The sequence below is a fragment of the Malania oleifera genome, chromosome 11 (genome assembly GCF_029873635.1).
Source record: "Malania oleifera isolate guangnan ecotype guangnan chromosome 11, ASM2987363v1, whole genome shotgun sequence".
Lineage (NCBI taxonomy): Eukaryota > Viridiplantae > Streptophyta > Magnoliopsida > Santalales > Ximeniaceae > Malania > Malania oleifera.
Window position 1 is genome coordinate 49156997 of NC_080427.1, and position 72089 is coordinate 49229085.

The following is a 72089-nucleotide window of genomic DNA, read 5'->3' on the forward strand; positions in this document are numbered from 1 at the left end:
CCCTTACTACTACTACCTCCCACGTTGGCAGTAATATTGTAACGACCCGAGAAATAATGATATTTAAATATTAAGAGAGAGAGAAATAAAAACAAAAACAGAAGGAGGCAGTAGGCTTCATTGACGAATGCTTTGCATTGATCGACGACATCGCATTTTGGAGATAATAATAATTTCAAGGAATTGCCAGAACTCGTCGACGAATACAGGGCTTCGTCGACGAGTGCATAAGGAAACTTGTCGACGAATACAGGGTTTTGTTGACGAGTGCATAAGGAAACTCATCGATGAATACAAGGCTTCGTCGACGAGTACATAAGGAAATTTGTCAACGAATACAAGACATCGTTGACGAGAAAATACCGAGAAGGGTTATAGAGCAGCCTGAATTTCGTCGACGAATACAGGGACTCGTCGATGAATTTATTGAAAGATTCGTCGATGAGGTGACGTGTCTCATCGACGAATATGGCAGTATAAATAGTGGGAAATCGGAATATTTTGTCATTTTCAATGCCTCTCTCTCTCTCCTCTCTCTCTCTCTCTACGACTCTCTCTCACTTCTCTCTTCGTTTTCAAGCCAGTTTCTCACCGGATCGAAGATCTGAAGCTACCACGACGCTCCTGGCAAGATTCTCTGCAAGTCTGTCGGAGCTGATCATTGGAAAAGTTGGGTTAGATTTCGTCCCAATCTCAGGGTAAGGCATTTTATTCAGTATTTGCCTTTTTCTCAGTTATAAGAAATGTTGTAGGTAAGAAAATACCGATGTTTTGTTCTGGGGGATTCTGTTTCAGGATGTTGGGTTAGGAATCCAGCAAGTATAGAGCTAGAGTTTCGTAGGGGCTTTTCAAAGTTAAGGTAAGGGAAATATGCTATGCTAGGATTTTAAGAATATTTATAGAAGTTTCATAGATACATATATACAAGTTATTATGCAATTTATAGAACGAACGTTTTAACGTTGTGTGGCCTAAGTAGATATTTATCTGATGTAAAATTTGTATAGTATTTCAGCATGATATGTTATATAGCATATACATATGGTTATTCATAGACAGATGTATATGGATTTTATTCAGTTCAGCATATCATAGTTTCACAGAATGTTATGTTTTCCTGAATACCATAACACATAGTTTATAAAGACAGATTATACAGTTATAGCATCGAGATACTATAATTATTCAGATTTTTCAGTATTTACAGTACATAATTATAGCGTTATGGTTATTTCAGAAACATAATGAAAACAGTAGAGGTATATATATATATATGGATGTACTTATATAGTATCAGATCCCTATGGAAATACTATAGATAGATACAGTTTACAGAGCACGGTACTATTGCTATATACAGATATAGTGCAACCACATATCTCAGATAGTATGTGGGTACCGTCTAACCATGCTTGGAGAGGATGCAGCTCCCCAGTACACTGCTTAGAGGGGGCCGGTTAGACGAGGTAGCAGCCAGTCCCGCGCTTAGGAGAGGATGCAGTTTGGCTGGGCTGAGGTAGAGTAGAGTATGATGACTTACTTGGAGGGCCGACTAGGTTAAGTCCCGCCTACGGGCCGCACAACCCTGTCATGAGGGGTCAAATCATGACATACAGAGTCCCAGGGAAAGAACACAGTTATATACACGTATACAGATTTATAGTTTTCATTGTGTATAGTATGTTATAGCAGTATGAATAATAGAAAGCTCAGGTGATACAGATGCTTTAAGCTTTTATACATGTGTTTTATAGATTTTCCAAATCATGCAATTTTAAATATTATTATTATTATTATAATTTTATGACTCGGTCGCCACACACTAGTAATAGCATATTTCCACTTACTGAGCGTCGACTCACCCTATTACTTTAACATTTTTCAAGTGAGCAAGTTAGGCAAGCAGATTAGGCTCGCGGATAGAGGATAGTTTGAGTACCTTGGTTAGAGGGAGAGTTTTGACAGAGTTGTGTATGTTTCTTTTTGGGTAGATGATGCTGGAAGGGATATTTTTGGTACGATTATGGTCTGTATATACTGGATTCTGGTATTGTATAGTATATAAATGTAAATGGTTATATGATATGTGTTCCTGCTGCTTAGGTATGGATGTAGATACATATATATATATATATATATATATATATATATATATATATATATATATATAAGGCAAGAATTTTGAGGACGTTACAAATATCCCTAGATTCCATCTTGAAAACAATTACGAGAATTCATTAGAAAGGTAATAGCCTAAGAATCGACTGGTACTATAATGCTATAGACTCAATCCCTTAAATTTATATTCCCGATATTGACATACTCCATTAATTTGACATTATCCTTCCAACTCGAATTCCGCCCTTCTACTAGGAAACGAAATCGTCGATGGATTGCCGTGATTTTTTGAACCTTTCGACTAATCTAGAAAAACACAGAAGTCTATCAATGAATTTCCATTTCCAGATATACAAAGCAAAATCCAAGGTCTTATCCTTGTCCTATACTCTGGTATATTCTAGACTATAGAACTAGCAACCCCTAAGTCCTGAACATATCCCTAACCAGACAGCATGCATCAAAACACACTTCCGATTAGTAAAGGGCTCTGATACCAACTATAACGACCCATCCCTTTATATAGACCAGCACTATTAACCCGAATACAAAATACCTGTACCTGTTCAAAATACGTAGACAACCCGCCCTAAATAGGGACATATGGGTATAAACCATACATAATTATAACGTAAATGTTGCGGAAAAAACATAAACATTCATTGGGATTTCTGCTAGACTTATATCAGAGCTTACTATTGTATCCTTAAATACATTCATACAGGCATGGAATATGATCTGTTATTACAATCCTCCAAAAAGGAATTCCATCTAAGTTTGATACATGATTTGAGCGCTTACGTGAGCTAAACCAAAAACAATCCCCCAGTCCCTCTAGCTACTAGGACTGACGTACTGATGGACCTGAAAACAAAGGTTGTATAATAGGGTGAGACACTTCTCCATAAGGAAAAAGGTGTTACAATAGTGTGTGACTGCATATATGCATACTTTCATAAAAACTCATACATATGGAACATTTCTTTATAATATTGTAACATATAAAATTTATCTGCACATTCAAGAATTTAAATCGTGCATATGAATATTAGAACACTTCCAGCTTGGTTTGACAATTTGCCTGTTTACCCCCATGACACGGGTTGTGCACTGATACCTCTGACAGTGTCCTGTTTGTACAACCAAAGTTAAGCATCTTTTATAGTTTGACCGCCCCCTGGTTTTTTTTTACTAGCAGCTTACTCACTCCTCGCAGGTCAACCATCTAGAGTACCCATATTGATCCCTCATGTATGGTTGCACTGTACTGCTAGCATCGGAATCGTGCTTATAATAGTTTAGAGTATTTTTCAACCTCATCACTGAAGTTTTTTTCAACTTCTTATGGTCGCAAGCTGTGATTCCAATATCATATATACAATTTATAACAAAATATAGTAACCTGTGCAATTCCAGTATTTTCACAAGCTCAGATAGTCACATCGGGTACAAATCGACGCCTATCCACTCGGTTTACCCCTTTTTGTTTCACTGATACAACTCGGTGTATAACCGGCCTTTATTTTCCACATTTTCAATATAACAAGTTGGAACTCCAGTTCCCATATCTCATATGCATAGTATAGAAAATTCATACATTTCCATTTCAACATATATCACACGAGTTTAGTCCAAAAATCCGCTAAATGATAAAGAGTCTAGTAAACAACATTTAAATAAAAAAGTAAAGGATTCAAGCATCTCCTACTACAGTATACATGAAAATACGTGATTTTCGTAAAATTTGGAGATCATACGCCAAAATCCTCGTTTTTACCAAAAATCGTAAAATCGTAAAACCGACATTTCTACTTCGTAGAATTTAGAAAATAAGCAGTTAAATCATATATATAAGTATAAACTAGCTTTTTAGCGGTTTAGTTTTCCAAAAATGCTGTTGTAATCAAATTCCCCTTACCTTAAACTTGAAACGAAACTACGTACGAAACTGATCCAAACCGACAACCCGGGATCCTCAAAACCTAAAAACCACAGAACATAATCTTACTATAATTTCGACTACTATCCAAATATTCAATCAAAATTGAAATCAGATCCTTACCTCGATTTTTAGGAAAACCCAAAAATCTTCAAAACAATGATCCTATCCGCTAAAGTTGTAGAACTTCCTCCTCTGATCCACGCAGGAACCTCCATTTTTAGAAACAAACGTTAAACGGTGAAGAATCTTAGAGAGAGAGAGAGAGGAATTTCGTTGGTTTAGAGAGAGAGAGCGAGAGCTTTGGGAGAAACTTAGCTTTTAAGCAACCAAAATGGATATTTATAGAGCCTTTGACCGAGTCAAACTCGTCGACGAGTCGGCATCTTCATCGACGAATCCGCCACACAGCTCGACAACGAAGCCATTCCTTCGTCGCCAAGCCCAATTCCAAATATTTCTTTGACTTGCTCGGTATTTGCTCGTCAACGAGGCTATGAATTTCGTCGACGAGGCTTTGAAAGACTTCGTCGACGAACGTGACTCCTTCATCGATGAACCCAGCTTATTACGGTTTTGGGTCTCTACATAGGAGGTGTCCTTACCTGACTAGAACGCCGGACATCCAAATCAAAGGACTCAGGTTTAGTGGATGTGATGGCATGATCATCAGACGGTCCAAGTTTGGGAGAGGCAGACGCAGAGTGATCACCTGATGAGCTGTCATGACCTGCATTAGAGGAAAAATCGAGAGAGGGATCCATGGCAGGGTCAATGAAAATGGGAGAATATGAGGGAGAATCGGAAGAAAATGGAGAGATACGAGTAAACATTTTGTGTTCCTAAAACTGAACATGCTGAGAGACTCGAAGACGCTTGGCTATGGGGCTTAGCACCAATAACCCTTGTGTTTAATGCCATAACCAGGAAAGAAACAAAGACGAGAGCGAGGTTCAAGTTTTGTATGTTCATGAGGTGGGAGTAAAACAAAGCAAGCACAACCAAATACTTAGAGAGAATAATCATGGTACCTTTCCATAGAGGGCCTCGTATGGGATTTATGGAAAGAGTAGGGTGAAACCCGAGAATAGTGTAAACCGTGGTAAGAGCATCTTCACCCCAATATGGATTCTGGGAGGGAGTGCCCAGAGAAGAGTTGAGCGGAACAATGTCAAGATGTGATGATGCTTACATTATGCAGACCATTATGTGGGAGGGGGATGGATAGGATCGATGGGATAAGGTGTCGGCATTTTGCAAGTTCTTCAATTGAAAGGAGGTGGGGTTGGTTAGACAGTATATTCCAGGCATTTATCAGCTGAAATACTTGATGGTATTAAATGAGTTTTAATCATTTGCTGTAAGTCACAACAAACATTAAGTAGAACCCAGTGCGCTATGCAAAAGATAAATACATGTATACGAGAGTAATCATTGATAAAAATGACAAAGTAACGACCTGCCTTAGTAAATGGACAGAAGAAGGTTTCAAATTTTAGAAGAACCAAATCAAAAGGTGTGCAGAAAAGAAGACAAAGAATGCTTCATTAAAAGGTAAAACTTTTTGTTTCCCAAGTTGACAAGGCATACAATCAAAAGGTTCAAACTTAACATTTCCTGAGCAATCACTAGAAGCTAAAGACTGAACACGAGACAAAGAGGTATAACCGAGACGAGAATGCCAAACATTGGAAGACACTGCAGCAGAAAGAGACGGAGGAGAACACGAATGAGGCAAATGCAGAGATGTGAGTTTGAAAAGGTAACCAACTTTACGCCCGGTCCTAACAAGTTGGCCCGTCTTCGGATCCTGCACATCATAACCTTTGTGAGAAAAGGTTAAGATCAAACCACTTTCAACAAGTTGACCGACAAAAAAGAGATTGAGAGACAAGTTAGGCATAACATATGTGTCAAGTGCAGAAAAAGTAGGAGTAGAAATGTGACGCCCCGAACCCCCCAGGTGTGGCCCAGGTGCCACGTGTTCCAATTTTCCATCTCTGATACCATAATTAACATACACGCAGCGGAATATAAATAAATAACCTCAAATAAATACCAAAGTTCTATATAACATCCCAAAAATGAACACTACAACATCCAAATATCCGTATCTACAACTAACATTCAAAACATAATCCTGTACAAATATATCAGTATATTTACTAGTATCTCACAATATCCCAAAAAGAAAACTACTAAAATTGTCCCCAGCCCAGGCCTTCAAGCTCGATCTCCAGAAGAACCTGAAAAGTGGATAATCCGCTAGGATGAGACACTTCTCAGTAGGGGTGGAATAAATTATAACAATGTGTGGCAGGTGAGTTTTAATATATATATATATATATATATATATATCAAAATAAACTGTTTCTCATATAATATCAATAACAACTGAGAAAACACGTCATTAATAACATCACTGACATCTGATATCATACACACATCCAATATGCACAAGTACATAATTTTTATGCAAGCGAAAGTTCCCGAGGATAGGGAAGATTACTCGCCCATACAAATAACTTCCCTCTACTCTGGTACCTAAAAGATACCTACCAGAGCACTCACCTTACTTAGTAAGCCCTCAGATGAAGAATTACCTCGCCACAGTATACACATCTTTTTTATTTAAAAGGCAAAGGTTTCCGAGGATCGGGATGATTACCCGTCCATACAAGTAGCATCCTTTTGTACTAATACCAAGAAACTACCTATCAGAGCACTCGCCTTTCTCAGCAAGCCCCCGACGGTATGTTTACCTCGCTGCATGTATACACATGCATTCACAATATGCTATGCCATTATTATTATTATACTATAATTAAATTCACATGTGCACAACACATCCACACAGGAATCATGCATGTCGTACTTCATCTTCCAATGTCCTAATTACGTCGCCCACAAAGAGCAACTGCGTACATATTAGTACGTGATCCACACAGGCACCTACGCACTTCTTATTTACACATGGCCCACACAGGCAATATCATCCACATATAATACATAACATGGCCCACACAGGTGCCATCATCCACACAACATATAACGTGGCCCACACAGACACCATTATTCACCAGTATCTAGTCCCCATGACCTACCCGTAGTACATTAGTCAAACAAGCTCCTCGACCTGCCAATATCCTACCCCATATAAATGACAATATTATGAGCTCCTCGACCTGCCAACGTCATATCATGATTTATATTTAGGCAATATAACAACCTCCTCTTGTCAATGTTATATTGAGATGCATACAAATAACCACACCATTTAATTCACATAGACACATCAATGCATTTCCACACAAGAATCCAACACACACAAGAATCCAACATATCAATACATTCCCACATAGTAATCCAACATATCAATATATTTCCACACAGGAGTCAAACATAACAATTCATTCATCATGCCATAATCATTCCAAACATCCCCACATGCAAGCCCAAATATCACAGAAATTCATATTCAATTTATTAGGAAAAATTGTTCTCATGCCACACAGATTTAGTGTCATATGCAATTATCCCAAATATAACCTTAAACAAAACCATCATTTTCCAGTACTCAGGTTGTTCTAAAAATCATATATGTAAATATTAGGTTTCATATGCTCGTAAATAACTGGTTCACTTTAATAAAATACTGATATAATTTTATTCCCCCTTACTTGACCCTCAAAAATAAACCCGCAGGGACCCTACATTGCTCCTGCGGCGTCCGTGCAAAAGCCCCTGTATCCATAAATTCCAAACCAATCATTTAAATCCTATAACACTTCCTAATAATATTCCTTAACCTATTTCCCTTAAATAATCATTAAAACCCAACAATACAACCTTACCCTGATTTTGGAACTATGCCAAGGAACCTCAAACCAAAATTCCGCTTCGCTAGATTTGTAGAGAATTGTTTCAGGAATCATGTGGTGGTTCCTGATCGTTAATTTGACTTAAGATTTAAGAAAAATTGAGGTAAGAGTGAGAATTTGCCTTACCTCAAGAGCTATGCCTATGTCGCTCCCATGACAAATCACTCCGGTAGAAATGTCGGTGGCGGAGAATGGAGTCCAGTGGTATTTTCAGATTTTCGGTTGGTCGAATATTTGTTGATAAATTGAGGAGAGAGAGAGAGAGAGAGAGTGGGATGGAGGAGTGAGAGACGAGAGCTCACGGTTTTGGCTCTATGTAATTCTCCAGATTGAAAAGAATTGTTTTGAAGCTTTTGTAAGAAGCTTTTCCTTTTTTTTTTTCTCTTTTTTTTTCCCTTCACTTACTTTAACATAATATCATGTTATATTATATACTTATATATATATATATAAACCAATTTAATAATGTTTTATTATTATTATTATTTTTTTTTTGGGTCGTTATGTGAAACATGACCAAGATGACTAACAGACATATATGAACCATTAGCAGTATAAATTAAGGGAACAGGATTTAAAGATTGCTTATGTGTCACTAGAGAGGAATAAAAGGTCATATGATTGCAATAGACAGAATCAATAAACCAAGGTGTAAAGGTACCTATGGAGACGGATAAGACAGTAGAAGTGCGAGATAGAACCTGGGTGATAATTGCCTTAAGATCAGTTGTAGAAAGAGACGACAAAGGAGGTGTAGAAGATGGAGCAGAAACTGAGGAGTTGATGGAGACAACAACAATATGCTTGGAAGAGTAAGATGCCTTAGCCTTAAGAGCATCCTTAGCATCCTTGGCCTTCTTCTTAGGACAATCGGAAATACGGTGACCTTCTTCCTTACAATAGTGACACTGGCCATTGAAACGATGTGGTTTAGAAGAAGCAACAGCTGCAGCAGAAGTAGCCGGAGTAGAGGAGCTAGATGGAGCAGTAGCCAAGACCATATCGGTAGAATGAACCCGACGAGTGTAGTGACTCGAATAATTATAATATTTAAATAATAGGAGAAAGGGAGGAAATAGAAATTGGAAAAGGAAAAAGAAAGAGGCAGCAGGTCTCGTCGACGAAGTTGCAATTGGGCTCGTCGACGAAGGCCACAGTATAAATAGTGAAATCTTTCATTTTTGCTCGAAAATTCCTGCATGTTCTCTCTTTCTCACTAGAAATTCGGCCCTACCACCTTCTCTCTTCAATTTCGGGCTGGAATTAACCCGGTTCGATGATCTGAAGCCACCACAACGCTCCCGGGAGAGTTCTCTTCAAACTTGCTGGAGCTGATTGTCGGTGGGGCTGAGTTGGGAAATCATCCCAAATTCAGGGTAAGGCTTTCTGCTCAGTTTTTGGCTTCTTAACAGTTATAGAAAATGCAGTATGCGTAAAAATACTGAGTTTTTGTTCTAGGGAATATTGTTTACAGGGTGTTATTCGGGAACCTTGCAGGTGTTAGGCTATTTATTTTTAGGGGCTCTAGAGGAATCAGGTAAGGGGAGATATTTTATAATAGCTTTTCAATGATTTTAAATGACTAATTTTTGGATAAAAATCCCTACATATACAGTTATAGTTTTCTGTAACATGTTGGTACTGAAAATACTATTTTAATTATATATGTATTAAATTGGGAAAAATTGTGTGGTTGAAACCATTTTGGACAATTAATTAATTACAAGCTTTGTGGAATGATGAAATGATTAAGATTGCAAATATTGTTTGGTTTTGACTCTTGCCTGGTTAAACATATTGGATATTGATTGTCAACTTTGTTTGGATGAAAATATTACATGGTTGTGTATACCGTGGTAATTGTGTGCATGTGGATGATTGGATTGGTTTGTTATTGATCTGTGGTGTGGTTCTTGTAAATGACGATATAACGTTGGCAGTGGTATGAGGAGGTCGTTATATCGTACCTGGTATAACCATTATATAACATTGGCAATGGTATAAGGAGGTTGTTATATGGAAATTTATATTGGGAGGTAAACATTGGCAGTGGTATGAGGAGGTTGTTTACCTATTTACTATGAATAGAATCTTGTTTTGTAACCTGCAATGTGTTTGGTTAGTCCTGTGTGGACTAGTCCTGTGTGAACATATATGCTGAATGGTTGATAGTCCTGTGTGGACGTTATTTTCTGAATGATTATGGACCCTGTGTGGGTATGGTTGATGACTATGTTGATTATCCTGTGTGGAATTCTGTGGAATATTTGGCAATGAATATGTGTAACTTTAATTAAGTATTTAGGGTAAAGTAGATTAAGCCACCTGAGAGCTTGCTGAGGAAGGCGAGTACTCTGGTAATTATTATGGATACCAGGGTAGAGGGAAGCCACTTGTATGGGCGGGTGACCTTCCCTATTCTCGGTGACTTTACCTAGATACATAACCCGAATGCTTACAAAGGTGAGTGCCCTGGTGTTAACACTAGAGCAGATGGAATCTACGTGTATGAGCGGGTAGAATTCTCTATTCTCAGGAATTACATTAAAAATATATGTGATTGTGGGAACGTGATTGGACGACAATAATGTAAATCATATTGTGATTATGAGTGTGATATTTTAACTGTTTGTGGACTATGAATGCATTTTGGATGGATATTTTTTTAATTGTATATTAAACACTTCAGCCACATACTATTATAAACTGTTACTTCCTTACTGAGAGGTGTCTCACCCCGTCATTGGTTAAATCTTTTCAGGTTGTCCAGGTGATCGAGCTTAGATAGCTTAGGGCAGGGTAGTTTTGTGAGTTTGAAATAACAGATCGGTTATGTATTTAGTTTATGTTTAATATATATATATATATATATATATATATATATATATATTAATTCTGGTTTTGTAATATGAAGAATTTAGGTTGTAAATTTTATGGGCCGATATATGTAAATATAACACTCTGATATTTTCTGTTGAGGTTATTTTTTTTATTTCTGCTGTGTGAATGGTATCAGAGACGCGTGTCGTCGGTCTCTTAACGCACCAGGCCCCATGTGGTGGGTCTGGGGCGTTACAACGAGTCTGTTGTTGTGTCTCCTCATAAATGAGTTCCACAAGAGCAACCTCAAGTGTAGGAAGAGGAGATCGATGTAACAAAGAAGCTTGAGTATTCTTAAATTCATCCTAGATATGCATCATGAAGTATATGAACTGACAACGATCCCGATATGTAGCGAAAAGCTTAATCAACTACTCATTAGAAAAAGCAGGGTCAGCTTGAGAAAGCTGATCCCAAATGCCTCTAACCTAAGCATGAAACTCGGCAATAGACTTTCCAAGTTCTTGACGCATTTGGGAAAGCCTAGTTTCCAATTGAAACTTGAGAGCAGCATCACTACCACAGCTGTATCGTTTTGGCAAAAAATCCCAAGCAAGTTTGGCATTACAAAACTTAGGAAGTAGACTCTGAATAGTAGGAACTGGTGTATTAATAAATCAGGAAAGGAGCTTACAGTGTGTACTTTCCCATTCATCAAGAGCCTCATCAAACTCCTTTGTTGATTGCGTGTCAGTTTTTGTGGGTTTTTGTTTTGTTCTAGTGACAAAACGCTATAATCTCCAACCAATAAAAAAAAACTGACATTTGTTGGGCCCAAGCATTGTAGTTGGAGCCATTCAAAACAATCTCTATAAGGTTAGCAATATTAGTTAAAGATGCAATAAAAAAAAATGGATAATACTGATTGATGTAGAGCAAAAAGCAATTTAACAGAATCCGAGAGACGAATAAGAGAGATACGAGCATTCTGGGGGATGAGTCTGAGAGATACCACGCCAAAAAATAGATGCTTCTCTAGAGAAAGAACGCTGCCAGAGAGAGCCGAATACAAAATTGAGAGGTGAGGCAGCTCACTGTGGAGAGCTATCTATATCCTGCATGTGGTGGTCATGTAGAAAAAAAGAGATGCAAGGACAATGTTTAAAATTTGAAGCACAGTAAAAAATAATCAAGTCTCGAACGCCTTTCTAAATCCAAGAAGGTGTGCTTGTAAAGTTTTTGATTAGAAACTTTAATTTCTAAATTGTTTACTCTCTGTCTGCTTCTGGAGAAAAAACTGTAATGTATGTGAAAATAACGAATGATTCGAACCATTTATTGGCACTCAGATTTTCGATAAAACAAAAGAGAACGTGGGCAGTGAGTTAGAGACCAGGACGGGTACTAAGATTGCAGAACGAGTAGAGCGCCAAAGAAAACCCATCGCTACTACTGCTGCTGCCGCTACCGGAGAGAAGAAGTCGAGAGACGACGCTGAGAGAGGAGAGAAATAGAGTGGCAGAGCGAGCCGCGATCGGGTTCAGAGAGACTGTGATGGTGTGCCTGAGGAGACCAGTTGTGAGAGAAGATAACCATAGTTACTGAAAGAGAGAGGAGAGCGTACATTGGTGACTGAGAGAGCATCGGACGACTAGGAGACAGAGAGTGTCGGAACGAGAGAGCGCCGGACGACTGGGAGACAGAGAGTGCCGGAACGATGAGTGTGAAATGATGCCGGAGATAGAGAGCGCCGGACGGAGGCTATTGCATGCGTTCAGAAACGAACAGAGAGCGCCGGACAGAGGCTGTTGCGTGCGTTCGGAAATGGTGGGAGGCGACGAGGAAGGTTAGGGAAAGGAAAAAGAAAAAAAAAGGTTTAGAAGGCTTTGATACGATGTTAAAACTAATAAACTCTGTATTATTCTTTTTGTGTGTATAAAACTGTACAAGGGCCATCCTTTTATAGGTGAAGGAGGCAGACTATAAGGGTAACTTAGTAAGTACATAGATGTGCCTAAATTAGGGAGATATACAATTAGGGAGATATGCTAACAAAAACTTTTGATAATGACCACTCAAACTTTGATCATATTTTATAAAAGGTAAAACTTCACTTTGAATTAGTCAAACTATTACCTGCCCATTGTCCACTTTACACAATTATTTTAACTTCAAATCAAGGTATCTTAGCATCACCCAAATTAAAGGTTCACAATTCCTTTGAAGTTTTGTTCTTATTCTAAGTTCTTCTTCATTTTTTTTTTTTTTGGGTGCAACATAATAATTATCATAACTTTTATTGGGACCCCATACTCTTTCCCTTAAAATTCTAGAGATGACTGCTCTTCGGCTAACTCTCAAAACTCCTATTGTAACCTTCTTCCTGCTTTGTCATATGTTTGACTTCAAAACATTAATCTTATGTATGGGAGAGACATTGGATTCAAATTTGTGTGAATTTAAAAAATATATAATACAACTTTGACTAGATTGCCCATAGCTTCCTAATGTTTATAGCATTTTCCCACAAACTTTTAAAATAATGCAATGTCATTCATGGGCTCATCTCTCCCTGGACACTATCGTTGGTCTTATGTCTCCCTAGACTCATTACTATTGACCCATGTCACCAACACATGACTATGTGAGACAATGTATCCAACCATGTGAGACTATGTATCCAAATCACTTTCTTTTTTGCTTCTAGTAGACTAAATTACATAACTAATCTTTTAAATTTTCACTAGATTTCATGTTTGCTTCATGAGCTTTAATCCATGCTTTAACTTCCTAATTTTTTCTCCAAAAATTACAACTTTATACTTGCGATCAACCTACATAATACGTGAATCTATTTTAATATGTGAGTCTATTTTGAAAATTTGTTTGTGTTTGTCCTATTTGTTAGAATGAACTATGATAATACACTCTATAGATTTTAGGCTCCCTACTTGTATTCCCCTGCCCTTTCTCCATCATCTCCCTGATCAAAGCTTCAATCACATTTTGCCCCATATTAAGAATTAACCTCCATTCCTATAAAAAAAATATTAGATATACCAGGCGTATATATCAGATCTAACATTATTTTTCAATATGGATGGAAACTGTCTAAATTACTTAAATACATATAATGGCGAAATCATAATAGATTCGGTGTTTACACTCGGTGCATCTAATAATTTCTCCTATCCCTTTACCCCATACTCAAAATTTCTTACTTTGCCAGAAAAAATCACTCCATTAATGACACCATTGTGTTTATGCTTTCTATCATAGAATTCCATACAGTGTCTTGAAAGTGCATTAATCAAAGTGATGAGAAAGAAAAAAAAGAACTTGAAATTTTCATCTCAATTTAAATGATGAAATTAGGGCACAGTCAATTGAGCTAGTGGAGCTGGTGGAATAAATTTTTCCCATTCAATAACCATAATGATATATCATAAATATATACAAAAAATATATTATATAATTGTACATAATGTGTATAAATATAAATATATTTTTAGGTAAAAGATGGGATGTAAATAGAATACTCTTAATTTTTCATATTTTTGTAACTTGTGATTTCCTTAAAAATATAATTTCTTAAAAAAATAATTTTTATATTTCTTCATAAGAAATAGACAAATTTTAATTGTTCAATACCGAAAGACTAGTTAACCAAAATAAAGTGGCCAATTAAAATTGGTTCCATTTCAATTAGATTTATAGTAAATAGAAAATTCGGTTCAATAGTTTAAGGGAATTGTCGAACGAACCAAATTATGTCCAATCTTATCAATTATCGAGATTAAAACAAAAATTTCACAAATCGAATTCAAGTATCAATCACATGTATAAACTTATAATTTTTTTTCGAGTGTTTAGTTCATAAATTATAATTTCAAGGATTAACGTATAATATAGTAAAACTTTAAAGATTAGGCAAAGTTAATATTTTAATTCTTAAAAGTTGAGTGAATAATGAATTTTACAATTTGAAATTTAGGAAATTAGCCATTAGTCTTTCTTGGCGTAGAAGGGAACTCTCAAATTTTTCCAGAAAGCTCCCAAACGCTGTCTTAGTCTAGGGTTTTAGTTTTACACCCTACTGTTTCTCATTTAATCCCAACGGGGCGGAAAGAAACTTTTCCTCTTCCCAAAACCCTACCAAAACCCCTGCAGATTTTCTTCTGTGTTTCCAATGGGCAGCAGCAGCCAAGCAGCTGTATCCTTCCTAACCAACCTCGCCCGCGCCGCCTTCGGCCTCGGCGTCGGTGCCACCGTTCTCAACGCCTCCCTCTACACCGTCGACGGCGGCCAACGCGCCGTACTCTTCGACCGTTTCCGCGGCGTCATCGACCAGACCATCGGTGAGGGCACGCATTTCCTTGTCCCATGGCTCCAAAAGCCCTTCATCTTCGACATTCGCACCCGCCCGCACACCTTCTCCTCCATCTCCGGCACCAAAGATCTCCAGATGGTCAACCTCACCCTCCGCGTCCTCTCTCGACCTGAGGTCTCCCGCCTCCCCTCCATTTTCCAAACCCTAGGGCTAGAATACGACGAAAAGGTCCTTCCTTCGATCGGCAACGAAGTTCTCAAAGCCGTGGTGGCACAATTCAACGCTGATCAGCTCCTCACTGAGCGTCCTCACGTGTCCGCACTCGTACGCGAGAGCTTGATCCGTCGCGCGAGGGATTTCAATATTGTTCTCGATGATGTCGCAATCACGCATTTGTCGTACGGCGCGGAGTTCTCAAAGGCTGTGGAGCAGAAGCAGGTGGCACAGCAGGAGGCAGAGCGGTCCAAATTTGTTGTGGCGAAGGCAGAGCAAGAGCGTAGGGCAGCAATTATTAGGGCGGAAGGTGAGAGTGAATCGGCGAAGCTGATCTCAGATGCCACTTCGGCTGCTGGAATGGGGTTGATTGAGCTCAGGAGGATCGAGGCGTCCAGGGAGATTGCTTCAACTCTGGCGAAGACGCCAAATGTTGTTTACCTGCCTGGTGGGAACAACATGCTTCTGGGTTTGAATCCTTCGGTTGTGGGCGGGCGTTGAAATGATGATTGTTCCCAAGTTCTTGTTCTTAACTCATATTAGTAAATGGTAATGTTGGTTGGTTTTCTCGCTATTTAATTGAATTTTGATTATGTAGGTTTAAAGGGCATTCATGAAAGTAAATGTTCCTTCTAGTGTCCTTATATGTTACTGGAACTTGTAAGTGCAATGGAACGTGGGTTCATGGTCATTTTGGCAGATGATGCTCTGCATAATGCTTATATAACTATGTGGGATCAACATTTGCAAAAGTAGAGTATTGCCCTAGATAGAACTGAATGGCAATTAGAAAAAAGGATCCATATAAAACGACGGTGAAGAATGGACACAAGTTGAGTTGATGATGGTTAGGGTTTGAAACTTTGTTGAGTTGGATTCAGGATAAATGTTGCTAGTAAAGTGAACAGTAAACAAATAAAACTGGAGAGGAGTCTTCTGGTGGTTCATTAGAAGGAGATTACAGTGATCATTATAAAGGTTGTCTGATTATAGAATTTTGCCTCTGGAAGAAATTAAGAAACATTAATTATCATAAAGTTTAAATTTTTTATATGCAAAAGGGGGGAAAAACTACTGTTACATTTGGTTTACAATATCTTTTTCCTTGGATATATATATATATATATTTGTTATGGGTTCCTAAAATTTTTCATATTGTTATTTGTATTATAATAATACCATTTTTTTTGTGTAAACCATCAAATTAATTGTTTTATCGTAATAACATATTTTTTGGGTTGTAAGCCATCAAATTCTTCTACTAACCATTCTATTCAAAAGAATAGACATTGAACAAACCAAGCATAACCTAAGAGTACCAAGGAATGAGAATTAGCAAAATCTATTTAAGTGCAAAAATTAATTCCCTCAAGACACCTCTCTTTAACATGAAAAAGTTTTAGTTTCCTCTGTATCACAAGCTCTTCTATATCTGCCCCTGCACACCAAACAAAAAACAGCTATGCTGCAGCAGCTTTTGACTTGCAATAGGGATAGCTAGATGTGTAATGCACCCAACCAAAGGCTTCAACTTTTGTTAAGACAGTTTTTATTAAAATGATTATGTAACCTGTTGTCCTGGAAAACTTGACATTTGTTTGAGATTATTCTTTACATTTTATTGGTAAGTTCTTAGGATACTCTGTATAATGAAGAAGTGAGTAATATATGGTGAGGTAGAGGATGAAAGCTTAATATAAATCATCAAAGCAATGAGTCTGATAATTCATGTGCCCTTTGCAGCTCGCTTCTTTATGCCTATCTGATTTATGTATTTTTTATTTTTTGATAGAAAAAGAAACTTTATTCAAAAGTAGACAAAAAAGATATAACAAAGGAGAACCAGCAGTCTTCAAACAGAACGAAAAAGAAAAAAATGACATCAACACAATAAAGCATTTTTAGTCTCTGAAAGAATCTTGAAAACAGCAAACCTGAAAACAGCACTATAAGCCCAAAGAGAAGCCAAATATTGGATTTTGTCCCAAATAAACCCCATTGAGGACCTCTTTCCTAGTAATAATCCTCATATTTCTTTCCAACATAATACCCACAACACAGCCTCAAGAACACATCTCCACAACCTTTTAGCATCCATACTTCTTCCAAAACAAGTCAATAAATACAAAAGAGCTTCTGCTGAATTTTAGGCTATCCCATATACCTCTCTGATTTATCATTTATCCACAACCTATCTTAACGTAACCTACTTTGGGAAAACAGTTAAACAAGCTGTCCATGATGAACTTGACAACTTGTTGAATCAAAGTGTGCAGATCCGAAGAAATGTCATCAGCAACATGTTGTTTGGTTCCATACGAAAAAAAAAAAGACATTTATATGCCCAAATGCTGTTCAGCTTAGACATCCCTCCTTAGATTGGCGAGTAATATTAAAAAAAAGCAATCCTTTGTGACATGGAATTTTAATTTCACCTCTTTCTCAAATCTAATCAAGTCCATGCTTCTTGAACCTTATGAAGCATATGAGTCACTTTATATGCGTCAAAATTTTCAAACTAAAACTCCCTTGATCCACCACTCCAATGCCAAATATTGTAATCCTTATTATGAACCTCATTATACATTAAAGTACTTGTGATTAGGTTCATAATCATGATTCCTCAGTGATCAAAATATGACATTTGGTTATGGAAATCCATATGAATCTACTTTCTCCACATATTTACCTCAAAACCTTATGTTTGCTAGGAAAATCCATATGCCAGAAAGTGTGCAATATCACTCACTCAGTTGCTCAAATGCAAATCCCCACTATTGTTGGTTCATGGTTGATCGTGACTTGAAATATGATGTATAAAATAATACGTCATATTATAACAAAATAAATTAGCAACTCCTTTTTTGAACAAATTGACCATTTCCAAAATAAAAGGATGATGAAATACCAAATAGATAAGATAATTGCCAAACTAGTGTATTGAGCTTTATTACAATTACATTCAAGATCTTCCACCGCATACTTTAGTCTGTCTTAATCTTTCTGAATTCTGATATCCTTTTTGTTAGGGTAATCTTGCTGATTTTACAAGATCAAGTAGCTGTAAACTAGCTTAATCTTTTTGATATTAAAAGATCAAGTTGCTTAAACCTGCTTATTCTTAACTAATTTTAAAAGGCTCGCCTCAAAAATGGCATGCCCAAAATGCTTTGATGTTCAATCTAAAATACCAAAACCCAAAAAGGCTAATGTATTACATGCTAAGGCTTACACATTTGTACAAGAAGGTGTGCTTTTTGCACATTTCTAGCTGAGGCTTATGCATTTTTGGGCGTGTGATTCACAAGTTAGATTTTGTTAGAAAAATTTTCAAAATAATTGAGTTGTATCATAGATTATGAAAATAATTTTAACTTTGTAATGTTATAGATATCTCTTGTCATGATTTCTATAATGGGTTTGAGTTAGCAATTTTTGAATGGCCGAAAAGTAGTTTTCAAATTATATTTAATTTTTATAAACGTTATATTTATGATTTTAGTAATTTTTTATCTAAAAATAAAACTCTCAAGAGGTTTATGCCTCGCCTCTTAAGGGTTAAAATGACTTGCCTTATGCTTTTGCCTTTTAAACCTTGATTCTTAATGTCAAGGACAATGTTGATTAGACCATGTAGGATGGGAAATGGGTACTTGGATGTATCATTTTGACCCAATTTGGAGGCCAATTTTAAAGGATAGGGTCAATGCATTGCTGGGTCCTCAATCTAAATATGCTTAGTTAATTATAGTTTATCATGTGTTTTTAGTTTGCTTGTAGTAGGATTATGTGTTTGGGGGCTTGTTGATAATTACATGTGTATTTTATGGATTGGTTTGTAATTTCATGTTTCTTTAGGTTGTGTGTAATTTCTTGTATTTTAGGATTTCTTATAAATAGTGTGTGAAATTCATGTAAGAGGTGGTTATTGTTGAATGAGTTGAGAATTGCACGTGAGTTCTTTTCCCCTATTGTATCTTTCTCCTCCTCTCTTCTTCTTCCTTCTTCCTTCCTTCCTTCTTCCCCTCTCCTATCCTCAATTTCTCTTCGAATTTCTCTCTTGGCAGCAATTCCTTGATTCTGTCCCGCATCATTTGGTATCAGAGCCCAACCATGATTGCACCATTCTTGCATTCCTTCAACCCTCTCTCATTCTTCCTCATTTTCCTTCCTCTTGTTCTATTTCTGATCTTTCCACTTACTGTTTTGCTGTCTCTAATTTTTGTTCTTTTACTTCTATTTCCCTCATTTCTATCCTAATCTACTGCAGCTGCTCTTCTATTGTGCATCATTTGTTGAATTCTTTCCCTTTTTCTTTCCTTCTCCCTCCTCAATTTCACAGCACCAGAAAATAACCAGGGAAAAAAAATCTGAAATCACAAACACTGCCTTCAAATTTTGAACATCACTTTCCAAGTGTCATTTCAGACCACCGTCACTACCTTTCAAAACAGAAACCTCCGGAAAGCCCCTCCCCCATCCAACAAGCTGTGTGCTGCTTACATGCTGGAGAAAAGTTCCCCCGTCACCTTTTTGGATTTCCCAAGTTCTTGGGATTATTTATGCATGCCATCCCCAGATCAATTAGCATCCTCTGTTCTACCTCTGCTCCAAACTTCTTAGGTTGTTGCTGGCGCGTGGTGTAGAAATTCCCCAGAAATGCTTACAATTTCCAGACTCATGATAAATTGGTTCCAGCTGTGAAAATTTGGATTTTTCCATGATATTTTGATCTGCAAAGTGATATTTTGATTGTGAACATGATATTTTCAAGCAAGCCCAATAATTTGACATGAAAAGCTAGAAATTGTTACTGCCAGTGTCATGAATCAGACTTCTTTGCTGGGTTTTGTGAGTTTTCTAAGTGAAATTATTTAATTTCTGCATGACACTCAAGATTAAAGATGAATTGAAGATATTTCTTGAGAAATGGTTTTTCATAAATAGTTTGAGCATTGGTCACACTTGTATTAAGGTCTTTGGTGATAAACACTTGCAGCACATACACACAGGGCATGGTGACCAATGTTGAGTTATCTGCAAAAGAGGAATTATTGTATAGCAGGTTTCAAAACATGGAGAATGCCTTGGATGCTGTTACTAATGATTTGAATAGGCTAACAACTGAAGTTGTGCCCTTGGGAAAGAGGCCCATTCATCTTCCTACAAAATGGTATAGCTACTCTTCCTCATACTTTGAGTTGCGTGAAATCCAAAATGCTCATCTAAGTAAGAGAGTTAAACTAGAATTGTCAGATTTTATTGGTGATGGATTTCTTGATGAATTTGATGATTGGATGTATTCTTTAGAGTCCTATTTTCAATGGTATGACATGAATGAGGCTAAAAAGTTGTATTTGGCTGAATCAAAATTGAAGGGAACTACTCGAATTTGGTGGATTAAACAGTAGGAGATTTTTAGAATTAAGGAGATTTGATGAGATCACAAGATGGGATGAAACGAAGCTAGCGATGCGAGAGCAATTTATACCTTCCAATTACTAGCAGCGTGTTCATCTACAACCTTTTGACTAGAGTAAGGACAAAAGATAGTAACAGTGTACACTAGCAGGTTTTATGCCAGCATAAAATGGAAAGAGGATGTGATTATAACTTTGTACATTAAAGGGAAAGGATTGAAGCCAACTATTGCCTTCAAGCTTGCTGCATCTCATTACAGTTGGGGATGCAGTACAGGTGGTCACTCAGATTGAGGAAGATACTGTGTAACCCTCCTAGAGGTACATCAGCCCATTGGTTTGAGAAGAGTAGAGAAGTCAGTTGAGAAATTGGGTGAAGGAGCTCTGACTAATAACCTTGGAGGACACCTAAGAATTCTAGAACAACTTTTAAGGACCAACCATCAATCAAATGCTTTAAATGTCAAGATTTAACTGAGTCATGGCTGATGATGATGATGGTGGGGACATTCAAGTAGTTGAAGCTGAAATAACGTCGCAAGTGACTTAGGGGATGATGGCAATATGAAAATTCATTTAGTTTTCCGACTATGATCTCCTCACAAGGTTAAAGAAAAAGAAGATTAGAGATGAAGTTGCATCTTTTAAGCTTAGGTGATTTTCCCTAAGCGGGTTTGTAGTTGTTGATTTTGGGAATTGTACAAATGCACTTTCTGAAGAAGCTGCGATGAAATTAAATTTGGAAGTTGAACCCTATCCCAATCCATACAAAATTGCTTCAGTGAATAATACTGGCTTGAATAATAGTTGTATATTTGTGTGTGTGTATGTTGAATTTGAAGTGCCACACTATTATGTTCACACTAACCCGTCAATTATTTCTCAAGCACGTGTTTAGGCTCGGCCTCAATGGGGAAATCAAATGGAGCGCCTAAAAACACATCTCCACTGACCAAGAACTACAAGATCACCTAGAACTTCCTCTCAAGATTTGTCATATCTTTTTGAGCCATCCATAGTTATTTGATATGAGGGTTATAAACATGATGCTTATGAAAATTCTTATTCCTTCTCCATTGATAAGAAGTTGATGCCATATCGAGGTCTGCCATTCACCAAATTGAAGCATACCCCGCTTCCACTCTTATAAAAGAGATGATTCTATTCATGGTGATGGACTCCTTGGTCATTTCCCAACTTGACAGAGTCAAGTCCTTTTTGGAAGGAAGAAATTGATATAGGATGGGAAGCAGGTGCTTGAAAGGATCATTTTGACCCATTTTGGAGGCCAATTTCAAAGAATAGGTATTGTTGGGTCCTAACCCATTATGCTTAGTTAATTAGTAGTTTATTATGTGTATTTTGTTTGCTTGTAGTAGGATTGTGTTTTGGGGGGCTTGTTCATACAACAACAACAACAATAACAATAACAAGCCTTAAGTCCCACTAGGTGGATCGGCTATATGAATCATTTTCCGCCAATTCACTCGATCAAGAGCGTTTCCCTCTATTAGATTAAGGGCTAATAAATCCTTCCTCACTACCTCATTCCAAGTTATTTTAGGCCTACCCATACCCGTTTTCATGCTAGACACAGTAATTAACTTACTCCTGCTTACAGGTGCTTTACTTGGTTTGCATTTCAAATGCCCAAACCATCTATAAGTCGTCCCTCCCTTATCTTGTTTTCAACTAATATTATGCCTAAATTATTACGTATATGTTCATTTCTTATTTTATCTTTTAATGTCTCTCATCCACCTTAACATTCGCATCTCAGCAATTTTTATTTTTTGTACATGTTATTTCTTAGTTGTCCAACATTTCAAACCATAAATCATAGCTAACCTTATAGCCATCTTACAAAACTTTCCTTTTGATTTTAAGGGTATCTTCCTTTGGGCTTGTTCATAATGTTTGCATATTTTAGGTGCGTGTTTGTAATTTCATGTTTCTTTATTGGTATATGTGTAATTCCCTGTGATTTAGGCTTACCTATAAATAATGTGTGAAAGCCATGTAAGAGGTGGTTATTGTTGAATTTGAATTTGGAACGTGTGTTCTTTCCTCCTATTGTATCACCTTTTTCCTCCTCTCTTCTTCTTCTTCCTCTCATCTCTCCTCTATTTCACTTCTAATTTTTCCCTTGGCAACAATTCCTTGACATTGTCCTTCACCACCGCCCTTTTTGTAAGGGAAAATATAGTTCAAAATTAATCTCTCAAGATTTTGCGAGAATGGTATCACTCGAATCAATTTTATGGATTTAAACTCATCTTCTGGTGGCATGATGCCTTACCTGTTCGCAAGACACTGGATCAGAGCTGGATTGTGGTTGGCATAAATATATGCTGGAAATTTTGTGGCACAGTAGCATGCCCTAATTTAGGTCTGCTCTCAATCCTGCATGAAGAATGCCCAAAATTGCAACTCTCTATCGGTTTATCCGTTTGTTATCTTTTTAATCCTAAAATTGTGTGTTGAAGAGAGCGAGGCCATTTATGCTCCTGCATGCTACATGCACGCTTGAGGGCTTTGGATACAGTTGCCAGTCATATCCTTTCTTGCTCTAAGCTTTACTAGACCTTGATTCGTAATCACTTTGATCTAAGCTAGCCATGTGTGTGTTCTGTCTTCCATCGTCGTGAACTATAGGAAGTTTGTGTTTGCATGACTCATATTTTATGTATTTATTTAATTATTTATTTTCATATTACCCTGCAACAGGCATTTGTCATATGACGAGAAAACTTTGTTTGGATGGTTGATTTCCACACCCATTGGTTTTGTTCCCATCATTCTTATCTAATACTGAATTGTACTATAAAGTTTATGCCGAAGTGGTTAATACTCAAATGGTGAAGATTATGCTGTTTATCTTTTAGTCATAGATATTTATTTTAATTTCTTTTCTGTTGCAGGGTCTCTCATCAGGGGTCAATCCAACTTGATGTTATTGAATTGTGCGCAGTTCATTATTCTGGAATAGTTTTGTTTTTTCTCACACAATTGAGACAAGTTGTAGTTGTTGCCTTACGAAGACATTTTGTGAGGTTTACTGTGTTTTACGGTGAAGACTGAAGCCAATAAGCACTTTATTCATTGTTTAAATCATGACAACATGTGTAATGCTTTGGAGAGGAGTTGAGATGAGATTAGATTTATTCCCATCTTAAAACAAATGGCATGGATATGCATAAACTATTTATTTTTCTTAGTTGACATCCCATTTGCTGTTTCATGTTCTCAGTAAAGAATACTGATAGAGATTATTACTATAAGGATTGTCTCAGCTTTGATTTTTCACCAGCATTAGGCATTAGACAGGGAGAAAAAGAATGAAGAGGATAAAAAGAAATCAGAGAAAGTAGTAGAGCATCCTGCTTGGCATAAAGTGGAGTCGTCTCTGTAATCCCAAAATAAACCAAAGATAGCATTGTGTATGAAATGTAGTCCGTAATAATATAATGATAAATCATAAATAATAAATATCTATCATCAGCAAAACTTCATTATTCCAAGTACAAAGCCGAAGGGCTAGGAATCAAAATCATGCTTTTAGTGCCTCAAATTGCTCACTACTGTGTGGCCATGTGCCTGATCAGATCAATCACACGCGAGCTGCAACATAAACAGAGTTTCAAAGACTGGAGGCATGAAAAAAATAAAGAAAAAGAAAAAAGAGCTTTCGATTGAAAAAAAAACTATTTACTAAAAAAAACCCAATAGAGAACTCAGACCATCTAACAAACCCAAGTGACCATTTTTTTGTGATGGCTTATTTTACTAGTAAAATGGGTTGGCAAGTAAATGGTGGTAAGCAATTCTTAGGGGGGGTGTTTGGCAGTGAAAAAAGTTTTATTTTATTTTATTTAGAATAGATATGAAATGAAACTTGTTTTCATTAGCCAAAACTCAAAAGCCACTGAGTTTGATAGGCAGTCCTTTGAGAGAGAGGAATGACTATGCAATGAGAAGATGTGAGTGTAGGTAAAATAAAAAATAAAAAATGTAAATTACCTGTAGCCCCATTCATTGTCATACCAAGAGACCAGCTTCACAAAGTTGTCATTCAAAGCAATACCAGCCTTGGCATCAAAAATGCTTGACCTGCCCAGAAAGAAGAATCCAATTTCAACCCCAAGAACTCATATATCCTCTTTTTGACAGCTCACTCAGTATTCATGCTTGAATTGAATGGATTAAAAGTAAAATTTAACTAAAAATAATAAAGAACAATTCTGTTCTGCTCTTACATTCCAAACAAGTTATTGAGCCCAGGCCTTACATTTAACTTTCAGTAAATTTGGACAAAACGCAATACAAACGTGATTGTTAGAGATATTAATGCAGCATAAATTTATAAATACTATTAGTCGAAACTAGAAAGTAGAAACTTCCTCACCTGTTATCACCCAAGAAGTCTGATGACACCACATCATCCTCAGTGTAACCAAGAATGCCCTTCATGCTACCCTCAGATTCCTCCCTGCACAAAAAAAAAAGGTGAAAAGGGAAAAGAAAAGAGGAAGAGAGTAATCTCAGACTCTAGTTTGTATAAGAATAATAAATCAACATTTAGGTCTCTTATATATTTTTCTTTCCCTTTCTTAACACTTTTCAGGAAGAAGGGGGCTTATACATACTTGATAGCAGCTTTAATCTGATCGTAGGAAGCCTTGTTCTCAAGCCTCACAGTGAGATCAACCACTGAAACATCAACTGTGGGTACCCGGAAAGCCATACCAGTTAACTTCCCATTCAGTGCTGGCAGCACTTTCCCAACAGCCTTCACAATCAAATCACACAACACCCCAAACCCATCCAAATTACTATTCGAAATGGCTTTGGTAAAGCCAAAAAAAGAGCAATCAAAAATAAAAACCACACTAATTCTGAGTATATATGTTTGCATATTTGTGTATGTATGCAATTGCATGGGTGATAACTAGTGAATACCTTGGCAGCTCCAGTGCTGCTGGGGATGATATTGAAAGACGCAGCTCTTCCACCTCTCCAGTCCTTCATCGACGGTCCATCCACAGTCTTCTGTGTGGCTGAAAATTACAGAAAATGCATAAGCTAAAATATAGAATTGAATTTATTGCTTGACTTCCTCATTTTCTCCATTCGAGTTTTCGTTTAGTTCCATTTCTACCCAATTCCATTCTGACCTAAGTTCCAGAAAAAGGCAAAAAGAGTGTATGTGTAATGATTAAGGAACAAGTTCATTAACCCCTCACCAGTTATGGAATGGACAGTGGTCATCAGACCCTCAACAATGCCAAATCTGTCATGGATAACCTGTCAACACCCATGACTCAAATGCTTCAATCTATCAGTTTCATGATTCTTCTGAGCAATTACATGAAGTTAACCTTCAATATATGTATAAAGTGAGAATGAAAGAAGAAGAAGAAGAGGGGGATGAGTAGTACCTTAGCCAATGGAGCAAGGCAGTTGGTGGTGCAGCTAGCATTGGAAACCACATCAATGTCTCCACTGTATTCCTTCTCATTCACTCCAACCACAAACATTGGAGCATCCTTGCTTGGTGCAGATATGATTACTTTCTTTGCACCTCCCTAATCAATTCAATCACAAATCAAGCACACATATATATCTCAAAAAAAATTTAAAAAATCATTTAAGATTTGTTTGATACGCAAGAATAGAATGAAATGTAATTGGTTTTAAAAAATTTATAAATTCGTCTTATAATTTTTCATTTCATTCCACTCCTAGTCTATTTTATTCTAGCATACCAAACAGTAGAGTTCATATTAGGAGCAAAAACCGTAATGCTGTAGCATACCTTCAAGTGAGCAGCTGCCTTGTCCTTATCGGTGAAGACTCCGGTGGACTCGACGACATAATCGGCTCCAGTCTCGCCCCATGGGATCTCCTCTGGGTTCCTAGATTACCAAAAACATAGAACAAAAAAATAAAAATAAAAATATAGTAAAAAAAAATCTTTAATTTTCCTATTTTCACTAATTTTCATGAGAGAAAATGCAAGGAGGAGAATAAGAAATTGTGAGTATACCTATAGCCAAACACAGTGACAGAAGAATCACCAAAGAGAAGGGTTTTGTCATCCTTCACTTTTATGTCATGATGCTTCCATTGCCCATGAACAGTGTCATACTTAAACATGTATGTCTGCAATCATGTTCACCACCAAATAACATTTAAGCATAGTTATGGTTAATGAGCTTTAATAGTCTTTGCATGTCTATTGAGGAATCTACTTTTATGTCTGTTCGGGATACATATATTGAGATATATTTTCAAGAAGACTAATGTTAATCATACTCAAAAACAAAATCTTTAATTTGTGTAACATGAGTTGTGTAAATGTGCATGTCACTTTTATGCACAAAGCAAACAATTGCATACTTCTTGTATGGTTGGTGAGAAACAACAATAACAAAAAAACCAAGCCTTAAGCAAATTTATATGATCATGGACCATTTCTTTTGATAGATTCAAGGATATTAAATCCTTACTATCTCCTCCCAAGTTATTTTAGGTCTATCCCTACCCATTCGATTGCCCCTCACAATAACTAAGTTACTCTTCCTCACAGGTGCACTATATGACCTACGTTACAAGTGTCCACACTATCTGAGTCGTCCCTCCTTTATCTTATCTTCTATAGGAGTTACACCTAACTTACCACGAATATATTCATTCCAAAATGGAGGAAAAATTTTGAATTGTTATATTTTTTTGATTAGCAATGCAAAACAACTAGCAAAAAGGGGAAAAGGGAAATTTATAAAACAAGTCACTAGCGAATCTAAGATCTTAATTTGGTTCGTGAGGACGATCATATGCAAAATGCATTTTAAGATTTTTTTAAAAACATATATTTATTATCATAAAGGTTAGATAATTCTTTGTTGTCTATATTATTTCTCAAAAAAAAAAAAATTAACATGTCAAAAAAATATTTTATTATTTAAAATTAGACCTTCATTTGCCGCGAGCACAATTCCCAAAAAAGTTAAAATTGCGAAGTTTAAATGTAAAAATGCTTACGTTTGAGTGGAGACTATAGATCACACGAAAAGAAATGTAGGCCTCTCCAAAAAAATAACGAACAATTTTTAGAGAAGGAAATAAAACCTAATCCATTTGCTTATAAATTAAACATCATAAAAGTTATATTTTGAGAAACAAACAAAGTCTAAAGTCGACCAAAATGGATTGGATCGAGTCCTAATAAATTATATCATTTACAAGCCATTTACCCATTTCGGACCATTCTATATATATACATATACATATACATACCCATCTCTAACCCTACCCATTTAAAACGGGTCGGCCCATTTACCCATTTAGAATCATGCACGTACCATGTAATCAGTGGTGATAAATGGATCATTGACAGCAACCAGTTCAACATCATCCCTCTGCAGAGCAACTCTCGCCACCAACCGTCCGATCCTTCCAAACCCTTTACGTACCCATGCAATATTCAAATCAACAAACAAAAATTAATCAACGTAATAACAATAACAACAATTAAATCCACGACTAATGAATACGTGATCAATTCATAGATCACCCACCGTTGATTCCAATCTTTATTTTGGCCATGATTGATCGTAGGTAGCTTAGCTTAGCTTAGCTGTTTGGATGGGCAGAAAGTGAGAAGAAAAATGATTATTAAACACTGCAGAAGAAGAAAAGGAAGAGTAGTGAGGGGGTTATATATGAATAGGAGGTGGAGATCTAATCAAAGGGTGCAGATTTGTCGGAGACGTGGGGAGAGGGGGGAGGTAGGCAGTTAATGTGGGGGAGGAAGTTGACTGCGTCTGTCACCGTTGATTTCGTGGACCTGATGGCATCACAGGATTTGTCGTGGGGTTGGTGGTTTCACGAGACTATCGCTGCCTTTAGAATTGGTAAAATGTATATACGATCATGAACTAGGTTTGGATTGAGGACTGGACAAAGTAAATTGGATTTTGTGTATTTGTCATTTTCTTTTTTTATTTTCCTTGATAACTAAATATAAAAATGTGAATTATTTGAATATGTTCCTTTTCTTTTCCTAATATTCTCTGAATTTCAGATGGAACCTAATCTCTAACAAGCAAGGGCATGTAAGTTTACTTTCTATGACGGCATGAACCATACAAATTATCAATTATTATATTTTGTCGTAAAAGATTATTCGGTTTGGGGGACTATTAATTAAACCCAACTTGCACTCAGAAAATCTTAGGGAATGGAAAGGAATATACAAATGAATCAACTTTTTTATGTTTGATTATTGAGAAATGAAAAATATAAAAAAAATTACCAAATTAATTAATAAAAGTATGATTCTATACACCATTTACATTCGATTTTTCTTACTTTTTAACTACATCAAAACAAAATTTTATTTTTAATACTATTTGGTATGAATGGAAAATATAGAATAAAATGACATCCCTTCTTATTCCTTTCCTTTTTCCAATCAAAATTTGGATCGAAATGAGCCTTTAAAAAAATAAAAAAAAAAAGGCCCTTCTAAAAGCATATCCCACTCAATGATCAGACATGCAATATTTAATGGGTCCAATATTACATCAATAAAAGACACCCAATAATCCCATAATTATTGTAATTGTTAAAATTGTGTCACAGCAAGTACCAAATTAATTTGTCATCTCCCCCCAATTCGCTGAGAGAGAATTGGCAAAATGGATCATCTCTGCCCCAAATGGCATAAAGCAATCCTTCACCAGTAGAGGATGAGGATCTTCCCAGTCTAGCACAAAGCAAGCTACAATTTGTAAACACCTCACTGGCTCACACACTCTCTAAGAAATGGTGAGCAATGATTAGACCATGATTATGAATAATGTGACATCAAAAATTTGAACAATTTCTTTGCCCAGTGTCACTCTCTCTCTACTACATTTATTCCCATTTTGTTGGCCAACTCACCTTTTAAATCACAGGAGTAAGCATTAATTACAATTGAAAGCAAGTTTAAACTGGTGTTGAACTGCTGACACAAAGCAGTTTCATGATTTTTTAGAATATCTAAAAGCCCTAGTCGACATTCCTTTTGGATGATTTACTTAAAAAGTCATCTTATTTGTTAATAATGCCAATCCTGGTTTGAGTATATATGTGCATGTGTAACTGTTTGTTTCGAGTACATATCACGCCTAATGGCATTCTAACCACACAAATTCAGCTACATCTACAAGATACTTGCAAGGAATGAGTTGCAGAAGTAACCTAGCTTGCAAAGGCACATGGGAATCAGAAAATATACATGGATCTGAATGCTGCAGAATGTATAAGCAACAAGCTGTAAATGTTTTTTTTTTTTTTTAAACAATGTGGGAAGAAGATGGCACGAGCTTTGGAGCCGAAAGACTCAGATGGGGGTAAGGGGAAAAAAATCTAGTAGTCCCCAATAAGCCTAACCCCCTGGTACATTGCACCAGGGCGAAGATCATCCATGGTATCAATGGTTCTGTAGCCACCATACTCTCTCAGACCTGTCAAGCCACGGCGAGTGAGAAAATCACGAAAATCATTCTCAGTATACAATGTTTTCTCTTCAGCACGAACTGTTATGCGGTCAGAATCATCCTGGAGGCAGACTTTTATGGTCATCCCTGCCCAAAAAAAAAAAAAAAAACAAAAGGTTAAGACTTGTTTCAATCTATTCAGAGAATGGTTCCCAGTTTAAGCAAATTTTCCATGTTGCATTCGGAAATGCAAATGAAAGACCATGAATTTTAACTTTAGTGAAGTTGAAAATATTTTAATACTATTTCATATGAAAATTTGTTCCAAATTCATACAATTTCAAATTCACAGCCCATGTTTCCAATCGCTATGCTGGAGTACCTTCATCAAGATGCAGAGTGTAATTTCCTAGAGGCATGTCCCTGTCAAGGCTGCGGACAACCTCATCTTCGTCCTCCAACCAAAATGCTCTTTTAGTTCTCAACCCAAAAGCAGATTTAATTGCCTCCTTGATTGCATCTGCAGTCCCATCAATACCAATTCTTCTACTGTATTCTCCCCATTTAACTACGATAACTCTTCCTCCAAAAGCAGGGTGGCCCTCCCCGGCTGCCATAATATGAAAAGAACAAATAAAATAAAATGCAATGCCTCCTTCCAATTGGAAAAGGAGATCTTTATAAAAAGATTATTTAAGCATGAAACACAACAAAGAAATGTTAATCATTGGTATCAGTCTGACTTCTTGATGAAGAAAATGGGTGTGTATTTAGCTATTTTGCAAATATTGAATCAAGAAACAACTTTTGAATTGATTCACATAACATTGTCCATTCTTGTGCACGCAACTGCAGACAAGCTACAGTTTCTACAAAACTTGAAATAACTGAACTAAAATTGAAAGTTGCCTAGAGACTTCCCAAAGAATTATTTCCTTAAAATTTGGCTCTGAATCAAACCCAACAAATAATAAACTACACTCCTTTAAAAAGAAGATTTCTAATGAAAAAAGAAAAAAGAAACAAGGGGGGAGGACAAAGTGCCTCCAAAAGCAAAGACCAAAAATTACAATAAAGCAGTCCACCAACATTGTTGAAATCACTCGTAGTACTCCTAAAAACATCTGGGGGAAAAAAAATGGGAGAGTCTCAAAATAAATAGTAAACTACTACCAAACATTGTTCAATTAGATCCAGGCAAAAAAGGCTGCATTTGGAAGGAAAGATTGCTTCAGCAAGTTACTAAATTATGCATGAAATTTGCTTGACGAACAAGTAGGGCTACAAATGAGCCGAGCCGAGCTTTTCTTTGCCATGCTCAAGCTTACTCATTAAATTTTTAATCAAGCTCGAGCCAAGCTCAGAGTCTCAGACTGAGCTTTAATATACTAGCTCAAGCTTATTTATTATGCAAATGAATTGAGCTCACAAGCCTTACAGAGCCGAGCTATCAAGATGCTAACTAACGGAACCTCTCATTTTGAGAGATGGGAAGCTTTGTTAGGCAAAAATGTAGAAAGGGGCCCTTACTAATACTGCCAGTTTTTTTGCTCCACCAAGCTAGCCTATTTGCCTTGAGCATTAGCCTTAATATTAAATTGCCAAACAGTCTCTACTTTTAAGTAGGGCTGCAAATGAACCAAGCCACTCATGAGCGGCTCGGGAGCTCGGCTCGATAAGGGCTCGTTCATTTTCTTAATGAGCGATTCTCAAGCACAATTTTCAGGCTCGGTTCAGAAATGAGCCGAGCGTGAATATAGACAGGCACAGCTCGTTTTGGCTCATGAGCAGCTCAGTTACAGGCTCGATTGAGTTCGTTAAGTGGCTCAGTAGTGGACTCGTAAATAGGCTTGATTACAACTAACTATTACATATTTATTATATTTATAATTATTATAGTTGGCTAAGCCCAACCAAGGCCAAGGGCCAAGACTGGCTGAAGCCCAACCTGGAAGTGCCTATACGGCTTCACAACCCAGCCCATGCGGCCATGCCCAATTGTGATTTGTAAACCCAAAATCTAGTTTGCCCTTCACAGCTTCACTTCACACAATCACACACACTTCGGCCATCGCCTCCCAAGTCACAGCTCCACGGTCCTCTGCGAATCGCCGAAACCGCTGTTTGCTTCCACCTCGCACTTCACCTCTCTCCAACTCTCGTCATCCACGGCCTTTAGGAGCCTAGCGGTAACACAAACGCAGGCGCACAACCCCTCAGCCACATGATTGAGGTAACTTCTCCGACGATCTCTGCATTAGATTTAATTTGGCATCAATCCCTTCTCTTCTCCCAATCTCCTCGTCCACGCTCTTAAACATAAATTTTACTACTGATCATTCTGATGAATACTGAATATATCAACTCCTGATGCTGCTGGTTTGTTAACTTGGGGCCTCAATCTTCTCTCTTCTCCTGATCTCCTCGGCCATGTAAGATTTTGCTTGTTTATCTTTCTGCTGCATTCTCCCCTTTATTATTCTGTGCATCCAAGCAGTGCATTTATGCCGTTGGAATTTGATGACTTAATGGGTGCGAGTTTTAGTCTCAATCAGGTTAACATGTGGTCATGTTTGTATTAAGGCTTTGTTTATTTGTTTATGTATATGATTGAGTTCAGCTGACTAGAACTTATTATACATTATGTTATGATGGGAGTTTAATAAATATTCAGTTCTAGAACAAGGGATGGTTGCTGCCATGTTCTGCAAATAAAGGGATCTTAACAAGTAAATCTAGAAATATGTATAACATGTGCCATGCCTTTGGTTTTTTTTATTTTTTTAATGGATGCTTAAGGACTCTGGAGTTTGGACTTCCATTTCCATTTTCAATGATTTTGACATTGGATGCTCCCTTGTGTTAGAGCAAGAATATTTTGGTAGCTGTTAATTGCCAGTTTAGAAGGCTTCTTTCAAAGAGGACGGATGGTCTCAAGCATGGGGAAACCCTTTTGCTGTTTTCATTTGTGTCCAGCGTGGAGTGCTTACACAGAAAATTAAGATATTTCTTTGATGTTGTAAACCACTCCTTTTTTTAATAATCTAATAACAATGGGGCTGCCATGTTGTTCATATGCAGAACAATAAAAAGTCTGAAATAATTTTCAATACTTTAATTTAAATTAATGAGCATATGATAAGATCAAATCTATCTTGTCTTTAAAATGTGTGATAGTATATATATTACACATTCAGCTGAATTATTGTCATAATTATTTTTTACTATGAAAGAATTCATTGTACTTAAATTACTAAGCCATTTTTGGAACATCTAATACAACAATTTGATTACAAGTGTTACTAAAATACAAATTGGAACCTCATGAGAAATTAAATGTGAGATGCCGGATTCATGAGTTATTTTTCAAAAATCTGCATTCCATATATAACTCCATTTGTGATGCACTTAATGTCTTAATCTTTCACACACAGCCGATCCCAAGCCCGGGTAAAGGAGGGTTGCATTAGGTAGCTGACAGTCAGCGTAAAATTTGTCAGATCACTATGATATGAATCCTTATCGAATATGAGAAAAGAAATTGTAATATAAAAATTATATAAAGTTTTATTAAATTAAATATGCTTTGAAACTCATATTTGATGCTTCCAAATGCAGCATTAAATATTTATGGAATTGTTAATCCTCATTTTATCATATTTTATGAAGAATTATAAGGCAGATCAATGAAACAAATCATATGCCTTTTTGGACATATATTGTTGATTTCTCATGTACTGGTATTTCTATATATGCATCATTACCAACATGAGTACTATTTCTTTTTTTGTAAAATTCAGATCTATCTAGAGAGCAAGTAATGCAAAGCTTCACTTCTCCTGAGCAAGCTTCAACTCCTTTTCATTCAAACAAAGATTTAACAAGTCCAACATTTAATAAGATGGAAGGACATGGTGAGCTGAGCAAGAACAAAAAAATGAAAATATAGATGTTATAGAACTAGGATAAGCAAATGAAAACACATTTTCTGGGAAGAGAAGGAAGAAGACAAATGTTGGGAGGAGTTCAAGGAAATCACTCTTAGAGATGGAACTAAGAAAATGCAGTGCGTTCATTGCAAGCAAAATTTTGCCATGAATAAGGATAATGCTACATTAACATTTCTAAGACACTTGAAGATTTGTGTTAGACGCAAGTGTAATCTTTTAGGGCAGCAAAACCTTTCTGTTAGTACAAGGAGGACAGAGAGTGTGGCATCTGTTCAAAACTTTAGGTGTAATCATGCAAGGGTGAGGGAAATTGCAGCTCATATGGTCATAGTTCATGAGTTACCATTTAACTTCATGGAATATGACTCGTTCAACTTACTAACAAAGACTGCCAACCCTGAAAATCTCACATACTATGTCAAGAGCAGATTGTATGAGATTGAGAAGAAGGTAAAATCTCCATTGAATTTTGTCAACAGGGTTAGTGTGACAACAGATTTATGAAAATCTCGTCAAAAAATTCAACACATGGTTTTAACATGTCACTTTGTGGATCCTGATTGGAAGTTAAAGAAATGCATTTAGAACTATTGCAATGTTCCACCTCCACATTCAGGGGTTAATGTATATGATGCTTTGTAAAAGGGTTTGGTGGAGTGAGGGATTGAAAAGAAAGTTTGTAGCATTGCCGTTGATAATGCATCCTATAATGATGTGGCTGTGAGGTTATCAAAAGATAGTTTGTCTTATCAACAGAAGCTTCCTGTTGGTGGTATGTTATTTCATGTGCATTGTTGTGCTCACATTCTCAATATTTTGGTACAGGGTGGCATTTCTGAAATTCAAGACATAATATTTAATGTGCGTGAAAGTGTGAAACATGTTACAAACTCAGAGCCGCGCATTCTCATGCTTGCAGAGATTTCCAAACAATTGCAATTGTGTTCAAAGAAGTTAATTTGGATGTGAGTACTCGATGGAATGCACCATATGCAATGTTAGTGGCAGCTTTGGAGTTCAAGGATGTATTCCCTCAATACCAAGCATGAGACTCTACTTATCACAACCTGCCTACTGATGAGGATTGGCAAAAAAATTGATAATGTTTGCTCTTTTCTCGGAATATTTAATGAAATCACTGATATTATTTCTGGTCCAGAGTATCCAACTTCAAATGTATTCCTTCCTGAACTTTGGAGGATTAAGAAGCACATAAATGAAAAAAATACATGTGGAGTTGAGTCTATGGAGGCAATGGCCACAAAGATGAAGGTGAAATTTGATAATTATTGGGGTGAATGCAACTTGTTGATCCCTATAGCAGCTGTTTAGACCCAAGGAATAAGATCAAATTGGTTGAGTTTAGCTTTCCTCTCATTTATCCAGCAACTTTTGTGAGTAAACATATCTCTATAGTTCATGAGGCTTTGTACAAGCTTTACAGTGAGAATGTTGATGCACACATCCAATTCGCTAGTCTACTGCTCTGACTATGAGTTTTAGTGCCACGAGTTCTACCACTACAAGTTCTTGTACCACTCAAGATGAAAGGAAGGGAAAAAGGAGTGGTAGAACAGAGTTTGATGAATTTATAAGAAGTGTTGATGTTGTGAACAATGCAAAGTCAGAATTGGATATTTATTTGGAGGAAAGCGTTTATATTTGAGGTGATGGTTCTCAAGAATTTGACGCATTAGAATGGTGGAAAGCAAATAATATGGAATTTCGAATTTTATCAAAGATGGCTTGTGATATACTATCAATTCCCATCACCACAATAGGATCAGAATCAGCTTTTACTGCTGGTGGTAGAGTGATATACTCATATCATGCATCATTATCAGTAGAGACTCTGCAAGTCTTACTTTGTGCTGAGGATTGGCTTCAGAGTTTTTATGGAATTAAGAGAAAGAGAAAGAGAAAGAGAAAGGTAAGGTTCTTGCAATATGATTTTGATTTATATTTTTTATTATTATTTTCTATAATGACATAATTTTTTTGTTTTGGCTATAGGATAAGGAGAAGATGAAGGAGATTGTATTGTCAAAATATTAGTGGGAGAACTACTTCGAAAGTTTGATTGATGCAATGAATGGAACTTGAGGATTGCGGATGAAATGTGGGGCTTGAGGATTGATGAAATCAATGAGACTTTTCTTTTGGATGTTGTTAGTTTCTTCATGGGACTTGAGGATTTTATTTGAGAACTTAATTTCTCTTAGATTCTTCTTGTTTGTTTCTCTTGGATCGCGTTTGAGAACTTAACTTTCTCTTGGATTATGGTTATTTTCTCTTTATGGATTGTGTTTCAGATTTTATACTCTCAAGAATGCTTTATTAGTTTCTTTTGGATCTTGATATCTAATGTGGGATTGAATTCCTACTTTGGTATGAATTTTTGAATGTTAATGTTATGTAGTATTTTATTTGGTGCTCATTTGTTTCATGATATTTTATGTCTTATTGCTTATTAGCTCCAGAAACCTATAATAGTGATAATGAATTAATGATATTGTTATTTGATTACAGAAATAAGTGGTTTGAAATGTTATTTTTATAGGTAATATATGAAATTTGAGCCTGAGCCCTCCGAGCTTGCAAAACAAGCTGAGCGAGCTCGAGCCAATAATTTTTGTCCCAAGCCAAGCTCAAGTCTGACTCCCTGAGCTCAAATCAAACCAAGCCCAAGCCTGAGCCCGAGCCGAGCCTAAACATGCTGAAGCTATGCTTGGCTCGTTTGCAGCCCTACTTTTAAGCCACTACAGTCTATCAAGTCTTATTACTAAATTCAGGTTAGAGTTTGAGCTGAACAATCTTATGCACGCACAAACAGTCACTATTTTTAAGCCACTACAGTCTGTCAGGCCTAATACGACCTTATTACGCTAGCCCCTAAATGATTCTAATTCAAGCCTACTAAACGAGCCCAAGCCAAACCTGCTCATGAACCAAACTAACTGAGCCCATTCATGTTTAGGCTTGGCTCATTTATTAAACAAGCCGCAAAATTGGGCTTGGAAATCACTTGTTTATATAATGAACAAACCTTAAGAAGCTCTTACATAGCCGAACTTTCAAGCCACTCATAAGCAGCTTAGTTCGTTTGCAGCCCTATGAACAAGCTAATCGTTTACCACATAGTAGCAGCAACACTTTTTATAGTGCCATTATAAGACCACATAGCAGCAGCAATGCTTTTTGAAGTGCCATAAAAAAAATAAAAAAAAAAAATGAAGTGCCACTTTCAACTTGAATGCTTTTTGAAAATTATCTGGAGTGCTTCTCAGAAGAGGACAAATATATTATGCAAATAAAAAGTGTTCTTGAAAATGACAATTTTTCATTAATTCTCAAAACTGGACAATTCAGAGCAATGTAGCATGCTATGTTGCAAACAAACCACAAAAATGGTAATTCTAGCATACAAGTGCCCCAAATAAGCCATTCAAAATCTTTCTAGTACCTTTTAGAAGTCATTCTCCACCAAGACTACATCCAAATATAGCCAAAATAAAAGATTATGCACTACAAAAAAAATTTATTAATTTGAAAAACTAACCATTTCCAGGGGTATCTCTCCAATTCCAAGGAGGAACTCCAGTGGCACCAACTGCATCAGCTGTGGTAATTGCTAGAGGGTCACCATCATGATCCAAACGCCTTTCTAGGTTAACTGTTGATCGGCCACTTGCTGTAAGGCAGAACTTTAGTTAAAGCTTGAGAAAGAAACTTATGCAAAACACAGATCAATTTCAAATAGCACTACAAAATTACATAGAAATAATTCCCATTTCCTAACTAGTGCAAGCACAAGCATAAGATTACAAGCATGTTTCATAGATAAATAAACTTGGTATATCAGCATTATAAGGTCACAATCAACTAATGAGCATAATCTACTTTTACAAAAACATCATTTGGATTTATCAACAAAAACTCAATGCCAACTTTTTTATCCAAGTAAACCCATGCCAAATTACAGGTATTCAAAAGAAAACCCTTCTAAGACAGTTCCAAAAATTTTGACAACAGAACCTTTAAAAAAAGGATGATGGACAAGAAAAAATTACTTATTTTTCAAAAACTTGATATAAGTTCTATCCATATATTCTGGTTATCAACTCATGCTAGATGTAGTTGCATTTTATTGCAATTGAAAGAAGAACCTAAATAAATTTAATTTTTTTCTTTTTGTTTCCAGCTTTAGTTTACTGGTAAAGCTTTAATAAGAATTCCACTTTGACAGAAGCATTAATTATTAAGATGAGATTCGCAGCACCAATTTTTTAAAAGGATCCATCAAAGCTCAACTTAAACCATAGTCTAAATTACCAAAAACCCTGGAAAGGTGAACACATTATACAGTCAAATGCAATAGGCGAGCATTTTGCACCTTTTTGGTTGAGGCTCATGCATTCCAGGGGCATGATTTTATAGCTAGATTTTCTTTAGAACACTTAATTGGATATTTATGAAAGGAGTACCCTAATCTAAGCGCCTTGCCCTTATGCACCTTTCAGAACATTGTGCAGCATTAAAAGAAATAATCAGCATATTACTTTCACACACTTCAAAAAAAAGGCACCAGCCTCGCATTAAAAAAGAAAATTAAGGGGCTACTAGTGAGTCATAGTCATCCTTTAGGTTAATGTTATGCTCATATGCTCAGACAATTTCAATTGAGACAGCCAAGAGCAATTACCTAATATTATTGTACTTTCCTATCAATAAGCTTGATAACTGAATATTGTTTGTTCCTGTTCAAGATAAAATTTTTAGGGGTATACCACATCACATGGGTCTCAAGGTGAAAAGAAAAACATAAAATGCACAATGTAATCCTTGATGATCCAAATGCAAAAAATACCAAGTACAAATTTAACAATATTTTAAAGAAAAATAATAGGATTTCTCTGCACAAAGAAATAAATATTCTAAAGCATTAATGGATGGCATGTGCAAAACTGCCACCCTTACTCCAGATTGAACACAAACTTCAATAAAATTTCAAAACTCCCTTGGCAAGTGGTACATTCAAATGAACATGTGAGAGGCTATGTTGAATAAATAATGGAAAGTACAGCTATAACATCAAAAACTTTTGACAAAGAATTGCATCTTAAAAGGATAGTCATACAAGCACTATCTATGAGAAGGCGACCCCCTTCTCACCCCCCCCCCCCCGGCGCCAAAAAAAAAAACAAACAAACAATGGAAAGAATAAGGAATAAGCCAAAAAAATACACAAATTTAACCCTTACACTTTGGTTGGAGATATCTTCTCTCCGTTCGGTTCAACATGAAAGAATCTTAAGGAATAAAAGTTCACCATCATTTACAACAATATTCCCAAAAAGGTCCACTTGAAATTGCCTGACACTGTTTCACTCTCCCCAACCAAATGGAATGTTAGCATATATCAGAAAATCATGTGGCAGAAGTCATAAAATTGCCACACAGAAACTTCAGAAATTCTTAAAACTGATTCCCAACAAAAATTGATAGAGCAACATGTATATAAGGGATTTCCTGGTATCAAAAGCAAAACATGGCAGTTGCAAATTGGTGGATTTTGGAAATAGCAACGTTCCCAATAGAACAATATTGAAAATGCTTAAGCCTTTTTTTGAATTAAGTACCACAGCAGAGGGGGAAGTCAGGGAGCCACACACTGGCACGAGTGAGTGGAAGTGATGAAGACAGTAAAAACTTAAGAACACAGTGCAGGAGTTTAGGCCACTTCAACTATATATATGGGAACTCTGGGTTGGCAAGTAGGCTAACAAAACTACCCCTTTTTCTTTTTTGATGGCAAAAGAAATTTCATTATTACGGAAAGAATTTACAATGAGGAAGAATAAGATATCTCGGGAAAAAAGTCTAGGACAACCCAGAAAAAAAACTAAGAACAACAAAAAGAGAGAAACATCAAACCAGCAAGTTCGTCCACTCCCTTCGTAAATCCAGAAAACTAGCTCCCTAAAAATTCCAAAGCAAACACACCATAAGAAGCCATATACTGAATCTTTTCTTGACTTCCTCCCAGAGAATATCTATGTTACACTCCATCCCTCAATTTTCTCCATCTATTTTGTAATATATCTCCGTCTCACTCTTCCCATTCTTCTTCTTCTTCCTCTCATTCCCACGCACCACTACCCAATAACAAATCTTCATCCCTTATTTTCTCCATCTATTTTGTAGTATGTCTCTTCCAATTCTTCTTCTTCTACCCCTAATTCCCACATACCACTTCCCACCAACAAATCTCCATCCCCTAATTTTCTCCATCCATTCCTCTGTCTCTGTTTAATTTTCTCCATCTTTCACTCTTTCAACTCTTCTTCTTCCAACAAATCTCCATCCCTTAATTTTCTCCACCTCCATCTATTTTGTGGTATGTCTCTATCTCACTCTTCTTCTCTTTTTTCTTTAATTGTGGACATGCTTGCTAGCCCTTTACTAGCAACCTCAGAATCGGGTTGACCCGGAGCTTGGGATTTTATAAGGTGGACCTCCCAATACAGCAAAGGGTGAGGGACCTCATCAGGCGCCTGACTCTATAGAGGAGAAGATCATGTTGCTAGTGAACAACGTTGCCACCATCCCCCGCTTCATCATCAAGGACTATGAGTGGTGGTTTAGAAGCCCTCCATGGCATCCCTAATCTTGGCCCTCAGGTCAAGCTTTCAAGACTTAAAAATTAAAGTGGAACCAGCAAAAATCGGAGGATCATATTGCAAGATTTGGTTATATCTTGCATTTCCATCCAACAAGATTTCCATACGCATTAATTTTGGAAATAAAGTATAATAATATTGTTTTTAAATACTTCCTATTAAAATAATACTATTTTAGGGAAACATCCTTCCAAGACTCCAAATCTGGGAATTGGTTTCGCCCGAAGCAACAAACCAATGATCACCCATGACTTCTGCGTACCACTAGTGCTACAAAGGCTTTTTGATGTAGGACGGTTTTAAGTAGCCCTAGTCCTACGGTTGACCCTCTTTATAGCACACACACACAATATCACAATCTATGGGAAGAATTGAATTAACCAAGCATGAACATCACAAACATATTCTAATGAGCACAAGTTGTTGAGATTTTGAAAACATATATGATTTGGTTTAAAAGCCCTTAGTTGATCATTTCATTTAAGTAATCAAGTTCATTTTAAAAGATATTATATTAGAAGTCTTCGATCACAAGTCCTAGCATACAAATCAAATATCCCTAAGCATGGTACTAGCAAGCATGTTCATGTTGAAAATCTAGAAAGAAACAAAGAGAATGAACAAGGTTTTTCAATCAAGGGTTCGGGTAGAGTTTCAAGGCTTACAAGGTACATTTAGGGGCTGTTTTAGATGGTCACAAACAAGGAATTGAAACGACCTTACCAAAAGGTTCGAAATAACAAATACCAAGACACACGAGTACTCGATATCACCACGAACAAGCTTGTTGATCCTTAGGAATCTTGATAAAAGAATAAAGCTTGTGACTATGAGCTATGAGAGAGGAGTGGGCATGTAATGTTGATGATGACGTTGATGTTGTCGTGGTCTCTCACCACCCAATCTCCGGGGAGATGGGACATAGCCTCACTCTACTCACTCACAAGGAGAGGAACAAGATTCACAAGTTTAAGAAAAGGCTTCCTTTTTAATTGATAATGCAAAAGATGCCTTTTACAACACAAGAGATGGCATATTTATAGCCTTAGATGAGCATGGACATGACTTGCACATGGCTTCTTAAGAGATTAAAGAAAATACAAAGTTAAAATAAAACATTTAAAACATAGGTAATGAGGTTCCAAGGAAATAGTTTGTCATAGGAAATAGGTGTCTAGGAACTAGAATAATTATGATAGTGGAGTCTAGAAACTTAAAATGAAATAAATGTTTCTTGAAAAAACAAGACTCTTTGACTTGCAAGTTGTCATCCTCTTTCCAAGCTAACTTCCAAAAGAAGCTTCAATTGCTGCAAATAAAGTTCACATCCAATGGTGGACTTCTGGTGGTTGTCCACGTGTTACAATATCTGCGAAAGATACTCGAGGTGCATGTTGATCCCCATCACTTTTGGTGTACACTAAGCAAAGGGATTGTTGCTTTGGTTGCTAAACAAGACTCAGAATATCAGATGCAGACTAGAAAAAAATAGAATAATCAACCAAACAATTGCACATGAAAAATGATGACATGGATGTGGTAAGCAGATAAAAAGAATAAATACAATGGAGGAGCTACAGACAGTAAACCAACTCAAGGCCTTCCCCAAATTCTCCCTCTTTCTCTCATCAACACACAAAATAGTTGTGCAACGTATGAGTTCAAACTTGATGCAAAACAAAGCCTCCGCTGATAACAAGACAAAAGAATATATTGTCTAAAATACCAATAAAAAAAACACAAATACATATTACATTAATGATGCAAAGCATGGTTTTAAATAACGGCCGCAACCGTTACGTAACGTGGTTACCGATACCGTTACACACTGCGAAATTGGTGGGAAGAAAAATCACGGCTGTAGCAGCCGTTACGAACCGCGACTATTGCGTAAAGGCCACTATGGCCGTTACGCAACCGCAACGGTACTGTTACACACTTACACCAAAATATTTTTTTTATTTTTTACTTTTTCTTCTCACTTTTTCCCTCTCTCTCATAAATCATTTACCATGTGGCGAGAGGGGGAAAAGATTATAATGAGGATAACAATGATACAAAATTCACCGTTTCTTTAAATACTCATAGGAGATGCATTAATTAATAATTTGAAAATACTAATGTCGGATTTCTAGGGAATAAATTAGGAAATTCTATTTTTTAAAATCTGAAATTACTATTTCAGCATCTAGTAGTTTCAGTTTCTTGTTTTCTAGCCTAGAGATCTGCTGATTTGATTTGCTGATTTTGTGGTGATTTGATTTGCTTATTTTGTAGCCTTCCTAATTTGGTGGCCTTCCTCTACTATTTATCTTGTAATCGTGTCTCTTGAAATTCAATAAGAATCGTTATTCTTCTTGTAAAAAATCCTTCATGGCATCAGAGCCTCGTGCTCTTTTCTTCTAATGATGTCGTATAAGTTGGTGATGACCGGAGCCCAAAGAAATCCTACCGGCTCTTCCGGTACTTCCGAAACCATTTCACCCAATCCTCCCAGGTCTGTATCTGCTGATTACTATTCCCAGAATTCAGCCCTTTATCTCACGGTTACAAAACTCAATGGGTGTATGAAACCATGGTGCGAGCATTGCAAAAAATCGTGGCATACGAAGGAGACGTGTTGGAAGCTTCATGGTAAACCAGCAAATTGGAAGCCAAAATCCAAACGTGACAGTCACACCTACCAAGCCACTGCTGAAGAGATTCAAGAGCCATCCATCAACTCGGATGCAGTCCCTTTTACGAAGGAGCAATTAGAGCACCTGTAAAAATTGTTTCAATCTCCAAAATTGTCCTTAACTCCGTCTTGTTCTTCGGTAAAGAAGGGTAACTCTCTTGCTACTGCGTTTTTAGGTGTTATTCCTTATTCTGTTCATTCTTGGATAATTGATTCTGGCACAACTGATCATATGACTGGTTGCTCCAAATTGTTCTCATCCTATAGTCCGTGTGCAAGCAATAAAAAGGTCAAAATTGCAGATGGTTCACTCTCGGTAATTGCTGCGAGAGGAACTATCAAACTCACTTCGCTGTTAACTCTCCATGATGTGCTTCACATTCCAAATTTGTCTTGCAATTTGTTGTCCATTAGTAAAATTACCTCTGATCATCAATGTCAAGCTAATTTCTACTCTTCTTATTGTGAGTTTCAGGAATTGACCACGGGGAGGATGATTGGCAGTGCTAAGGAAAAAGATGGACTCTATTATTTTGACGATGGACCTAACTTGAGTAGACAATGTCAAAGTACTCGCTTAAATTCTGTTTATGTTTTCAAAGATAATGATATCATGTTATGGCATTATAGGTTAGGCCGTCCTAGTTTTTAATATTTAAAATACTTGTTTCCCAATTTTTTTTTGGAATAAAAGTCCATTTTTCAATGTGAAGTTTGTCAATTTGCTAAACATCATCGTGCATCCTTTTCCACCCAACCCTACAAACCAACTACACCATTTATATTGTGATTCATAGTGATATCTGGGGCCCATGTAGAACATCTACGTATTCTGGAAAAAAATGGTTTGTGACCTTTATTGATGATCACACGAGATTAAGTTGGGTTTATTTGATAAAGGAAAAATCTAAAGTGGAAACAATTTTCAAAAATTTTTACACCATGGCACAAACACAATTTCAAAAAAAAATTCAAATATTACGAAGTGATAATGGTTGAGAATATTTCGAAAAAATTTTGGGCCAATTTTTTCTTGAAAAAAAAAATTGTTCATCAAAGCTATTGATGATCACATGAGATTAAGTTGGGTTTATTTGATAAAGGAAAAATCTAAAGTGGAAACAATTTTCAAAAATGTTTACACCATGGCACAAACACAATTTCAAAAAAATATTCAAATATTGCAAAGTGATAATGGTAGAGAATATTTCGAAAAAATTTTGGGCCAATTTTTTCTTGAAAAAAAAAATTGTTCATCAAAGCTCTTGTGTCAACACTCCGCAACAAAATGGTTTGGCTGAAAGAAAAAACACTTATTGGAAGTAGCTCGGGTATTGTTTTTTACCAATCACGTACCTAAATATCTTGGGGTGAAGCAATTCTTAGTGCTACATATCTCATAAATAGAAAGCCTAATAAGGTTTTAAGCTTTGAAGCACCTTTTGATGTTTTTCATAAGTTTTATCCAACAAATCGGTTGTCTTCTTCTTTACCACTAAAGATATTTCGTTGTACCACTTTTGTTCATGTTCATAGTCATAATTGAGGAAAACTTGAACCCTGAGCAACAAAATGTGTGTATGTTGGTTATGCTCCCACTCAAAAGGGGTATAAATGCTTTGAACCCATTTCCAAAAAAAATGTTTGGTACCATGGATGTTACATTCTTTGAATTAGATCCCTATTTTATGCCTCATCTTTAGGAGGGGAACCAAAACAAAGATTCAGTTGTGTTTCATGATTTTTTCCAAACTTAAGACTCGCAAAATGATCTTCCTCCAACTTTGATTATACCAGGAGAGAGTGAGTTGAGTTTTTTAGATATTGAAAAGGCAAGTCTTCCTACAATGCCATCTCATGGTGTTCATGATCCTATAATGACTAACAAAGGAGAAGCAGGAAAAAAAAAAAAAAAACACACACACCATAGAGGTGGTACCATTTAACATTATCTACTCGCGACAGAGGACAACTAGAAAGAAAGGGTCTTCCAATCCTTTACACTGTCCAAAATCCGTTAACCCTCCAGGTAATGTCCTCACCGAGCCTTCACCTCATGTTCAGTCCATTTCATCTTCGAGTTCTTAGTCCCCTAGTACACCAACCACCCCATTCACAGCCGTATTTCACCTCTATCACTTGCCTCCAAAGAGCAGCCTTCTCCATCCCAAATCTCCATAACCACTTCCCAAGCAAAGCTTCATTGAACTGTCTTACCTTCCTTATCCCCAAACCACCTGAAGAAATGGGAGAGCAAACAGCATCTCATTTAACCAAATGGAATTTTGGTTCATCACCAATGCCACCCCATAAAAAATTCCTTTGAAGTTTCTCAATACAGTTAGCCACAACAGCAGGAATAGCAAATAAAAATAGAAAGTAAGTGGGTAAATTAGATAGAGTGCTTTTAATTAACGTGACTCTACCTCCCTTAGATAAGGACAAACGTTTCCACCCTGCTAACCTTCGTTCTATCTTCTCCAAAATTGGGTTCCATATTGTCTTATCCATGAATTTGGCTCCCAAAGGAAGACCCAAATATTTCATAGGAAGATTACCTTGTTTACAGCCAAGGACGTGCAAGAATAAGTCAAAATTAAACACCGTACCAACAAGAACCAACTCTGACTAGCTCAAATTTATCTTTAAACCAGAGACCACCTCAAACCACATAAGTTATCACACAGAGAAACAAAATCTGATCCAGATCAACGTCACATAAAATTAGAGTATCATCCGCAAACAAAGGAGACAATGGGTCACCTTGTCTCAACCCCCTAGAGCTCTCAAAAAACCCACAAGGAGTGCCATTTATCAAAATGGAGAAACGAACTATAGATATACAAAAGAAAATCCACCGCCTCCATTTGGCAGAGAACCCACCCCGTTCTAGTAATTGCATAAGAAAACCCCAATTTACATGATCAAAAGCCTTCTCAACATCTAATTTGCAAAGTAGCCCTGGCACCTCAGTTTTCAATCTACTATCAAGGCATTCATTAGCAATAGGTACAGGGTCAAGAATCTTCCTGTTCCTCACAAAAGCATTTTGTGAAGATGAAATTATATCTTCCATAACCATGCGAGGTTTGGTGGCTAAGACCTTAGCAATGATCTTAGAAACCCCCCAACAAGACTAATAGGGCGGAAATCCTTTACTTCAATTGCTTCAATTTTTTTTTAGGAATGAGAGTGATGAAAGTAGCATTCAGGCTTTTCTCAAACTGGCCTTTAGTAAAAAAATGATGGAACATAGCCATAAGATGAGGTTTGAGAATCCCCCAGCAAGCTTGGAAGAAAGCCATAGTAAATCCATCTGGTCCAGGCGATTTATCACCATTAAAATTTTGTATGACATCAAAAATTTCCGCCTCCTCAAATGGTCTATCTAGCCAATCTGCATTATCACCGGATATTCTTGAAAATACTAAGACTTCTAGAAATGATCGACTAACTTGTTGCTCAAAGTATAAATTCATCAAAAGTTGTGATGTAATCAGCAATCATACCTTGATCGGAAGACAAGGCACCATCAAACACAAGGCTCTCAATACCATTATTTCTTCTATTAGAATTAGCCATTCTATGGAAAAATTTGGTATTTGTGTTGGCCTAACATGACTTTTCAATCTTATTTTGATGATAAAAAATAAATGATGATTTAATATGTGTTGTTGAAGTGATGATGTTTCAGGTTTACTTATAGACCAAGTTCAAACAAAAGAATAGCAAATGAAAAGATCAAAAATCACTAAGGACTCAAAGGCCTCATTCATATCTAAAGTGATCCAAAGAAAGACCAAGCAACACCAACATGAGTAAAGTGCATGTGGAAACTTAAAGCTAACTTAAGCTCAAGTCAAAAAGGACATAAAGCAAAATACCATAGAAAACTTGAAGATTAGAGTTTTAGGCTTTAAGACATATGATGTAAGTACTTCATGTTTAAATATCTCATGAAATATTTTGAAGCTCTTTACGGGTAATTATGGACTTAGAGAACTTTATTTAAAACCCCGGAAAATGTTTTATGAGAAATCAAAGCAAGAAAGTTAAAAGGTTTTTTGAAAACAAAACTGAAAAACCAAAATATGGTCTGCCCAGACGACTGAGGTACAAGTCTAGAAGACTGAAGTATTACTTCAGAGGACTGAAGTTTAACTTCAATCTACTGAAGAATTTCTTCAAAATATTGAAGAATTAGTTCAGTCTGCTAAAGAATTTCCTATTGGAACACATAAGAGGCAGTACACCCTCAGAAGACTGAACCCTTCAATTCAGTCGTCTGACCCTATATCAATTTCAAATTTTTCAGTGTTTAAAGTACTTCAGAAGACTAAACCCGACACTTCAGTCTACTAAACACTATTAACAACTAATTTTTTTAAAAGTTAAAAAATTCAAATAAAGGTTTCTTGTGCCCCAAATTTTATGAAAACTTGGGAAATACTCCAAGTAATCTTGGGCAATACGAAATTACTTTTAAAAACCTATAAATACATGGTTTTAGCAAATTAAACTCACCAAGAAATTGAAAAATCTGTTTCAAAGCTGAAAGCACACTTGCTCTCTCAAAGCTCTCTCTTGCTCACTCATTGGAAAACTGATTTGCTGAGAAAATCTAAAATGCTGATCATCCTACTCTGAGTTCTTATAGTTGATTCTCATATGGAGAAGGAACTTGGTGAATTCTTACTTGATCTTCAATCTTATTTCAATTTGATATTTAAATATTGAAGTATATTAGTGCTTTTCAATTGTACTAATCTGCTCTTGTGAGAGTACTATAGTACACAGGGATTATTTCTTGTTTCCTCGTAGTGAATTGACGATTCCAGGTTGTTGGATCATTGGACCAAGCGTGGGGTATCGCTTGGAGAGGGATCTCTACCTTTAAAGGAGGAATTGTAACGGTTTGCTCCACTCGGAAAGGAGTGCTCTAGTGGAATCCTTAGGTGGTATTGGCCTAAGGCAAGGACATAGGCTGGAGATAAGTCGATCCTCGTAAAAATCTCGGTGTCTCTCTTTCCCTTCTCTTTATTTTCAGCACATACATACATATATATATATATTGAGTGTGTGTACGCAAAGTGCAGGTTGCTGAGATTAAAAACTGAGATTAAAGAAGACTCTTAATATAAGAAAGTATGTTTTGATTAAACTTTTGCAAAAACCCAAAAGGGAATACATTGTTTAATCGTTTGCGGAAATCTTAATTAAGAGAGTGCAAACAAATTTCATTCAATACAGGGCTTACATACATTCACAGGGCTACAACCAAATACCTTGAGCTAAAAATTGCTGAAGTGCGGCAAATTATATTTGATTGGGTATTTTGTTGATTGATTACTTTAGTTTTTGGTTGGTTGTTGGATTGCTTAAGTTTTGTTTACTTGTGTTGTGATTGATTTGCGAATTGATTTAAAAAGCTTTGCTGTGTGTTTGATAAATTAACAAGAGGTTAAAGATTTCATAAAAAGAACTAAAATTTTAATAACCCAATTCACCCCCCCCTCTCGGGCTAACTCCTTAACTTTCAATTTGCATCTCCCTCCTTCAAATGTAGCACCCTAGACTTCTGCCTCCAAATAATCTCTTCTAAAAGAGTGACCTTTTCAATATTGGTGCAGAGATTAGCTTGTTCTAACTTTTCCTCAGCTATTAAAGGATGAGTTTCCTCTCTAACATCCAAGTCATTCAATTTGTTCCAAAGTTGCTGTATATTAACAGTGACATTCCCAAATTCCGCCTCGTTCCACTTTTTTAAATCCACCTTCAATGCCGCCAATTTCTTAGCTAGTATGAAACTAGGATTTCCATGGAACGAATAGGATGCCCACCACTCCTTCACTTTATCAAAAAAGTTCTCCACCCTCAACCACAAATTTTCAAAGCGAAAAGGAGTTCTACCTCTCCGATGACTCCCCCCCTCCAACAGAATTGGGTAGTGATCAAAAAGTATTTTGGACAACCTTCTTTGTGAAAATTGAGTGAAGTGATCAGCCAAGAACGAAGAGAAAAGAAACCGATCTATTCTAGAGGCAGAGGAAGAATTGGACCAGGTGTAAAGGCCTCCTTCCATGGATATATCCATCGGCCCATGAAAAGAGATAAAATCCAAAAATTCATGCATAGCCCGAGTATAACTTACAGCCCCTAGTCTTTCTGATGGGAAGTGGATTATATTAAAATCACCTCCTAGGCACCATGGCGAATCCCACCAACTAAACAGCCCTGTCAGCTCCTCCCACATTTTCCTACGCCTCTTGTTCAAATTTGGCCCATAACATCTGTGAAAGCCCACTCAAATTGATCACCAACATTTTTAAATTTGCATGAAACAGAAAAATACTCCACTGCTTCCTCCACCTTTTCCAATACCCTTCAATCCCACATCAAGACAATACCTCCAGAAGCACCTTCTAAACCCAAGTACAACCAGTCTACATATGGACAACTCCATATACTTCGAACAATTCCTCTAGTAATCCATTCAAGTTTAGTCTCTTGCAAACATACAATATCAGGTTTCCATGTACGCAACAAATTACGCCTGAAGCCTCTTCTCAACCTCATTCAATCCTCTAACATTCCATGAAAGTATCTTCAGATTCATTTAGAAATAGAGAGAGCAACCTCCCTATTAATACCACTGTGCCTAGATGAAGTAGAACCATAATTAATTGAACTGAATAAACCTTTCAGCTCTCTTAAACCTTTCGCACCAGTTCTATTCAAGTCACATGCATTTTTTTTCCAAAGTAGCCCTATGGTGTAATTCAGCCTCAACAACCAGCAAAAAAGTGGTTATTTGATTTTCCAAACCTTGTAAGGGCATGCCCAGAAATTTGTCAAATCCTTTAAAATTTTCTTTGGAACCACTCGGAATAAGGTACTTCCCTCACTGGACTCTCCACATCCACAACTTCTTGTCCTTCCATAGTCAAGGGTAAAGAATAGGCTAGTGGTTCCATTACTAAAGGTGACAAATCCCTCTCGTTAGGTAGCTCAGTACCGTCAAGTATAAATTTGATGGTTCTCTAGAACGGTATAAAGCTCGATTGGTCGCCAAGGGATTCACTCAGACCTATGGCATTGATTACTTGGAGACATTCACCCCAGTCGCAAAGCTAAACTCTGTAAGAATTCTTTTGTCACTTGCAGCTAATCGTGACTGGCCTCTGTAACAATTGGATGTAAAAAATGTATTAATGGAGACCTAGAGGAACAAGTGTACATGGATGCACCTCCAGGATTTGGTTAAAAGTTTGGCACAAAGGTGTGTATACTGAAGAAATCCTTATATGGGTTAAAACAGTCACCAAGAGCCTAGTTTGAGAAATTCACTCAGTCTGTTAAAGTCAAGGGTATACTCAAGAGCAAAGTGATCATACGATGTTTATAAAACATTCACAGGATGGGATAGCGATAGTAATTGTGTATGTAGACGATATAATTCTCACTGGAGATGACGTACTTGAGATGAATTGATTGAAGACTTCCCTCTCATCAACATTTGAGATCAAGGACTTAGGATCTCAAAGGTATTTCTTTGGAATGGAGGTTGCTTGGTCAAAGAAAGGGATTGTCGTCTCCCAACGGAAGTATGTCCTTGAACTCCTTAAGGAGACTGGGATGAGCGGTTGTAGGCCAGCAGACACTCCAATCGATCCCAATCAAAAACTTGGAGATGACAAGGAAGGTGGTCCAATGAATACAACTCGATATCAAAAGTTGGTGGGAAAGTTAATTTACTTATCACATACACAACCTAATATTGCTTTTGCAGTGAATTTGGTAAGCCAATTTATGCATTCACCCTACAAGAAACATCTTGAAGCAGTTTATCGAATTCTCAAATACTTGAAAAGTACACCAGGCAAGGGTTTACTCTTCCAGAAGACCACACGGCAGAACATAGACGCATACACTGATGCAAATTGGGCAGGCTCAGTTATTGACAGAAGATCCACGTCAGGATACTGTACTTATGTCTGGGGAAATATGGCCACATTGCAAAGCAAGAAACAGAATGTGGTTGCAACGAGTAGTTCCGAGGCAGAATATTGGGCTACGGCTAACGGAGTTTGTGAGATACTATGGCTGAAGAGAATTCTTGAATAGCTGCGGATGCCGGTGAACATGCCAATGAAGTTATTGTGACAACAAAGCAGCCATAAGTATTGCTCAAAATCCAATACAACATGACCGCACGAAGCATGTAGAAATTGGCAGACACTTCATAAAAGAGAAGATTGATAGTGGAGCTGTTTACATGCCTTTTGTTCCTACTACTCAACAAATAGAAGATATCTTCACTAAAGGACTTTTCAGACCTAGTTTTGAGCTCTTTGTAAGCAAGTTGGGCATGATAGATATCTACACTCCAACTTGAGAAAGGTGGGGGTGTCGGGTTTCTAGGGAATAAATTAGGAAACTCTATTTTTTAAAATCTGAAATTACTATTTCAGTTTCTAGTAGTTTAAGTTTCCTGTTTTCTAGCCTAGAGATCTACTGATTTGATTTTTTTATTTTTTGGTGATTTGATTTGCTGATTTTGTGGTGATTTGATTTGCTGATTTTGTGGCCTTCCTCTACTATTTATCTTGTAATCGTGTATCTTGAAATTCAATAAGAATGGTTATTCTTCATCTAAAAAATCCTTCAAACTTGTTAGGAAAATATTTTATTTTGATGAAATTAGTAATGTGATATTTATGTTATATATTTTTCAATTTCAACCTTCTTTCTTTTCTAGCTATTTTATATTTGTATTTTTCATATGTCTTATGTGTCTAATAGATTAATGGAGTGTATAATGTATTTTTTTTATTAATTAATTTAGCACACATAAGAATTTATCACTGATAAGAACAATGAGAAGTATAAATACGCACACACGTAATTTTTCTATGAGTGGTGGTTTAAAACAAATGTAAACTTGTTGCCCTTACCGAATAACTTAGTTACTCGAACTAAAGGATCCAAAATACACTAAAAATCTTTCTAAGAAGACCTAAAAGCTTAAAACGTGCAAGTATGCTAATATGCACAAGGTTGTGCGTGCTTCAAAAAAATTCACGGCCGTTATCCCGTTATGTAACATCCGCTACTCCTTCTTCCCGTTACACCCGTTACCGTTACATTACGCTACCCGTTACCGCGATTTAAAACCATGATGCAAAGACCCTTAAGCAAAGATAATGTGTAGAGTGTTTTTTTTTTTCTATAGCAAAAAAAAAAAATTATTTGTAGGAAGAGAATTCACACAAGGGAGAATTAAGACATCTCTCCAAAAAGTCCTAGAATTATCCAGTAAAACCAGTTAAAGAAACATACCAAAAAATAATAAATTACCATTCCCAAATGTTCCTCCAATCTCTGCGTAACTCATGAAAACTAATTCCTCTGAAAAATCCCAAACTAATGCACCACAGTGAGGCCAAATACTGCATTTTTTCCCAAACCAGCACCCCAATTTTTTTCTACCCATTGAATATCCTTGACATTATGCTCCAACCATAACTCCCATAAAACTGTAAATGTTCCACACTTCCATAGGACTGCCTTGTCCTTTCTCCAACCAAATCTTTTGAAAGATGTAACTAACAATTCACCAACAGAAGAAAAAAAAGCCCAATTTTTCCTAGAAATACCAAAAAGCATATTCCAATTCCTCTAAGAATATTCACAGTGCAAAAGAAGATGAGAAACCATGTTTGAATTTTTGTAACAGAGCACACATACATCGGGAGAGAGAGCCTTTAAAGGTCTCCTAATTTGCAACAGGTAATTAGTATTAATTTTATTGAGCACAACCAAGCAAGTAGAAGCCTTAATTTTTGGAGGAGCCTTAGCCTTCCAAAAGAAATGATAAAATGGGAAAGAAGAAATGGAGTGAGTCAAGAATTCAAAAATATATTTACAAGAAAACACACCTGACTAATCCAAAGATCAAGACCGAACATCCCTCCCCATTGAAAGATTACTCCCATTCAATAAAGATAAAAAAGAAGACATCTCTACCATCTCCCTCTCGCTAGGAAGTCTCCTAAAATGAAGATTCCAAAAAACCAGTGGATCACTCAAATTCCCAAAAAAGAAAGATATAACTCTATTTTGCTCAGAGCTTAGTCAAAAAAAGACAAGGGAAATTGGATAAGGATGCATTACCCAGCCAAGGGTCTTTCCAAAAATGGATTTGAGAGCCCCTCCCCACTTCAAGTTTACATGGAAATTCTGTAAGTAGGACAGAGAATAAATGTAGGAGTATCCATAAACATAAATATCCTTACAACATCTTTGATTGATATTGATACATATATTCTTACAGCAAGTTGGTGAACGGATATGGAAAACATGCCATATTAATTCATACAAATTACATTGGAAATACTGATAATAACTTAAAGCAACAAAATACCTTCCACAGCACCAAACGGAATGCTAGTATCCTCAAGACCTGACAAAGGGTAACAAACAAGCTGTTCAGTACATCACTTTTAGCAAACAGATTTTCTATTGTATTTTCTTTCTATATTAAATTCTATTAAAATAAAAGCTTATTTTTATATGATTAAAAATTGAAAAAAATAAAATATTAATGATGTGCAAAATCAAAATTTTGTTTGTGAATTTGATATACTTTTCCATTTTCTTTCTTACTTCTTTCAAAAACCAAATATGAAAATGTAGATTCCTTGATATTTTTCTTTCCTTTCTCTGATATTTTTCGAGTTCCATGGGGCCTAAATGTAAGTAGAAAACAGAACATAGCCAAGAGAAATAACAAATTCCTAATAAGGATTTCTTTTTCCTTTTAAAAACCTTATTAAGCTTGTCATAATATTCTTAAACCCTAGTCAAAACGTTCTACAATAATACCCTTATAGACACCTAAGTCCTAACATAGCCCACAAATCCATAAAAGTATTTCTAATTTAAACAAATTAAAATTAAAAAGTTATGTCAAACATTCGCTTGAATGTCAAACCATTCTGTTCTCTTACTTGCAAAAATTTTTAAAAAAAAAATTCAGGAATTTAATTTCTTCCATCATTTTCCTTCCTTTTCTCAGAAACCAAACTGGGAACAAAAAACAAAATGCGATTTCCCTCTCAAGACCTAACATTACAGACCGCAAACTCAAATTTCTCCATTCAGTCAAAACAAACAAAACCAGAAACAGAATTCAAATGTCAAGAATACCAATTAATCTTTGATTTACCTTTATCAGCGAATTGAATATAAGAATCCACCTTGGAAGGGGCGGGGCTCTTGTACGGAGCAGCATTCTTACTCCTCTCCCGCAGCAACTCCTCAAGCTCCTTGTAATACAACATCTTCGCCGAACCACTCCCCCTATCCTGCTGCTTCACCTTCTTGAACTCTTTCAACAGATTCCTCCACTTGTCCGTACACATAGTGGGGGAGCGATCGAAGCCCTTATCCTTCATCTTCGCCGAGATCTGCTCCCACAGGTGCTTGTTCGACTTGGAGGTGTTGAACAGGCCATCCACCTCTCGCCGAAAGCTTATGAGACTGCGAGTCTCCTCTTGAACCCAAGTCTCCGCCCGCTTCTTCGGCGCCTTCACCTCGTGGTCTTCCCCGCTGCTCTCGGCCAGTATCATTTGATGCTGCGAAAGTTGCTGCTGCTGCGGCTGCTGCTGAGGCGTTAATCCGCCATTGGTAACCACTTCTATCATCATGTCCCTACCCCCTCCCCCTCCTTCCTTGTAGAAATCGATCGGGCGGGGCTTCTCCGATAGGTACATCACTGAAGATGAAAAAAAAAAAAAAACCCCTAACTGGAAGAATCGATTCTTAGAGAGAGAGAGAGAGAGAGAGAGAATGAGAGTGAGACTGTACTGTGAAGAATCAAACAGAAGAAGACCGGGGAATTGGTTTTGATTCTCTCACGGTGAGAGGGAGGCACAGAGAGAAGGGGGAGAGAGATGCAGTGGACTATAGTGGGCTGCTTGGTCCATTCATGTTCTTCTTCTGTCCTGGGACGGGGAAGGAGGAGGTTATCGGGCCGTACACGTGGCGATGGGACCTCTCCCGTGGTTGGTGGGATGATCTCGACCGTTGATTTGGTGTACCATCTATGCACAACCAATAAAATATAGACACTTGGTCTTAGGATGCTCATTTTGCCACGTTTTCCAATCAAGAGACAAGACTCGTTTGAGAATTCAGAACAAAAAAATAGAGTTTTTTCCGTTTTATTATTAAATATAAATAAAATATAAAATAACACGGGAAAACTTTTCCCAAAGTAATGCTTACGTAATCTCGCAGCTTCGTGCTGTGAGATTTAAACTGATGGGCCGCTCTGCCTTCGATGCGTGACAAGGAGAGAACTCGTGGAAAGGTAACGCGTGGCGGTCTGGAACAAATCTTGCAGTTTGGAGTTGCGAGATTTCAAGAGAGCAGCCAGCGCGTAGGTAACGCGTGGCGCAAATCTCGCAGGACCAAACTGCGAGATTTGTCCCTGAAATCCAGTAGTGTTGTGACACGTGAAAAATCTCGCAGGATTATTCTGCGCAATTTGCTGCATAATAAATAAAAATAAACGCTAAAGTAAGAAGTGATTTAGAAATTGGAGATTTTTTTTAAAGTTAAATTCTAGTTGGCGGGTTCAAAAATAAATTTTATTGAAGTAAAAAAAACTCGACCCGAGTTTTGTCTGTAATAATGATACAATTTTTTTAAAGAATACTATATAATATATATATATATATAAATTTCTCAATATAATATATGAATTAATTGAAGGTACTCTTTAAAAATTCATGGGTACTTAATCAATTTAAGATTAGGAGTTTAAATTAATGGACTCTTTTCTTGTTTAAAGTGTAACAGTCAAAACATTTTTCTTGTTTATTATTTCTATTTAAAATTTTTTAATTTTCAAGGGCATAAAACTTGTGTCATGTGTGAAATGAATAGACAAGCTCTTCTAAACTATGTTCAAATGGAACAACATTGTACCACAGTTGTACTGATTTATAATTAATTAAAAAATGTTAACTAATTAAGTCAGGTTCAAAAATTATTTTATTAGTGAATTATATTGGGATTGATAAAAAATAATCAATTATTAGATGCATGTGGACTATTGCGTAGAAACAATTTTAATAGAAATTCAATTCACAACCACCGAGTCATCAAGGATGGGACTGTTAAAAAATATTTGAAAATTGATTTTAAATATAATTAAAGCGTGACATAATAATTTCTTACATGTAGTGGTAAATCAAGTTAGAATTTTTTGAACGATGGAGGGGAAGAGATTGGGACAAAATTATTAAGTTTTATATTTGTGAGATGTCTTTTTATAGAATAATATTATAAGACCCAACAAAACAAAATACTAATCTATTGGAATTTAACTGAGAAATGATTAAAATTATACAAAAATTACCTTAGGATACTATCATATGTGTAGGTAGATTATTCTTATTTAATTTATTATTTTAAGATAAGTTATAAAATTGTTTTATTAAAAATTTAAATTTGAAATTTATTTATTAAAACTCGATTACAGTTAAATACAAATAAATAGTCTTAAACACCTATGATACTAGTTTTCACGCACACTTAAATGTTTAATTTGTTTTCATAGTCTTGGAAAATTATACGAAAATTAGTTTAAAAAAAATTCAAGCTATCTTTTTTTATTACGCAAGTAATCTTGCTTTGACTGCCCACGACAGTAAATACACCGCCAAGAGTAAAATCCATTAACCAAATACCATACAAATTTTAGCGATACGAATTTTGCAGTAAAAGACAATTCAATTTAAGAAATTAACTTAACTAGGTATGCAAATTTTAGCAATACGAATTGTGTCATTTTTTATATTTGGCAGTATTGAATTCTTTAGAGTTACGAATTATTAAATGATATATACAAAAGAATAAAAAAAATAATCAATTATATACAAATGAAATCAAAACAATCAATGATATACATACAATGAAAATGCAATTAAAATAATGCTAAACTACTACTTGCCGCAACGAGGTCGTCTCCGGGGCTGTGGTGGCTGCCGTCTGCGTCTACCCTCTCCCTGCTAGTCAGCATCATGAGGTGTCATGTCCCGTCGTCCTGGATGTGGATCGTCTCCCCCAAGAGGTGTTGCATAATCATCATCATCCATGCGGAGCGCACGTGGTGAGAACTGATACGATGTCTCGGGACAAGAACGAGGCGGCATAGGGGGTGCATCGACCTCCACCCCATCGAAAAGAACGTCCAATAAAAATGACATCGATGGGGTAGCAGCAGAGTTGGATGGGGCATCAGTTGGTCTGCTCTACGGTCTGGCAATATCAGCTGTAATGGAAGGCGCATAAGGCGCTGACGAGCTGAACACGTACTCTGCCTGTACGACTGGTGGGGAGGACATGGGAGTCCCTGGACGACTAGAGGAGGCATGTCGTCCTCCTCGTATTGGAGCTGGTTGACCTCCTCGTGCTAGTACATCAAGTCGACCTCCTCGTTTTGGGATCCGTCGAGCGTCCTCGTGAACGAGGTCCAGTGCAGCACTCATCAATCGGTGGATCGCAGGATCCGACAAGATCTAGTCTGCCTCAATGACTATGTCAGCCTGTAGGATATGAACATATTTTATGAACGCATTCAAATCGAAACGTATATATCATAAAATGAGTTGTGCATTAGTCTTCTTACGAAGCTCAAATATACAGTAGCAGTCCTGTCGATGAAGCGACGTGTGATAAACCTATACCAAGTGAAGTATGGGTCATCTAGACGCATCGGACCATGCTCCGCCACTCCTCCTATGATGTAGTCTCGCCGATGCTCCCACGCTGTGACGAATATTGCGTGCGTACTTGACCAGTCTGTGACCCCTCGACCACGTCCATCCATGCTGTGGAGGTCGTCCCCAACAATATCTACCCCCGACGTCATAAATCGGGCGGGAATAACCTGTCGAAACCCGAACTGTCGCATGACTCGATCGGGGAGATACCACTCAATAATATGAAAGCATATGAGTGGCACTCAAGCTACCCACAGGTCCCTCCCGTCTGCATAGTCAGGCAGCAGGTTGGCTAAAATCTCTTCTGTGTAGGGCATCCATAAAAACTGCACTTAGATAAAACCAAAAGATAAGCGGACTATAAATAACTGAAAGAAAGAAGGAATATCATGCTATACTTTTACTGATTTATACCTCATGCTCCCGGTGCATGTCCAACTTGAACCTGTACCAGGGCAATGTGTGAAGTACAACCATCAATGCCCTCAAGTCGTCCCTCCATTTGTATAAGATGAAACGTAAGTTCCCAAATGCAAGACTACTATGTATTACGAATTAGTATTCGTAATAGTTATAGAGTGAATGAGAAGGGATAGATAAAATTTGTACTAACCGGTATGCAAGTGGTAGAAGATCAACCGAACGACCGTCCTGACCCCTCTTAATCTGCAAGAAACCTCGCCGCGTCAGCGCGAAGGAAGGAAATCTCTCTCAGGCCCAAACCTGGAGTAGGCGAAGGGGGCCCGCAATCTATGTCTTCGAGTGGTGCACGGCACGACACATCTCCCTATACAACCACGCCAAAGTGGTGAACCCCCAACTGTACGAGTGACACGCTCCGAAGTCCTCAAGTAGTGGAAGGAACATCAGATACGCATAGCTGCCGGAAACATCAGAGAAGATCACCCCACAAATCAAACGCAACAAGTGGGCTCGGTGTGGCATGCTATCGTTTGTGCATCTGTATCTGTCTGGAGCTCACAAAACGCATCCCCCTCGAGGAACCGCATACGGATGCGTGCACCAACCAACTCGCTGTCAGGCGGAACGAAGCCTAACAAACGTTCGCACATAGTACGCAGGGCAAGTCAACCCTGACAGTCTGTAGGTCCCTCCACTGGTCCGGTAGTGCGACCGGTGACAACTCGCCCATCAATCGGCAACCTGAACAAAATAGTGACGTCCTGTAATGTGACGATGGACTCGCCATGAGGTAGGTGGAACGTGTGCGTCTCAGGTCTCCATCGCTCCACCAATGCTGTGACGAGATGCCAATCAGGCTGGATATGAGCAATCCAATAAATGCCATAAAACCCTGTATCGTGTATCAGCTGGACGATGTGGGGGTCTGCCTCTAACCAATGCTCCACAAACTGCATGCCCCCTCGGCAGAACAGGGGGTCCGCATGCTCATCAGCCCACGCTCGGCTGGCCCTGTGATCATCGCCCATCATCAAGACGCTCGTATCAGACGGCCCTGGATCAATCCTGTAAAATGCATCCTCGCATCAAAATAATTATATACAAAAAAAGAAGGGTGTGAATGAGTCACAAACTGCATACGAAATCAACGCGACGGTCCAGCTGCATCGCCGGGTTGGGTCATTCTTGGACACCTTGTGCGATTATGTCCTTCTTGATGACATATACTACACGTGCTCCTCTTCCTACCTTCCCTAACGTCCATCTCATTGTGTATACGGGAGCTCCTAGGATAACCTTTTTGTCGAGCATACGCTGGATTTGCCTGTATAGTCGGCAACGACGATGCTGGCCAGTACGCCTCGTGCATAATCGGTTGAAAATCCACCGCATATGTTGCATAGTATTCAGCGATGCTCCAACAAGGCTCAACGTACTGCATAGCGTTCATTCGTGTCTCCGCACATGCAGCAAGAAGGTGGGAACATGGAAAGTGCAATTGTTGCCACTTCCCACACAAGCATACGTGCAAATCTTGAATGCGCAGGGTTTGCACGTTGTTTCCTTTATGAGGTCCCAACTGCGCAGTCGTGATGCTAAAAGTACCTCTAGACCGGTTGAACGTCGTCACGCGATGTCCGGTCGCCTTCAGCTTCTTCTTCCCATCGCAAGCAATATATGAGGAGTTAATGCGTTTCCTCATGATATTGCGTTACGAGCAGCCTCCCGTTGGCTGTTGAAATAATGTGCAATGTGATAAAATGTCAATTGCACAAGGGCAGTGATTGGGAGGCTACGAGCGCCCTTAAGGATGGCGTTGAAACATTCGATGAGGTTTGTCGTCATGTTCCCATACCTTTTGCCACCGTCGTGGCACTGAGTCCACATATGAGGAGGGATTTGATCAAAGAACGTCTTCGCGGGTTCCCCACCCTCATCGAAGATCCTCTCCGCCCACATGTTGAACTTTCTGACCTGATGCTCCCTTCCCGCTCGCTCAGCCATTCGCTTAAGATTGACACTGTGCACTTTTGTGCTAAAGTTGCTTACCACGTGTCGAAGGCAGAATCGGTGGTGCGCACATGGTGGCTACCAATCGGGATTGTGAGACACTGCAGCGAGGATCCTTGGATGCCTATTTGATATAAGGCAAATGTCGTCCCTGTCGGTAATGGAACGAAGACAACACAAAAACCAATTCCATGTGTCAAAACTTTCCTCTTGCACAATAGCGAATGCAAGGGGAAATATTTTCCTGTTCGCATCTGAGCACGTCACAATAAGGAGTTTTCACTTGTACTAATTGTACAAGTGTGTCCTATCTATACATATCACAGGAGGATAGTGGGGAAAACCCTGAATAGATCATGTGAACGCCCAAAAGACTGATACAAATGTTACGGTCTGATCGCTGCCTGCTATAGGGTTCCACCTCCACTTGACGACGGTACCAGGATTATAAGAGCACATTGCTTCCATCCACCAAGGCAAAGTCTGATAAGACTTCTCCCAATCGCCGAATACTTGGGCAATTGCCTTTTGTTTGCCCAACCAAATCTTCTTATATTAGATGGAATAGCCGAAATGACGATTTATGAATTCTTTCAATGTGGCAATCGAGGTCGACGCATCACCCCTTATCCTATTCACAATCTCCTTAGCAATGAGGGACGACGTGATTTGGCTATGGTCTTGCGAGAGGAGTTCATTTAAGCATGTGTGCGGACCACCATATTGAGTGATTTTGAAAAATCGGTGTTTCTGACGATACATCACACGCAGTCTCCAACTGCATTCAGAGTTCTTACACCTAACAACCCATAACAATGGGGTCGACTGCAGGACGTGGAAGTCATGGTGCGTTCGAGCGTGTTATATTCGCACAGCAGCTATCAATTGATCTTTCAACCCAAACATCCCTGTACTCAGTTCTGATGATTCATCCCAACGAGTTACCCGTATAGGAAGCTCGTCACCATGGGACAAATCTGCAGCATCTACGTCAATTACACCATATATAGGAGGTTCGTCCATGAAATCAGTCGTATACGTCGCATCGTTCGATTCATGGGGGGGTGGGTCAACATCATCGGGGAACTCGTTCGTCCCTTCACCAATTTCCTCCTCGTATATGTCATCTCGTAAATGAACATCATTCGTGATGTTCATCCCCTCGTCTAGCACGTTGTTCGCTAATGCGAACAACGATCCTGGTTGTTCTGCTGAAACTTCTTCGCATACACCATGATAATTCGTGTCAATAGTAGGTCATTCGTATGTCTGTGGCTCGAACGACGATCCTGGACATTCGTTCATATCGACAACAAGCATCTCACCAACAACTGGATCTGCTTCCTCCGCTTCAACCAAGTGCTCAATAGACGTTCCCGGCTGCCCATCTGCGGCGACACCCATGTGAGGAATGTTTTCGACATATAGTTGCACAATTAAATATGTCGTCCCTACGCAGTGTGCATCCAACACCATACGCAAACTGTAATCATCAATTATGGGAACAACCTCATAGAAGATTGTATCATGATGCCCCATAATCAGGTATCTTACGGTTACCCGCAATGCATATTGATTTGGATCAATATGCAAGTACTTGTATATATTCGTATGCAATTTAGTTAATTTACACCTATGGTCAATTCGAATAGGTCGAACTGGCGGAATACTATAACTAACACTAGTTTGTCTGGTTATAATGTTACCTCCCATGTACAATAATACCGGAAGCGGAATACTACTTGAACTTCCTGCCATCTAAATCGACGCTTGGGAAATATAAAAGACCTACGCAAAACAAAAATTTTATGTATAAGTGATATGTTAAGTGAATAGTAAACAATAATTATTTTCACTACGTTCATGTGCATGCAATATTCTCTAAATGTTTAACTTGTCACTTTGAAAATATTCTTGCATGCAATTCTGACTTTTCTACGAAAAGTCGTACCAAAATTTTGGCAGCATGCCGGGTGTAATTTGAACATTTACCAATTTTTACAATGACCCTGAAACGTTTGCAGACAATATAATAATATAGTTTAAGCATGCGAAAACCTATGATATCTATCAGCATGCAATTCACATCACTGCATCAGCCATGCAGGAGGCATTTAAATTCGCGTTTAAAAAAAAAAAGACTTAATCACTTGATAACAACGTATTTTTTATACTTATAATAAAAGTGAGTATCCTAATACTACTTGTATGAGAAAATGTTTGACAAAGTAGTGATGATGAAAAAAAAAATCATGTCTTTGAAAATATGAACCACAAAAATTGAAACATTACTTTTTTTTTTACGAACCCTAGCTAATATTTTGAAGTAACACAACGGTAATATTTCTTTTACAACATATTTTTCTACATTAATGGATTAGTTAATTATGAGTTTGGTTAAATAACAATAAACATAAAATGATAAGATCTAAAACAATATGGATTAGTTGATTATGAGTTAGGTCAAATAACAATAAAGTTAAGCATAAGAGTAGTTAATAAATTTTAGATATCAAATTATTACATTTTGACTATAAGCAATTGCATACATATCAAATTCTAAATAATTGAGTGTAATCATAGTTTAATAAAAAATAATTACAACCACTTTTGGGCATCAAAATTTTTAAAACTTCTTACAAGTTCCATGGTTTCATCATCATTAAACTCTACATCATTTTTATTACTTCTCATTACTCTAATGTCATTTGATGCTATTCGAAATTTTGAATTAGACACAAAATTTTCCACTCCCTATTTTTAAATATATATTTTCTTTTTTGCGTTTTGCATTCTTGTATTTTTTATTGTTTATGAAAATTTTCAATTTTCTTTTTACCAAATTCGTTTGCAGCAAGCAACGACTTTAGGCTAGCTAGAGGCATCATCATCCCCATCAAACCAATAGATCATTATTTCATATCCTAAAATTTTGCAAAATGATTTTCGAAGCTCCAATTTGCTTACTAGATATAATATATAATATCCAAAGATTAATTAATTTGAAGCCATGAGATTCTAATTTTTAGGAGTAGTTCTTATAATGGATGCATTCAAGTGGAATAATTATTAGCAAGACAGTATTTTTCAAAAGAATATTCATAAATCACTTAGCAAAAATCCCTAACTTTGAAATTATGCCTAAAAATATTAAAACAAAATGTGCACGAATTAAGGTTGTGTTTAGTGTTTAAGCTATTTGAGGTTTTTAATTTAAATTTGTATAAATTTGAATAAAATTTAAGGCAAAACATACAATCTGCAATCCAAGTTTTCAAATGTGAAACAATGTAATTTACTGCAACATTGAAATTAAACAATTAAATTCGACAAGTAAATATAAATATATTAATAATAAAGAAACAAGAAATTTCATTCTAGGAACAAATTAATACATTATTCAAAACAATCGTTCTTAAATTTTTTCTTAGTATTATGTATGTCAGGTAAATTTAACAAGCAAGCAAAACATGAAAATAAAATTATAAAATTTTAAATCAATTAAAACTAACCTTCCTCTAGATGCAGCAACGAACCCAAATAATCCAACGAACCCAAATAATCCAACTCAAAACAGAAAATTTATTAATAAGTAAAATAATAAATTCACGTTTTTGCTAAATAAAAAAAAAAACCTACCCCATCTTCTCCCTTAAATAGCCTCGCCTTCGCCCGAACGGTCACCTGCCAGCTCGAATGGTAACCTGCAAGCTCCAATGGTCCTCTCTGCAAGCTCTTTCTCCTCTGCGATAGTCTTCTGAGAGCTCGGGGAGGTTTTGAGCAGACGAAGCAAATCTCGTAGGATAGTCCTGCGAGATTTACCACGTGTCACAACGCGAATAGATTTCAGGGGTAAATCTCGCAGTTTGGTCTTGCGAGATTTACCATGTGTCACAACGCGAATGGATTTCAGGGGCAAATCTCGCAGCTTGGTCCTGCGAGATTTACCACGTGTCACCTTCCCGCTGGCTGCTCTCTTGAAATCTTGCAACTCCAAACTGCGAGATTTGCTCCAGCCTCGCCACGTGTCACCTTCCCGCTGTTGCTCTCGTTGCCACGCGTCAAAGGCAGAGCGGCCCATCAGTTTAAATCTCGTAGCATGAAGTTGCGAGATTACGTGAGCATTACTTTGGGAAATTTTTTCCCAATCAGAGTGTTATTTTATATTTTATTTATATTTAATAATAAAACGGGAAAAAACTCACAAAAAATGAATTTAGACGCAAAAAAACTGAATATTACAAAACTAATACGTAAAAATATAATCATAATTTTATTTTATTTTTACGTAGCAAATATTAAATGATGATTTTTAAATTAAGAAAAACTATGAAAAAATTAAAGGTTCAATGTATTTTCTCTATGTGTAAATATTATAATAATAAAAAAAATTCAAATATTATTAAAATTTTTAAAAAATAAAAAATTAGGAAAGTAAATTTTGGTTATCTTTTATCATATATTTTGTTTTTTTGACAATTAATTATGAAAAGCTTAATTCAATATATTTCTTATTTTACTAATATTTTTTAAACTTTAATTTTTAGGTCGAGAAAAAAGAAACTAGGAGTAAAACAATTTGTATTTTCCACTCAATTGTGAAGAAATTGAAAAAGGTAGTTTATCATCTATTAATTTTAACTAATTATTTAATTAATTCAATAAAATTTTAAAAAACAATTGGTGGAAGTGCAAATATTTTTTAATTGAACTTTATACTAGTCCAAAATGGTTATGAACTTGTAATAATTGGTGTTAAACAAGTTAAGACAAATTCAAAGGGACCATCCATAATTACATGAGTTGTAAAACTAAATCAAGTTGTAAAAAAAATTCATTAACATAATACTTGATAGTATAAATTTCAAGATTTTGATTTGAATTTGTTTAAATTTTAACAAAACGTAATAGAAAATTTTGACTAAGTTTTTTCTAAATTCACACAAATTCAAATTTAAATCCTAAAATTTATACTCCCAAACACTACTAAAAACACGCAAATCCAATTGGCTTTGAGTCAATTTTATATTGAGTTTATTCCAAAACGCGCAAATCTAAATCTACATCTACTCTCAAACACTATCAAAAAGTTTTTAGTTCCTGACAAAATTCAACGCATCCATATATAGTGAAGGACTACTAGTGAAGAATATGCAATTACAAACTGAAAAAGCAATACACTTATAATAAGGTTAGACTAAATCTATAACTAGTTTGAACTAAATTTATCGTGAAAAATTAAAGGAAGAAGAATATAAAAAAAAAACTCTGTTTAAAATTATATTTTTTTACAACAATTTACAATCCCTATTTATACTTGTAATTGGAGAACAATGGAATAAATACAAAATTAATCCTAAATTAATTTCCACGCTCCTGAAAAAAATATAAAATTAATCCTAAATTAATTTTCACACTCCTTTCTATAATAAGGAGATTTGCTGACTTTTTTCAAATAGAAATATCACGTAACTGGGGCCTCATGTTTGCTCATTGATTTGTGGCCTTCCTCAACACTCCCCCACAAGTTGGCGTGGATATTTATAACACCCAACTTGCAGAGTAGGTAGTTAAATTGTGCAACTCCAAGAGTTTTGGTAAATAAATCAACGGGTTGTTGGCTTGTGTGCATATGGATTGTTTGAATGATCCCATTTTGGAATTTTTCTCGAACTACATGACAATCTATCTCGATATACTTGGTTTGTTCATGAAACACTGGATTTGAGGTTATATGTATAGCAGCTTTGTTATCACAGTACAGTCTGATTGGTTGAGAATATATTACTGCAAGATTTGAGAGTAAAAATTTTAACCAAGTGACCTCACAGCATGTCAAGGCCATAGATCTATACTCTGCTTCAGCTAAGGAGCAAGAAACTGTTGTTTGGTTCTTGGTATTCCAGGAAATGAGTGATTTTCTGAGCGGGATGCAATACCCGACGACTGATCATCTAGTGTCCCTACAGTATGCCCAATCTGTATTACAGCATGCATGGAGTTGAATTTCACTAGAAGCCAACAAGAAAAGCCCTTGTCCTGGAGATTTCTTAATGTACTACAAGTGTAACGACCCAGCCCTTCATATGGACCCAGGTGTCACTCACTCTTACATAATACTTGTACCTGTTCATGATACATAGACAACCCACCCTAAATAGGAACCTACGGGTGTAAACCATACATAATTACAATGTAAATGTTGCGGAAAAGCATAAACATTCATTGGGATTTCTACTAGACTTATACCAGAGCTTACTAATACATCCACAAATACATAAATCCTGTTATTACAATCCTCTTGAAAGAACCTTCATCTAAGTTTAATACATCTTACGTAAGCTAAACCAAAAATACGATCTCCCTAGTCCCTTTTGCTACTAGGAATGACGTACTAATGGACTTGAAAACAAAGGTTGTATGATAGGGTGAGACACCTCTCAATAAGGAATAAAGTGTTACAACAGTGTGTGACTGCATATATGCACATTTTCATACAAACTCATACGTTTGAAATATTTGTTTATAATACTCCAACATATAACATTTATCTGCACATCAAGTATTTAAATTATGCATATGATTATTAGAACACCTCCAGCTTGGTATGACAATTTTCCTGTTTACCCCGTGGCACGAGTTGTGCACTGATTGCCTCTGACAGTGTCCTGTTCGTGCAGACAAAGCCGAGCATCTTTTATAGTCTGACAGCACCCTGGTTTATTTTTACCAGCTCCTTACTAATTCCTTGCAGGTCGACCATCTAACATACCCATACTGATTTCTCATGTATGGTTGCACTGTACTGCCAGCATCGGTACCTAGCCCTAGGAGTTTATTTCAACCCCCGAACTGGAGTATTTTTCAACCCCTTTTACTGAAGTTTCTTTCAACTTCTTTTGGTTACAAGCTGTGGTTCTAGTATCATATATACAATTTATAGCAAAATATAGTAACTTGTGCAATTCTAGTATTTTCACAATTTCAGATAATCACATTGGGTTCAAACCGGTGCCTTTCCACTCAGTTTACCCTTTTTTGTTTATTGATACAGTTCGGTGTATCACCGGCCTCTATTTTTCACATACTCAGTATAACAAATTGGAACTCCGTTCCCATAATCTATATCAATAGTATAGAAAATTCATACATTTCCATTTCAACATATATCACACGAGTTCAGTTCAAAAAGCCGCTAAATGATATAAATCCAGTAAACATCATTTGAAAAGAAAAGTAAAGGATTCAAGCATCTCCTATTACAATACAAATGCAAGTAAGTAATTTTCGTAAAATTTGGAGATCATACGCCAAAATCCTCGTTTTTACCAAAATCGTAAAATCGTAAAAGCCGGCATTTCTACTCGGTAGAATTTAGCAAATAAGCTGTTAAATCATACATATAAATATAAACCAGCTTTTTTGTGGTTTAGTTTTCCAAAAATGTTGTTGTAGTCCAATTCCCCTTACATTAAACTTGAAACGAAACTTCGTACGAAACTAATCCAAACCGACAACCCGGGATCTTCAAAACCTAAAAACCACAGAATATAACCTTACTATATTTTCTACTACTATCCAAATATCCAATCAAGATTAAGATCAGATCCTAACATTGATTTTTGAGAAAACTCAAAAATCTCCGAAATAACGATCCGATCCGCTAAAGTTGTAAAACATCTTTGTAAGAACCCGAACCGTGATATATGGGTTTATTATGTAAAAGAGGGGTAAAAATGGAATTTTACAATTCGTCGACAAGGCCACAATTTGTCGACGAAGCTAGTGAAGAACTCGTCGACGAAATTCAGAAGCTCGTGGACGAGTGAATATCGAGAGGCTCAGGAAAATGGAAATATCTGGTTCATCAATGAGGCCATCGTTTCATCGATGAATCTTGTGAAGATTTCATCGACGAGGATCCCAATTCGTCGACGAATCTACTCGGGTCAAAGGCTTATAAACGATATTTTTGGGTTTCTTCATTGCTAAGTTTTGGAAATCCTCTCTCTCTCTCTCTCTAGATTTCGAAGCTCTCTCTCTCTCTCTCTCTCTCTCTCTCTCTCTCTCTCTCCTTGATTTCTTCGCCGTTTGTCTCTTGAATCGCAAATCCAAAGTTACTGCAAGGATCAGTGAAGGGTTCTCTACGTTTCTAGCGGATCGAAATCTCATTTCGAGCAATTTCGGGTTTCGAGCCGAAATCGAGGTAAGGTTCGATTTTTGTTTCTAATTCAATATATGTGTAGTAGTATGGATTGTAAGCTTGTGTACTGTGGTTTGTAGGTTTTGGAGTCTCAATTTGTAGTTTTGGGGACCGTAGAGTTAGTAGTTGGATTTCGGGTTAAGGTAGGGGGATTCTGTTTATATCAGTTCATTTTCGAAATCAAGATCGGTAAGATTGTAAGCTACGATCATGTGCATGTTTTGGTTACTTATTTGGGGAAATCTATCGAATTAAAATGCGAAATTTTTTGGGTTACAGTTTTCGGGAAAATTGGGGATTTTGGGTATCATCTCTATTTTGTTTGGAAAACCGTTTGTCTTGTTTAAACTGTATTATTAAGGTGACCGTAATCCATATTTGCATAAACTGTATACTTGAAATTGTAAATGATATGATTTTCCATAAACCAAATAAGTGTGGTATGTATGGTTGTATGAAATTGTTCCAGATATTTGTAAAACAGCTATGTGGCGGCTAATTACCGTACGCTGAAATGTATAGGAACGTGAGTTCCAAAATGATTCCAAGGATTTGTAAAACAGCTAGGTATCGGGTAGTTATCGTGGCGAGAGTGGCTGGCTCTATATCCAGGGTGTGAAATATCATCAGTATGTTCTGGCTGGTCACCGATGGGTGTGATCTACACCGTATGTAGTAATGGATTCACAGTGGGCCTAGGTCGTCGTAGCGTAGTTTGGCACGTGGCAAAGTAATCGGGGTGAGACTAGGTGACCTTGTGTAGTTGCGTATGTAGCAATGGATTCACTATTGGGTCTGAGTCGTAGATCTTCGTAGTTGCATGTGTAGAAATGAAATCACTATGAGACTAGGTGACCTTGTGTAGTTGCGTATGTAGCAATTGATTCACTTTTGGGCCTTGATCATCGCAGCGTAGTTGCGTATGTAGAAATGTAATCGCTGTGAGATGAGGTGACCTTGTGTAGTTGCGAACTAGTGTGACGACACTGACTGTATATATGTATGTACTTATGTATTTGAGTATCGTATGAACTAGAATGGTTTTTGTGAAAATACTGGAACTGTATGGAAGTATATGAAACTGTACGAATTGTTTCAAACTGCATCGTATATATGGTGTTATGAAGTATGTAAAATGACACTGGTATGTCATACACTGATATAACCTGTTTTCTCCCTTACTGAGAGATGTCTCACCCTGAATATATATAAATGTTTTTCAGGTCCTTCGGGTAGCCGAAATTAGGATCCTAGCGTCTAGAAGCGAGGAGTGTTGTTAGCTACTTCTAGTGCCTGTTAGGTTTGAGTTTTGGTATCTAGGTTGTCGGAATGATTTTGTTGACACCTGGGGTATGTTTTGTATGTGGGAAGGTATATCTTAGCTTGTATAGACTCTGGTATGATACTGGTTATGTATAAAAGACCGCATTTCGCTGCGTATTTTGATGAGTATGGACGTATGTATGTATGTATATAGGGCATCCGTTCACCCCACAAGGTTGGACCCTCTTAGTATGTGGTATCATGTATGTTTTAATTGATACAGAGACAGGTTTGGTTACTAAATTCACACCTGGGACCCACTCGCGGGTTTGGGGCGTGACATTCTTCTTCTAATCCCCGCAGGAACTTCCATTTTTAGAAACTGGCGTTGAACGGCGAAGATCCTTAGAGTGAGAGAGAGAATTGCAGGTTAGAGAGAGAGAGAGAGAGAGAGAGAGAGAGAGAGAGAGAGAGATTTTGGGAGCAACCTTAGCCCTTAAGCAACCAAAATGGATATTTATAGGGTCTTTGACCAAATCCAACTCGTCGACGAGGCGGCGTCTTCGTTGACGAATCCAGCACACAACTCGTCGACGAAGCCATCCCTTCGTCGCCGAGCTCAAGTTTCGGATATTTCTCTGACGTGCTCTGTATTTGCTTGTCGACGAGGCTCTGAATTTCTTCGATGAGGATCTAAAGGACTTAATCGATGAACATGACCCTTCGTCGACGAACCCAGCTTATATAGGTTTGGGTCTCTATAGCAAGACTCTGTGTGCTGCATCCAAGTATGGTATACATGGCTTGTCCATAAGCTGACTTAGTACATGTACTGAATAGGCTAAGTCTGGTATTGTGACAGCCAAATAAATTAGTCTTCCAACAAGTTGTCTATATGGTGAAGGATTTGTAATGAGTTCACCTTCACTCTCGCTGAGTGCAAGGTTTTGTTTCATGGGAAAGTTGCTAGGCTTAGCTTGAAGGAAGCCAACGTCTTCTAGTATCTCAAGGGAATACTCCCTCTAGGATAGAAATATTCCCTTGGTTGAACGAGCCACTTCAATTCCCAAGAAATACTTGAGAATTTCTAGATCTTTGAGCTTGAAGTTTAGATTTTTCTTGACCGCATTAATCTTCTCCAAACTGTTTCTTGTAGTGATAATATCATCCACATATACTAAAATGGCAGTGAAATTGTTCTTATGGGATCAGACGAAAAGTAAGTAACTTGCCTTAGACTGTGAATATGTCACGCCACGAACCCCGAAATGGGACCAAGGGGTGAAAATGTAACTAATTTGTCCCTATATCTGATAAAACATCCAAAGATACAGTACAATGAATGAGGGTCCCAACCCGTGGGGTTCCCAGGCACCCTAAACACATCTAATCACAATCATATACGTAGCGGAAAAAGGTCATCTATATACACCTATGCAGTACCATACTAGAGTCTATACAAGAGCAGAACATGGCTCTATCAGAACATACAAACTGGGTGCCCAAATACATCTCAAAATGACAACCCAATAAAAATACAGTCGTAGCATTTACCCAAGCGCTAACGCAGTACACCAGCTACTACGCTCCCTACACCAGGACGCTAGTTCCGGTTACTCGAAGGACCTGTAAAAATGTACGTACAGCAGGGGTGAGACACCTCTCAGTAAGGAAGAACACAGGTTATATCGGTGTGTGGCATTTGAGCGTTATCATGATACACTACATGCATAGATCAATAGTCAAAACAATCAAAACAGTTCCAGTATTTTCACAAACCAAGAAATACAATATGGTGTCGTCATACCCTTCGGCTCGAAGCCGGACTGTCTGGTGGTATTTCACACCCTTTGGTAAAAATCGATGATATGGTGATATTTCA

The 72089-nt window shown here is 37.1% G+C and overlaps 3 protein-coding genes across 4 annotated transcripts; 1 reads left to right on the forward strand and 2 right to left on the reverse strand.

Annotated features, from left to right (window-relative positions):
- The first annotated feature begins 14765 nt into the window (after positions 1–14765).
- LOC131167828 (prohibitin-3, mitochondrial) lies at positions 14766–23938 on the forward strand. Its single transcript, XM_058126799.1, has 2 exons — positions 14766–15850; positions 23643–23938. Exon 1 carries the CDS (start codon positions 14948–14950, stop codon positions 15800–15802), a length of 855 nt encoding a protein of 284 aa, XP_057982782.1. The 5' UTR covers positions 14766–14947; the 3' UTR covers positions 15803–15850; positions 23643–23938.
- Positions 23939–24130: 192 nt separating this feature from the next.
- Positions 24131–28549, reverse strand: LOC131167827 (glyceraldehyde-3-phosphate dehydrogenase 2, cytosolic). Its single transcript, XM_058126798.1, has 11 exons — positions 28302–28549; positions 28086–28186; positions 26768–26883; positions 26537–26636; positions 26160–26306; positions 25965–26025; positions 25681–25778; positions 25368–25510; positions 25127–25210; positions 24742–24831; positions 24131–24342 (listed from the first exon to the last, which is right to left on the reverse strand). Exons 1-11 carry the CDS (start codon positions 28327–28329, stop codon positions 24300–24302), a joined length of 1011 nt encoding a protein of 336 aa, XP_057982781.1. The 5' UTR covers positions 28330–28549; the 3' UTR covers positions 24131–24299.
- A 1253-nt stretch (positions 28550–29802) lies between these two features.
- Positions 29803–55515, reverse strand: LOC131167829 (trihelix transcription factor GT-1). 2 transcript variants are annotated; one of them, XM_058126801.1, is made up of 6 exons: positions 54744–55488; positions 53940–53978; positions 53690–53755; positions 37719–37850; positions 30592–30819; positions 29803–30356 (listed from the first exon to the last, which is right to left on the reverse strand). In XM_058126801.1, exons 1-6 carry the CDS (start codon positions 55288–55290, stop codon positions 30139–30141), a joined length of 1230 nt encoding a protein of 409 aa, XP_057982784.1. In that variant the 5' UTR covers positions 55291–55488; the 3' UTR covers positions 29803–30138. The 2 variants fall into 2 exon arrangements, with proteins under 2 accessions (XP_057982784.1, XP_057982785.1); XM_058126802.1 differs by lacking the exon at positions 53690–53755 and having other exon boundaries at positions 54744–55515.
- Between the last annotated feature and the right edge of the window lie 16574 nt (positions 55516–72089).

Excerpts from the sequence above, each read along its gene's own strand:
- LOC131167827 (XM_058126798.1), bottom strand. The coding sequence starts at position 28,329 with ATGGCCAAAATAAAGATTGGAATCAACG. Across the intron at positions 26,307-26,536 it reads AGGCAGCTGCTCACTTGAAG|GGAGGTGCAAAGAAAGTAAT; the intron begins GTATGCTACAGC and ends TGAATTGATTAG. Across the intron at positions 26,026-26,159 it reads GCCTTGCTCCATTGGCTAAG|GTTATCCATGACAGATTTGG; the intron begins GTACTACTCATC and ends GGGTGTTGACAG.
- LOC131167828 (XM_058126799.1), top strand. The coding sequence starts at position 14,948 with ATGGGCAGCAGCAGCCAAGCAGCTGTATCCTTCCTAACCAACCTCGCC.
- LOC131167829 (XM_058126801.1), bottom strand. The coding sequence starts at position 55,290 with ATGTACCTATCGGAGAAGCCCCGCCCGATCGATTTCTACAAGGAAGGA. Across the intron at positions 37,851-53,689 it reads TTGGAAAGACCCTTGGCTGG|CAAGTGGCCGATCAACAGTT; the intron begins GTAATGCATCCT and ends TCTGCCTTACAG. Across the intron at positions 30,357-30,591 it reads CACTCTGCATCTTGATGAAG|GGATGACCATAAAAGTCTGC; the intron begins GTACTCCAGCAT and ends TTTTTTGGGCAG.